We start from the raw sequence: 72089 nt of genomic DNA on the forward strand, positions 1-72089 counted from the left end.
ATCCAGTGATGTTCTGATGGTACCACTTAATGTTTTATGGTTTTATCTGTTCTATGGCAAGTTTTGAATCCATAGTCACAGCAGATCTCTTTGTACTGTTAACTGGAAGTGTCTATCATCGCAGGCTTACCGGAGCTCAGGATTAGTGAGGATTGTTGCGACAATGCGTGAACCGTGAAGTGGGGGATTGGAGTACAAGGGTCTGATGAGAATCTTAACCTGAGACATGACACGTGCAGCCTCATCCTTGTCCTGGCATATGATTGAGAATGCCCCAGCTCTCTCACCTGTATTAAAAGTTAATTAAATAGTGCATAACCCTAATTATTCTTGCTTTGTAATTAAATTCTGTATGTTTCTTGCATTTATTTATTTTTTAAATGTCAAAAGGATTTACAGTTATTGTAAATGAACATTCTAAATAATGAACAGTACTTTATCTACTTACAATTCCAAAGTAAAGATAGCTTCTGAATATTACTGAGAGAATAACAAAGTGACATATTCAACCTCTGTTGATCCCTTCTGGTAATCACAACTCAAGTTAGTGTAGGAAGAGACCTAAATCAATTCAGACGTTAGAACTTATGAAGCAATAAGTCTTGGTCTTTTCTCTACATACACAATACAATGAATCTTAGTACATACTAAGTTTGCAGTTATTGGAGGTAACAGCAAAAGGAACCTATTATCAGTATTTCATCAAATTACTTACCATATAATCCCATGTTTTTGGAGAAAGACTGTGACAAGCAGATTCTGTGGCCATCTTCCAAGAACTTCCTAACAGCATAGGCATCTTTAGCAATATCTCCAGATGCAAAGCCCTGAAAATTAGTTTATTATATATATATATATATATATATATATATATATATATATATATATATATATATATATATATATATATATATATATATATATATATATATATATATATATATATATATATATATATATATATATATATATATAATACTGATAACCTCAACACAGTTGAACTGCATTGATTATATGATACTAACAAGACTGATAACCTCAACACAGTTGAACTGCATTGATTATATGATACTAACAAGACAAAGCCAAAGCCCAATTTTGGAGGATACTGTATGTGGATTTTATCACTTCACTGAATAATACATAACATGTCCTCTGTGATAAATTATTACAAATGAATGTAAACAGTTCAATCATCTCTTGGTTGTTAACTTACTAATTAAGTAATCAACAATATCAAATCTAATGTGTTATATACTAAAAAAGGTGTATCTAGGGGATATATATTGGCACCTGTTTTAATTTACTCATGGGCAGATGATGATGTGTTATATACTAATAATAATGTGTTATATACTAACAAAGATGTATCTAAGGGATACATACTGGCACCTGTTTTAATTTACTCTATACTAATATGTGCAGAGGCATATAGTATGATGTTTAAGCTTGAAATATGGGGATGACATGTAATGCAAAAAAAAATTGTTGTAGTAGAGATTGCTCTAGGCTCTTGTAATGTAGTAGACAAGTAATATTGATCATAAGGATACATATCTCTGTAAAGAACACAAAAGTAAAAGAAAGACTGATAGACTAATTGAAGGATGAAGGAGGACTGGGGTATACTAGTACATGAGGGCTGCAATCATGGGAAGAAATTACATAAATAGAAATTGAGAAACGAGTCTCACCTGATAAGCCATATCAAAGAAGGGTAGGAGTTTCTTATCTTTAATGACCTTGCTCATTTCATCCCACTGTTCAGGCTTGGGGTCCACACCAGTTGGGTTGTGGGCACAGGCATGAAGCATGATCAAGCTTCCCTCTGGTATTTTCTGTGGAAGTTATATCAATGTAACATAATATAATTACAAGATTTTACAATTGTGAGATTAATCGAGTACTTACCAGTGTTACGGCCCATCCGTAACATATTCCATTACCATCACCTCCTCCGCTCGCTACCTCATTCGCCACCTCTCCACCTCCCCTTCCACGTCACCGTCTCATGAAGCCCCGCTACTGTCCCGAAGTTGGATTCACGCGGCCCCATTCGACTCAAGCGAAGTGTTAAGCAAGCTCTGGCTTTCTGGAAGTCAGTCGAGGTCCAGGCCTCAACCAGTGAACACAACGCCTCTTGGGTCTACCGTGGGATCAACCATCACCCAGCACTTCACCACTGCGACACCGCATAAGTATCACTTCCCTCGTCCGTTTTTTCCACATTGCCTCCATATAGGATTAGGATTATTGTTAGGTATTAAGTTGGGTTCTTTATATTTATTTATGTGTTATATGTATATGTGTATGTCATTTTCCTGTGTTTCATGTTATATATCTGTGTTTCATGTCATGTTTCATGTGTTATTATGGGTTATTAAAATAGCTTTTAAAGTGCCCCTTTGCATTTCCTCACCAGTTGAACCTGCAGTGTTTTTTTTTTTTTGTTATTGTTCACCGGCTCCCCGATGCCAATCTTACCAGTTTAACCGGTGAACGTAACAATTGGCGACCGTGACAGGACCATTATAACCCATGTTCAGTGTTCCATTTTTCCAGTGACTTTTTTTTTACATTATTGTGTTTCTGTGGTGTTGTGACTTTGATGTGTTTTTTTTCTGTGACTTACTCTGCGTGTGGTTTAAATTTACCTTTGTGCGATCAAGTGGCTCCTTTTGGGTTAAACGTGCTTCGTGACTTTCATTGGTATCGCATAGCAGTGGTAGAGCAGGAAACCAGGTAGAAAGGCGTGTTCACCGATAGCACTTATCTCTATTTTTGCACATAGGCAGGTGTGTAATAAGTGTTATCCAAGTGTTGGGATCATCATATGTTCATGCGAACCCTCAATCCCTCACTTCGCGGATCATTTTTCTCGCTAGTTAGAATCGGCCATTTTAACTAGTCTCTCAGACTAATCCGCCTCCTTATCAATAACAAGTCTCAGTACAATTCGCTCCTCACTCTCAAGTCTCGTAACTAGAGTAATCCGGATCCTCTTAATGCCGTAATTCTCTAGTTTACCCCTCATTAGTGATTGTACTCATAAGTGTTTACTTAAGTATAATCTAGGTAATTTCCAAGGTTGCCTTTATTATCACTCTGCCAAGTTCCTCACTTAAGTAATTCGCTTATCATTTTTTTTGTTGTGGTTTAACATCTATTTAATATGGCTTCCGCTCAGTTTAACGTTGAAGATTTTTGTGCTGACCCTTCTCTGGAACAACTTAAAGATGCTAATATAAAGAAGGACCAATGGAAAGCCATCGCTAAACATTTTGATGTTCCCATCACGTCTCAGATGACTAAAGAGGTCATTAAGAATGTAGTTGTTGAACATCTAGTGCAAGAAGGTCAGTTGCTAGGAAATGCCATAGAAGAGTTAACTCCCATGTCAGCCTCTACGAGGACTATAATACACAGTCCCCAGGAAGAACAGGATAAGAGTAGGATAAGTCAGTGGGAAATTGAGAAGCTTAAACTAGAATACCGGATGCATGAAAACAAATGCAACTACAGGCAGAAAAGAAGCAAAGAAATGCAACTACAGGCAGAAAAAGAAGCAGAATGCAACTACAGGCAGAAAAAAAGAACTACAGGCAAAAAGAAGAGAGAGAATTTCAGTTACAACTTAAAAGGCAGGAGAAAGAGTTAGAAATTCAGGAGTTAGCCCTACGAAATGACGCTAAGTTTAGAGGGAAGAAATAGATATAAAGAAAAAGTTAGCAAGCTTTAATCCTGCTACAGCTGCTCCGCTAGTTCCCCCTTTTGATGAATCTGATGTTGACGGGTCATTTCGCGCTTTTGAGAGCATTGCTAATAGGAATAAATGGCCCAAGGATCAGTGGGTGTCTCTCCTTGTCCCTAAGCTAGTAGGAAAAGCTTATAGGGTATACAACGGCCTTAGTGATGAGGTAGAATATGAAGAGATCAAAGGTAACATTCTAGACGCCTACTCTATCACTTCTGATGGATACAGACAACAGTTCCGAAAGTATGTGAAACCAGACTCTCACACCTATGTTGAATTTGCTAGTGAGAAACTAAGACAATTTAAGAAATGGTTAGCCGCCCTTAACATTACCACCTTTTCGGAGTTGCTCAATCTAATGGTCCTGGAAGAATGGAAGAACAAGTTACCCTTTAATATTCTGAGGCATGTGGAAGAACGGGGAGAGTGATCTTATGTCTGCCGCTAAAGTGGCTGATGCCTTTGCTTTGTTGATGGGATCCCTAGGTAGTAGAGGTCGTGGTTCACCATCTAATGTTAGGTCCTCCTTTGGGGAACGTTTTGAGGGCGCGGGTGGTAAGCCGACCGGATTCTCGCCAAATGCATATAATTCCCCCTGGTGTACATAATGTAAGAAACCAGGTCACACGATCCAGAAATGTAGACACCTAAATTGCAAGGCCTCTCAACGTCAACCTTCTTTTGTGGCCCCTAAACCTAACACATTTGAGAACAAGAAACCAGTGGCCCTAGCTAACCGTGTCGACTCTCCTCTGGAACTTTATGACTCGTGCACGTATCAAGGTAAAGTGTCCCTGACTGATGGTAAAGACAAGGCAATAAATGTCAAGGTTCTGTGTGATACAGGTACTGCCCAATCCATCTTAACCTCTTCGCATCGGATGTTAAAAAAGCCCACCTGTATGATATATACTCGCCAAGCTGGAAACTCGTGCAAGCTTGTCATACTTGTCGTCTTTGTGTATTATTGCTAGGTATTAAGTTGGGTTCTTTATATTTATTTATGTGTTATATGTATATGTGTATGTCATTTTCTTGTGTTTCATGTTATATCTCTATGTGTATGTCAGTTTCATTGTTATTGGGTTATTAAATAGCTTCTTTTCTGCCCCCCTTTGCATTTCCTCACCAGTTGAACCTGCAGTGTTTTTTTTTTTTATTGTTATTGTTCACCGGCTCCCCGATGCCAATCTTACCCATTTAACCGGTGAACGTAACACCAGTACGAAGGTTGATTGTAATTTCATGAATGTTTAAATGTGTCACTGAGGTAGGAAATGAGATGCCTGCAGCTCACGGCTCATGTTGGTCCTTAAGAGAGGTTTGAGGGAGCAGATATCTACTGTATAGAAAACTATAGAACATAAAGGTCACTTGAAAAGAGAACAAGCAAAGGGTAGGGAAGGAAGGGTATTTACTACCTCAGTGACGGTTAAATGTTTGTGAAATTACGATCAACCTCGGTACTAGTAAGTATTCGATTGATCTTACAATTTCACTTCACGATAGTTTAACTGCATCCGAGGCAGCCAATGAAAACTTTAGAGTGATTCCTCAAACCTAACAAGTTCCTCCATAGGTCTGCAATAGTAGTGTGGCACGAAAATTCCAATTTCACAAATAACAAGAATGATTTATTTTTACATAAATGAAAAAGTCATGTAAAGTCAAAACAGTAACCATAATAATCCCATTGAACATCACTAAACCCAGAGGCCATGATCGTGATAACAGGAACAGCCAGGGAAGCCTTGCTGGATGATGCAGATTTGGTAGAAAGAGGTGAAAATTTTGAGAGCATCTCTCATAATATCCCTAGTCTAGCAATGCAATGTACCACATTAACTTAACAGGAATTTCAGTTGTTACAAAGAACCTGGTCGATGAAACCATATTATCTAGAATCCTGTCCAATTAACTGCATATTGTAGTACATGCACATAAAAACCTGTCTGTCAGTAACTTAAGGGCTTGTGGAAACCATGCCTGGGTTGGCCAGAGTGGGAGGATTGCCATAAGTGTTGCCCATCTGCTTTTTTTTTTAACACTGCCAATGACACAGAGTCAGGCATATATGTAAGTCACTGAGGGTTGGTTTCCAAGATGTGTAGGTAGCTACCTGATCATTAATGTGTGAGGCAAAGTGATCCACATCTAGTATATAAAAATTATGGCATAATACCAGGAAAACAAGAGGGGTAAGCACCAGAAATGGGCATGATTATAATTACTAATAAAAATTCATAATCTACAGCTGTGATTACAATCATAATGAAATCATAATCAAAATTTGTGTAATATTAAAAATTTACTTTGGTTATAATCATAATCAAATCATGATAAAATTTTACTTGATAATAATCATTGATTAAAATGTGATTATTGAGAGTTTCTAAAGCACCTTAAAGAAGTCTGTAATATCTTCTACTGTGTCCTCCTGATGGAAAGGAGGTGTAGTGCTATATGTTCCAAAAACATTCAAGGTGTCGGGCATACCAACAACTTCTCTTCTTCCTACGAAAAGGAAAGGTCCAGGGACAGCATTAAAACCGGAGAAGTTCCTCTGAGGGGTACTAGCCACAACAGTACTGTCCACCTTTTAATAATACCACTAAACAGGACAATGAAGTGGCTCAGCTGACCATTTGGTGTAGGAACAGCCGAGGTAATGTTTGCGTCAGTGCAGTACTGAAGACTCAGTCCAGCTAAAGGAATAGGTGACAAAACGTGTTGATTACTACCACTGTCCTTGTTACCCTTCCTTTTCTTGGACTCATCACTGTCATGCCTGGGTCTTTTCCTATCCAAAAATGAGGAAAAAAGTCAGTGTGGCAGATCAGCGGACTTGCAAGAATCAGCCATGGCCAAAACTGTGTAATCGTCATCAGGTCGTTCACATATATTTGACAAAACAAACTGAAAACTTATCAAGGCACTCCTTAGAGTAACTGTTAAACAAACTCAAATCTAATAATAACATGTACCAAGCTACTCCTTGGAGAAGCAATTAATTCAGAAAAGATAAACATGTACTGCTTGGAGGAAGTAAACTTAGTAGGCAACATGTATCGAGCTACTCATTGGAGAAGTAATTTATTCATAGTTGGTACCAGGAATCAAGCTACTCCTTGACAACAGGTACTGAACTACTTGTTGGAGATGCTATAGTTGATAACAGGTACTGTGTTATACTCTTTGGAGAAGTTACTGAAAGTTGATAACAGGTACCAAGCAAGCCCTTGGAGAAGCTATTTATACTTGATAACAGGTACCAAGCGACTCCTTGAGAGAAGCTATTTATAATTGATGAAAGGTACTATGCTACTCCTTGAAAAAGCTATTCATAGTTGATACCAGGTACCAAGCAACTCCTTGGAGAAGCCAGGAAGAAGACACCAGTCAATAAACAGCACCAGAGGACTCTGTGGAGAAGCCTGTGACCACTCAATGTCGACCGAGGTGAAATGGACTAGGTGACTGCTAACAGTGACAATCCGAAACAAACAGGCTACAGTCCTTGGACCATACTGTAATAAGCAGCAAACAACCATTACAGGCTTTGGCCATCAGTGTAAAAAATTAGACCAACAGCAGAAATTGTCCTTGGACCGAAGTTACAACTTATAAAGTCAAAGGTAATAAAAAGAGAACAACAGTGCTCATGAGGCAACAAGTAGTAAACAAAAGTTCTTCAGTCTGTTGAGAGCAAATTATAAAAAAACATACTGGAAAAAAAAAAAAAAAAAAAAAGGCCATCCCAGCAACAACATAAACACTCACAACATTGACAAGGAAAAAAAGGGAAAGAAAATTTTACTATGGCAGTAAACGGGATGGGAGTTGTGGACTGAGCGAGAAATGGCTGTAAACTGACGTGAGCCATGAGCTGCAGGTACCCCATTGGCTACCTCAAATGCATTAAAACTATCGTGAAGTGAAATTATCATTAACAAAGATCTAATCCAAAGGAGATGGTAATTATGGAAACCATAAAGGTACGGACTATAAGAAAAACGGCTATGAAAGCATATCATAACTATAGAGGCAACCCCCACTTTACGTTGCTAAAAAAACACTTCGTTAAGCGAACCAATTATAACAAGTTTAACCCCTGACTTGAACTTCCATTGAGAGTAAACAAAGCGAGAGTGTATCATAGTACAGTGAAAGGTTTAATGAAAGTAATAATTATGAAGTTAAACATTTAGGCAGTTTAATTTAAGTCATTATAATGTACATGTAATGTATGTATGTACGTAACTTTATAATGTTGATTATCTTAAATTTATGAAGGGAGGGAGAGTGAAAGAGGAAAGACACTAACCAGCAACCTGTGGAATGTAAACAAAGGGCGCATCATGGTACCACATACATAACTTATGTACCATATTTCCACAAGGCTTTTCATTTTATCCATTGTAGAGTCACGAGTTCAGGTGGTTCTTTTATCTTGCAAGGAAGATATAATCTCACCAGCCTTCTTAACATAGTTTGCTAACTTGAAAATAGTAGACAGTAAATGGAGTCAAGATGGTGGCGAGCAATGCTATAGTTTTCTCACCTCTCTCGTGTCTGTGAATAATATCCAGCTTCACTTCGAGAGTAAGAGACTTCCTGGTCTTCTTAGGAACGCTAGGCCACATTGCAGGGCGTTTTGGTGGTAAGTTGAGCGAGGGAAGATGACGCTGTTATGTTTTGAAAAGGGGAGCGAGTGGTGCGTGTGTTGTCCACAAGAGGCTTGATCTTGATCTTGATCTTGATTCTACAGGTGTCCCAGGATTTCTCCTGAGGCAGGCCTTATTAGTATCAGCAGCTCCTGGTGTATTCAAAAGCCTGTCAGCTTGCGTGTTACGGCGGGGCTTTCAAACTTGGAAAAAATTACCTGGATAAAACTCCATTAAAGCGAGTTTGGGATTCGTTAAATGAGCAGATGGTAGTAAAATGAAACCTTCGTTGTAGCGAAATTTCGTTGAGTGAACCTTCGTTAAACGGGGGTTGCCTGTACTTGCAAAAAGCTGATATCTAATGACTGTTTAAACTACAAAACATAACAAACCTTAACATTCACATATATAATGTGGAAACCTTGTTGAGGTTGTAAGAAGATAGTTTTGAAACACACCAAAGATCTATATCTAATATCTTCCCTACTATAACTCCAATGAACTCGTAGCAAAGCTACAACTCCAGTAACAGTGTCGGTACGAGTACAATAAGTCCTCATTATATGGTACATATGCTTTCTTGAAAACCTTACTGCAAATTGAAATTACCATATACTGAACCCATTATAACATGTAATAATAGGGGATGTGTTCCAGCACGTTGAAAGTCATCCACCCCTACAGACATGAAAATACATGAAAATAGTCATATGAAAAATGTAAAGTACTGCGCAAAAACAATAAATAAAATGTTTTTATTTACCTTCCACTTGCCATGTATTCTATTAGATGATGTCCCTCCTGAGGCTAAGGGACAGTAGGAATTTCAGCCCTTACTCATCTTTCGCTGAGTAGGCAGACAAGGATGAGGGTGAGGCGGGAGGCTCAAAACCCTCAAACATGTCGTCGTCTGCACTGTTGGCACGTTTAACTGGTTTGAAGAAAGAGGATATGGAGGAAGGGCCAGCTGTAGAACCATCGGTAACAGATGTGGAAGGGCCAGCTGTAGCAGGGTTGGCAGGTGTGACAGGGACAGCATGTCTCACTGGCTTTAAGAACGAGTAGATGGAGGACTGTTTGGCGTTTATTTTTTTTCGTCATAGATTTCTTGATAAATCTTTATACTTTTCTCTGTCATGAGCCACTTTGCTACTCCTGGCATGATTTGGGTCACGTTCCTTCAGGGTTTCCAGGGCTTTTTCGATACCCCCGAGACATTCTGTAAGTTTTGATGTCCAGGCCACGCAAAGGTTCTTCTTCCTCGTCTCCCTCTTTTTCTGCCTCCTGTAATGCCTTGTCTAGCTCTACAAGTTCATCGTTTGAGAGAGGTTCAGCATTGCTTTCCAAAAGATCTTGAACATTATTCATCGAAGCCAGCCCTATGGCACAGATTTACCATGTCATGAAGTCCTGTTTCATCATAATTTATAACTTGCTTCTTGCTGTACCCTTTCTCTTCAATGCACTTTTCTAATTCTGGCTTGAATTTGTCTGCAGCCTCTTTGTCAGAACTAGTATTATGGAGAGTTGAACGTCGCCTGAATTTATCAAACCACCCTCTGCTTGCTTTAAATTCAAAGTCTTCCACTCCCATTTCTACCTTCAGTCCTTCAATAATGGACAACACTTTCTGACAGGTTAAATTCAAAGACAGACCCATATTTTGACGATTCTGGTCATCAATCCAAATTTTGAGCAACCTTTCCATCTTATCCATTATTGGCTCACAGTGTTTTGTTAGCAATTTGCTCTGCAGATCCGTTGCATTCTCCCCAGCTTTTTTTATAGCCTCACGATTCTTTAACATGTCCAGACTGTCGACTAGGCTAGGCCCAAGTTTCAACTTATGGCAGACGTATCTTCTCCCTGCTCTTTCCTCTTCAAAATATATAACTTTACCTCCAATGTCAGACTACTCTTTTGCTTTGCCTTTTCAACTCCAGCAGTGTCTGCAGAATGTTTTGTGGCCATTATGGGTGTGTCACTGTGCGTCATGATAATAATATCCACAAAAAACACGTCATAAGGATTTCACGTGTGTTCAGTAGGAAACGTGGGAAGAAACTGATTGTTGTGGTGGCCATGCAGCGTGGTGGCACTACAGTATGGTATAAACAAAACAGGAGCGGATACCGTATCTGTGAATTTTTCTTACCGTAAATAGAATTGAGGGTAGTAATTAAGAAACACCGTAACTGTGAATTACCAGGTAACAAAGTATCGTATAAGGAGGACTTACTGTATATTGTCTTTGATAATCCTGCAATAGCTAATCCATTTCTTCCATCTTTAAAATTAAGAAACTTGACAGGTGACCAGTCTATGGAAGGGTTTTTCTTGCAGCAGAATTCCAGTCCATCAGACTAAAAAGGTAAATTCAATGCTCTAGATGGTGGGATGATGCCCTGGTAGGGCACCTGCATACTCTCTCTCTCTCTCTCTCTCTCTCTCTCTAAGTATCACATATTTGACATTTTCACATCTAGGATAAACTTCACATGTCATAACTGTCACTGTAAGGACTATTAAAAATAAAGATTTCAGTCATTGCTATCTACTTGATGGTCTAATTTTAAAGAGGTTCACAGACTTCAGTAGTTATTTAGGGAGATAACTTCATCTATAACTAGTTCTAATATTACCAACATAACCAGCAGTTCCTGTGGTGAAATGGTTAGTTATGTGTGCTATCTTAATACTTAAAATATCTTACAAAGTGTCACTAACCGATATATCTTCCAGTGCTCCTGCAAAATCAAAACCGTAGGTCTTGGGATCATAATATCTGTAATGCTGAACGTCCATGTTAACGTGCTTGAAGATGGGTACGTGGTTGCCCCATGTTGGGCTTGGTAACCACACATTCTGAAAGATATAGTAACTTTATAATTTAAACGTACAGAATCTTGTTAATTAACTTTCATAGGTTTTCCTTTACATCTTTTATTTGATGTATATTATATTAACTACAAATACCATATTTATGATGCAAGACACTGCATCTTGGAAGATGCACCCTAATATTTGAAAGAAATTTCTAAGAAAAAAAAAGTCATTCTCATACAAGAACACATTCACCATATACCCGACCACTGAACACAAAAACATAAGAAGCAAGGAGCCTGCAAGACACATTGTTTCACCACTCATTACAAATTTGCTGAAGCACTCATCAAAAATTTATAACAATGTAAATAAAAACACCATAGGTAAATACATATACACAGTGAAACAGTCCATCTCTTCTTGTTTTAGTGGCGGGCGACAGCACGTTTTGGATGTATTGTTTACATTACATAATCACTTGTCCTCTATTTTGGAGGTTTGTCATTTGGAAATTCCAGTTTCGGAAATTTGGGAGGTTGAATAACTTTGGCAAGGTTATCAAAATAGCTGAATCTGCCAATCACCGAAATTGAACGCATCAGTGCTTCAGTTCGTATTTATTTTATTTTGCAATTGTGCTTCACAGGCTTTATCAATGTGAATATAATTCACAAGTAAAGTTTTGATTCTTGCTTGAATGAGTAAGCCATTTGGATGTTCTATCAATAAAGGTATAAAGGCACCTGGCATATGTGTGAGTTGGTGTGTATGTATGTTTATGTTGCTATGAGATGAGGGAGCAGCCCGTTTTCTCCACATGCCGAGTAGGCTCCAAGAAAGATTACGGTATTGGAAATACTTGTAACAGCTAAGTACTGAGTTTACATCATATAAAAGGCTGAATTAAATAGTACTTAAGCCAACATCATAATGTAATGACTCAACATACAAATCCAGGTCGTTATCAATCAAGTGTCCAAGCTCACTTGAGGCTGGGTGTTGCCTTACAATACAACATTTGTCTTGGAAGACACACTAGTATTTTTCAGGGTACTTTTTAGGGAAAAAAAGTGCGTCTTGTAAGCCATAAAATACGGTACATTATAAAAATATTTTTTAGTAATTTGGAGAAGAAACACTGGTGATGAAAAGCAATGAAACTCTTGTTTGCATGTGTGCCTTGGCCAACCTCCTTCCCAGTAAATATGATATATGTATAAAAATCAAATATTAAAGAAATTTCAAGACTAGAAAGCTGAGGAAATTAGGGTGATGATTTTGTTTTAATGGTATCTTGGAAAAAGCAAAGTATTTATGAAATTAAGAGCAGGCTTTCAAATTCAGGATATGATACTCGTAATCAGTATTGACAACTCACTTATGTAATGAATTGATATTTGACATAGATCACGCATGGCCAATAATTTCTTATTTAAACTATTCATATTAATGAATGACATTCATATAAAAAGGAAACTCTTCAATGAATGACAGATTCATATAAAAAAGAAACTTCTATCTCCTACATATAACATCTACATTTACCTTTGGACCTGGGAAGAACTTTGACAGAAAGGCAGACCCAATCCTGAGGGCACCAGTTCCAGAAATTCCCTGAACTGTCACATTCTGAAAAGTAATCATATTAATGTATTATATATACAGTATATATAATTACATCTCATTGTAGGTCAGACACCTAGTATATGATACAGCACTGGAAATCTCTATTAGAAATATACAAGATTCCTTGTAATATGGTGAACAATTAACAGCTACTCAGACAGAGCAGTATGATGTGTATATGATTCACAAGTAGGGTGAGTTGGGGACGGATCGTACAATTTTTTTTTAAATAATCATAAAAAAAAAAAATACTTCAGTGAATTACGTAAGGTTGAAGTTATTAATATAAAATATAGTCATTTGGCTATGTTGTGTGTATGGCACAGTTTTGGCATCACAACATTAATGGGTGAAAATAAAGCAAGAAAAAAAAAAAAAAAAAAAAAAAAAAAAGTGTACAGATCGTCCACACCTGTACAGGCATGTAGGTCCCTCAGAATTTTTTTTTATATATATAAACAATTAAATATATTACCAGTTTGCCCTCCCATTCCCATGCATGGGCTCTAATGATGATTTCAAAGTGATTGGCAACATCGATATGTACCTACAAAACACTGCATGTTGAAACACAAAGTGAAAGGTTATTCATCAAACTATATTGTACAAAAAAAGTACAAAAATATCCAGTATCAAATTGTTTGAATCACATCACACTGCTTAAACATAATAAAAGAAATCATTCTAATCCTTATAGGATGACAAAGTAATAAATGTTGATATTCAGTAAATTGAAGATTTTTTTCAATCACTGAGGATCATCAAAATAAAATTAAACAATCTTTCATTCCACTGACATGTTTTTCTGCAGTACAAAAGTACCATATAGGGCTGGTCTACCCTACAAAGCCATGAAGGCAGGCCTCCTTAACATTGTAGGATGCCAGAGTGCTGGAATCTGATGAATCGCTTCAATCTAGGGGTAGGTGCTGGCAATGGAGCAAACAAAATCCCCTTCACCTGTTTAAGCTCAATATCTCCTTCATCTTCAATGTTAGGGAAGATGAAAGAGTCACTCAGTTTACGTGAGGATGTTCCGTACATTTAAAATCCAAGCTGTACGATAAGTCCACAACATGCCATTAAAATGTAAATGAACACCACGCTATTCCTTACGGGAGCACTTCCATTTAATCTTTGTCATATCATCACATACAGGCATATCTTGGTATCGAATACCTTACCATCTCACTCCTGGGATATTCATGAGCACTATAAGCCATAAATTAGTGGCAAAATATTACATCAGACATGCACAAAACAAGAAAACGACCTGGTCATGACAGCGCGCGGCGTGGAGCATCAATGGCGGGTGTCAGCTGTGTGCCTCCGTTTTCTTTCTCGGCTGATTAGTCACTAACTTCGCTATTTTCATAAGTAAGCTCACGGGAGCGTTTTTACATTACGTCCTCATGTATGATCTCTCCCTAACTCACCCTACACCACAAGACAACATTTACAAAATAATACTGCTATGTGATCCTGATAGTTATGAGAAATCCTGCATATATAAAATCAGCCAGCCTTCACTCAGAATGAACAAGATACACACAGCAACTCTCAGATTATAATTGGGGGGAAGGAAATAGAGGAAAAGACTAACATGGTTTAAGAGAAATATATCTCAACTGAAACCAACATCCTACAATGTGACTAATTAATAATTAACTTCAAATAAAAGTATGCAAAACAATTATACATACCAGTCCATCAGCAAGTACTGGATTGTTGTCACCAAGTGCCAACTTGATTGCTTCGTTGCAAAATTCAGCATTGCCTGATATGGGCAAGTATTCTTTGTCCAACTTTTGACTCACAATAAGTTCTTCAGCCTGAAATATATAAGAAAAATTCATTAATAGCTAAATTTTTCGAGTATAAGAAAGCTATACTACACAAAGCACTACACTCCTTTACAAATCAAATGTGTGGAAGTGGGAAAACAATGAATTATTATCCATTAAGCTTGGAACAATACTTGCTCCATCTCCATGACAATGCATGTCATTCCTCTCAAGAGTTTTGGAAGACTTCACCTGAACACTTTCATTTGTCAGAATTATTATATTCAAGTTAGGGTGTCTTTAAAGAATGCTTTATCTTGCTTAATTACAACTGACTGTTGGGTAAAAACATCACCTTCACAACTAATGATCTCATGAAAGTCTGACTGTCTTATTACAACAAAAAGAATGGAATAAGGTTGCAATCTTTTCTAATCGGAAAACAATTCTATATGCATTAGAAATTCTTCTGTTGTACTACTATATTAACTACCTCATGGACTTGTCAGATTTCCAAGAATTCTTAAATAAAAAATCAATAAAATTCAGCAGACCTATGTTAGTTACATAAACCAGCATCAATGACTGAAATCTCTTACATAAATAAACTGACCTTCCTGACCGAAGGCAAAACAAATGGCTTGCCATTATCATCTCGATAGGCACCCACTCCAAGATTTATCTTTTTTGGGTTAGTGTCCCGCTTGAAGGCCTCAGTCACACCCAGGATGGCGTCCGGGGGCCCCATCTCCACCCCAGACCACCATGAGCTGCATGCAATTACCATTATTAATGTCATGTAATAACCATAAAGAGATCTTGCAAGTAGAGTTAATCCTCCTGAAGTCATTGTTACAGTACTTTCAAGTAAGAGGTTGAATCCTAAAGTCATTGCAACAACACTGATACTGAAGCTTGTAACCTAAATCAAGATCTGCAATTACATACATAAATCATAGATCTTGATTATATTCATATAAAAAACAATAATAATAAAAATAATAATAACAACAATAATAATAATTAAATAGGTTTTGAAGGAATTTAAACCTATGTGTTACCATGATAATTTCTTTTATGAAATAAAGGCTGGTGGCAGCACCACCACATAAATGCACAAGGACAATGTACTGATTTTTTTTTTTTTTTTTTTTTTAAAGCTTCTGGAGGATTATCTTACAATTCTGTGGATTAGTATTTTAACAGTGGCAATGTCACAGTCAAAACACACCAATCCATATGCATTTTGAAAGCTTATCTATTAGTTCTTAAACAAATTAATCTTTAGTAATCTTATCTTACCAAAGCCAGTTTATACCTCATTAGCTTCTCAATTGTGTCTGTCCATGCATAAGTGTAACCCCATGAAATTATTATATATATATATATATATATATATATATATATATATATATATATATATATATATATATATATAGTATATATAATTTTTTTCTTTTTATACACACATACACACTATTAAAACCTTCATTTAAGCCTAGCCAACTACACCAGCCAATAGCTATTTATAATGAGAGATTAGTATAAACGAACCAGTCAAGTCCAGTCTGACAGTACGGGACAATTCACCCACTTGCAACCTTAATAATACAACTTTGAAATTAAAGACCAATAACATTTATTATTGTATACCTTCAATGTACATATTTTCATGAGTTCTTTATTCATTTTTCTATTTATTTTCTTGACCAAAGTTAAAAGGGATATAACTAAAATAGTGAATGTAAGTATAAATAGGCCCAGTGAGTGCAAATGGGAGATCTTAATGAATTGAGGACAATGTATGTATGAGGAATGGGAGAAGAATAAACTGAGGATTAGAGCATATAAGGTAAAGGTCATGATCATTCTTTGAGAGTGAGTTCATATCAATAAGCATCAGATTAATAGACACATTAGTAATAATATGTATAAACAATATAGTATTTACATACAATATGGAAGACAGGTGGCACATACTGGAATCAGCTATTGACAAAATGAACTCAAAGTTTCACTTCACAGTCTCCTGCATTACAATCCTTCTTTTCTAATAAAATATGACATGAGAGATTTGGAAGTTTCTCCACAAGAGGTAGAATACGATGAGGCTCAAGTATGAAATATACATGGGTTGCTATGGTCCATGCATTCCTGACTTGAACTTGAAGCCTAAGCCACTTTGTAACCTCATCACTAATTGGACAGTGATTCAATGACAAGATTGGTTGCAAGACCCACTCTTCAATAGTGACCAGGTTACAAAAGTGGCTCAGGCTCCAGTTGTATGCAACGAATGAATGGGCTGTATTTATGCATACAAATGGTATTCATGTCTCCAGGTAATTCATGAGAGAGGAGCAGGTCTCAGCTTTATCAATGTCCTCATAGCTATTCTTCCTTCATCCTCAGATCCACTTCACTCCGTTACAACATGGGTACATGGGTAATAAACATGAGGCACTTAATCTGAGTCGAGTTAAGAATGGCACGCTACATCTGGGGAATACATGATGTTTATCAATAAACAAAAAATATTAGAACTTGATCCTCATTGTTTTACTCCCTCTTCTCAGAAATTATACCAACTAATCTTTAAAATTAGTGAAATAAACAAAAAAATGCAAGGGACTGTGCATAGCACAAAATATTAGTCTTTGAAATTTAGAAAATTCTAAGAATCCTCTCCATTATTCTTATCAATTTACTCATTTTCAAACTACTCCCCTTCCTTAGGTAATGCAAGGTTAGCACAGAACTCATATTTCTAGGTGCATTTCATAGACATACAAAACATTTTGTCAATATTGTCTATTCTTTCAATATTCTACATGAATAAAAATGGTGTAGCTTTTTCATCTACTGTTGAGGTACATTTTTCCTTTAGCCAGCTGGTGCCAAGATGAAGCACAGCACATCAGAATGCATAACATACAGATATGAACTGCTAACTCTGATAAGTACACCTAACCCTCCGTTATCGCGTTTAGGTGTTATCGCACACTTATGAAAATCTGCAAAATTCAGTTTTAGCACGTCTGGAAAGTCGTTATCGCGCACCCGTAATAGTAGTAGTAGTAGTAGTAGTAAAAGTAGAAGTAGAAGCAGAAGTAGAAGTAGAAGTAGAAGTAGTAGTAGTACTACCCACATCCCAACCACACACCGACGAATGTTACGATGGGGGAGGAGGCTTCAAAGGGATGGTTTGAGCGTTTTACCTAAGGACATAAGATGAAAAGTCAATTGATTTCTGGTGAAGCAGCTAGTGGTGATTATAAAATGGCTCATAAATATCCAGTAAAATTTAAAAAATGATCCATGAGGGGAATTACACACCTGATCAGATCTTTAACATAGACGAAACAAATTTTTTCTGGAAGACAATGCCCCGACGTTCACTCATAACAACTAAGTCAGCAAAGTTGCGAGGCAGGAAGGCAATCAAGGAATGTTTCACACTTCTCTTAGCCACTAATGCATCTGGTTCCTGTTGAATGAAGCCAACCATTGTTCATCGTGCCAAGCGGCCACGAACATACAGTACCCTCCCGAGTTTACCGCTATCCGAGTCTCGCGATCCTCGAGTTTGGCGCTTAGTCCTAAATTCTTACCATCCCGAGTTTGGCACTGTATCGCCCCGAGTTTCGCGCTGCTTTGACAAGTATCGGTCGCGTTTATTTCCGGGCGGCATCACGTATGCTGCCCCAAGACTCCTGCAGTTGGCTGACTGAGCTGACCACGTGTGCACGCGTCCTTAGCCCCCTCTTCCACCAGCATCTTGATAGTTCTTATATGCAAGCTAATTAATTGTGATGTCAGGAAATAAAGGAGGCACTGCAGCATGTGGCTCGAAGAAACCTACTTCAGCAAAAGGAAGCAGGCCAGAGAGGCAGGGTAAGAAGAAAAGACTGTTAAACATGAAGGAAAAAGACGAAGTGTTGGATAAGCTTGATGCTGGAATGGGACCTGTTGCCGTTGGAAACTTGTTCAACATTAGTGAGTCTACTGTTAGAGGAATAAGAGCGAAACGTGAGGAAATAAAACGTTTCCTGAAAGACGCCGAGGGAGCTCTGTGATTCAAGTTGCTCACATCACGCATCCTACAAGCAAGTTGATGGTAACAACAGAACACTATTTGAAGAAATATATTGTTGACAAAAATGACCGAAATGTGTGCATATCTTCTGGTAAGGTAAGACAGAAGGCAAGAGAAATATATGCTGCAGTGGCACGTAAGTTAAACATTGACAATCCTCCACCTTTCTCTGCTAGTAATGGCTGGTTCTCAAGGTTAAAAAAAAGACACTCGTTCAAGAGGGCACGATGTCTGGGTGAAGCAGCAGACGCATCTACAGAAGAGGTGGAAAGTTTCATTGGTGTCTTGAAACAGATGACTGAGGACGGCGGTTACGATCTCCGTCAAATATTCAACGCCGATGAAACAAATTTGAAGGCTTTGCGCTAGCGGACCATGCCCCAGAGTGAGATTATGTGCTGTTAGAGTTCTTATTATTTCTTTTCTCTTTTTGTTCTTTTCAATAAAGTGTGTATCCCGGTTTTTTTCGTCTTAACAAAAGCATTCTTCACTGAAACTGAATACACCCACCAATTTATCGGTATTTTGAAATAAGGGAGTAAAGTGGGGAGGAAAAAAAATCAGCTTCGTCCCGGGCCAGAATGAATAAGCGTTTTTACATTGTTTTCAATACCCCGAGTTTAGCGATCCTCGAGTTTGGCGCTATATCTTAAGAAGAAAGCAAGCGCTAAACTCGGGAGGGTACTGTACAAGGATAAAGACATGAGAAATTTAAATGTACACTGGCTTAGCTCCAAAAAAGGGTATGTTTCAGCCCAACTTTCCCTGGACTGGCTCAAAGAATGTTTCATTCCTGAGGTCAAGAAATTCTATGAAAGGAATAATATCAGGTTTAATATTCTCTTAATATTAGACAATGCACCAGGCCATTCTCCAGTAATGAGTGACCTTGATCCTAATGTAAGGGTAGAATTCTTGCCGCCTAACACCACGTCCCTCATTCAACCTCTAGATCAGGAAATAATTCCTGTTGTGAAGGCTGCTTACTCAAGATGTCAATTTCGGCTCATGTGTCAGGCAAAACATGACGCTCACCTAATAGACTGCATTATCAACGATGAGGAAGAGGATGAGGGGGAGGAGATCGTTGGTGATAATGAAGCAGAGACAAAAGTTTTACACTATTGGAAGTCCTACAATATCAAACAAGCTGTGGACCTGGCACTGGAATGCTGGAATGATGTCACCCCAGCTACCATCCACCATACAGGGTCTACCAGACTGTAGGCAGGTACAAGTGCCAGGTGTTCCCCAGATGGTAGAGGCAGAGCTGGAGGGAGCTGTGGACAAGGCTCGTCACATCCCCGAGGTTGGTTTCGCTGATATTACTAGTGGTGATATTCAAGAAATGCTGCACCCACCAGAAATAACTGCCCAGGAAATATTAAAAGAGGACATTATGAATGATGGTGAAATTGACGAGAACCAGCAGGAAACGACACCAGAAGAGGTAGGGCTGAGCATGGGTGACACAAAGAAATTAATACAGACAGGGATACTTCTTCGTCACCTACTCGAGCAGGACTCATCAGTAAATAATTATGTGCATTGTATTAACATCAGTCAAGCAATTGCCAGCTATGAGGAAAAGTACCGGATCTATATGAACAACAAACGCCAATGCAAAATTACAAATTTCCTCACCAGTCACCCATAGCCTGCCACACAGCCCGCCTCGCAGATAAACCTACAGCCTGGTCTATCGGTGATTAAAATACTAACCCTTGTCCTTGTGATGATGATAATGATGACGATGATGATCTGGAATTCAAGGAGTTCTTGTCTGACATCATTGATCGTCATGGCTGTCCACAAGCCTCGAAACTCTGCCCTCCCCCCCCATCGACCTGTGCACCTTACTCATCAATATAAAGGTAAATTAAAATCTATATTACCATATATTATTAACCATGCCATTAATTTCAGATTGTCAAATGTTAATAGGCTACACCAGAATTAATCATAGTAAATTTTGGGTAACAAGAAAATTCTTTAGGAAAATTTCTGGGTTGAGGCACCAATTTATTTATTTCCTATTTATTCTTCACTTCCGTTATCGCGTTTTCGCCATCGCGCTGATTTTTCACTTCCGTTATCGCGTTTTCGCCATCGCGCTGATTTTTAGGCACCAATTTCATGCGATAACGGAAGGTTAGGTGTATTGCAAATTATCATTAAGGACTGAATAAGATGTTTTACAGCAGTCAACCCTATATCAATGTCTATAGGCACAAATCAACGCATGGATGAAATGTTTTTAAACTTCAGGAATATGTTAAGATTGAAACTGTATTTCATTAGTCATCATGTGAAAAACATACCAGGCCTAATATCCTGACTTGATCAGAACTTAATTTCTGGTATTCTAAGCTGAACATATTACAGATGCATTGTGCAACACTATATTCTGCCTTCATATGCACCATCTGTGCTCTATTAACTGCCTGAAAGCTATGTATGTGAAACAACTCAGTACTAGTGGAGCAATTAAGGATTGGAAGCACTGCTGTCAGCACAAGTCATTAAGGTACAGAATACCAATTTAGTTTTGTCAGATTTCACAGGAGTGTTTCCTTCCATGGCACCAGTAGATGGAATTAAAAATTAAAGAAAAGTATATTTAAAAAAAAAAAATAATAAAAAATAAATAAAATAAATAAGGCTAACATGCACTAGCTGCAGTGCTGTTGGTCTATCAATATCTGATTCTACAGAAATTCTACAAAACCACATGTTTATTTAGGAAACTTTTGTTTTTCAGAAAAAGTAGGTTTCTGTTAGAACACTTGATTCAGTACAATGCTGACACAAGGGGAGCTTCCTTGTTATGACCTTTAGATTTGTTGTTCCAATACAGTCTTTGAGGCATTATGATTAAGAACTTGTGTATACATCCTCTACATGCCATAAAAGGCACCTAAAAGGAGATAAAGAAAAAAATAGTATTAAATAGTAAATAAATAAAAATGAAGAGTTGGGAACAGGGCCCTAAAATATTTTCTATCAAGTAAATGATTTTTTTTTTTTTTTTTTTTTTTACGTAGGGAAGAGGGCCAGCCAAGGGCAAAAAAAAAGAAAGTTGGAAAAAAGCCCACTTGAGCGCTGGCTCTCCAAAGAGTACAAAAAGTGCCAAAACCGTCAGCCAGAATTAGGGGAGCAAATGCCTCGATACCTCCCTCTTAAAAGAAGACAAGTTGTAGGAATTTGGAAATACAGATGCAAGGAGGGAGTTCCAGAGTTTACCAGTGAAAGGGATGAATGATTGAGCGTACTGGTTAACTCTTGCATTACAGAGTTGGACAGAATAGGGATGAGAGGAAGAAGAAAGCCTTGTGCAGCGTGGCCGCAGGAGGAGGAGAGGCATGCAGTTAGCAAGATCAGTAGAACAGTTACCATGAAAATAGCGATAAAATATAGAAAGGGATGCAACATTTCGGCGGTGAGAAAGAGACTGAAGACAGTTAGTCAGAGGAGGGGAGTTGATGAGACGAAGAGCTTTCGATTCCACCCTATCAAGCAAAGCTGTGTGACTGGAACCCCCAAACATGCGAAGAGTACTCCATACAGGGACGGATAAGGCCCTTATACAGAGTAAGCAGTTGGAGGGGCGAGAAAAACTGTTGGAGACGCCTCAGAACACCTAATTTCATAGAAGCTGTTTTAGCAAGAGATGAGATGTGAAGTTTCCAGTTAAGATTATGAGCAAAGGACAGACCGAGGATATTCATTGTGGAAGAGGAGACAGTTGAGTGTCATTGAAGAAGAGGGGATAGTTGTCTGGAAGGTTGTGTCGAGTTGATAGATGGAGGAATTGAGTTTTTGAGGCATTGAAAACTACTAGATTTTCTCTGCCCCAATCGGAAATCTTAGAAAGATCGGAAGTCAGGCGTTCCGTGGCGTCCCGCGTGATCTGTTAATTTCCTGAAGGGTTGGACGTCTCTGAAAGAACGTGGAAAGATGTAGGGTGGTATCATCAGCGTAGGAGTGGATAGGGCAAGAAGTTTGGTTAAGAAGGTCATTAATGAATAATAGAAAGAGAGTGGGTGACAGGACAGAACCCTGAGGAACACCACTATTAATAGGTTTAGGAGAAGAACAGTAGCCGTCTACCACAGCAGCAATAGAGCGGTCGGAAAGGAAACATGAGATAAAGTTGCAGAGAGAAGGATAGAAGCCGTAAGAGGGCAGTTTTGAAATCAAAGCTTTATGCCAGACTCTATCAAAAGCTTTTGATATGTCTAACACAACAGCAAAAGTTTCACCGAAATCTCTAAAAGAGGATGACCAAGACTCAGTAAGGAAAGCCAGATCACCAGTAGAGCGACCTTGACGGAAGCCATACTGGCGATCAGACAGAAGATTGTGAAGTGACAGATGTTTGAGAATCTTCCTATTCAGGATAGATTCAAAAACTTTAGACAAGCAAGAGATTAAAGCTATAGGACGGTAGTTTGAGGGGTTAGAACGGTCACCCTTTTTAGGAACAGGCTGAATGTAGAAGTCGATAGACAAAGTTGGAAGAGTTTGGCCAGGCAAGGTGCAAGCACAGAAGCACAGTTTTTGAGAACAATAGGAGGGATCCCATCAGGTCCATAAGCCTTCCGAGGGTTTAGGCCAACAATGGCATGGAAAACATCATTACGAAGAATTTTGATTGTAGACATGAAATAGTCAAAGGGAGGAGGAGAGGGAGGGACAAGCCCAGAATCGTCCAAGGTGGAGTTGTGAGCAAAGGTTTGAGAAAAGAGTTCAGCTTTAGAGACAGAAGAGATGGCAGTGGTGCCATCAGGATGAAATAAAGGAGGGAAAGATGAAGAAGGAAGTTATTTGAGATGTTTTTGGCTAGATGCCAGAAGTCACGAGGAGAGTTTGAGTTTGAAAGATTTTGACATTTCCTATTTATGAAAGAGTGTTTGGCAAGTTGAAGAACAGACTTGGCATGATTCCGGCAGAGATATAAAGTGCATGAGATTCAGGAGATGGAAGGCTCAAGTACCTTTTGTGGGCAACCTCTCTATCATGTATAGCACGAGAACAGGCTGAGTTAAACCAAGGTTTAGAAGGTTTAGGTTGAGAAAAGAATGAGGAATGTACGCCTCCATGCCAGATACTAACACCTCTGTTATGCGTTCAGCACAAAGAGATGGGTCTCTGACATGGAAGCAATAATCATTCCAGGAAAATCAGCATAATACCTCCTCAGGTCCCCCAACTGGCAGAGGCAAAACGCCAGAGGCACCTTCGCCTTGAGGGATCCTGCGGAGGGATTGGAAAAATAGGACAAGATACAGAAATAAGATTGTAATCAGAGGACCCCAACGGAGATGAAAGGGTGACAGCATAAGAAGAAGGGTTAGAGGTGAGGAAGAGATCAAGAATGTTGGGCGTGTCTCCAAGACGGTCAGGAATACGAGTAGGGTGTTGCACCAGTTGCTATAGGTCATGGAGGATAGCAAAGTTGAAGGTTAGTTCACCAGGGTGGTCAGTGAAGGGAGAGGAAAGCCAAAGCTGGTGGTGAACATTGAAATCTCCAAGAATGGAAATCTCAGCGAAAGGGTAGAGGGACAGAATGTTTTGTTATGCTTTATTCCTTACATGGCACCTCATGAACATAAAGGTTGCCATTTTTTTTTTTTTGAGCAAATAGCTATAGTGGCATGGTTATTCAAAGAATATACTATAATACAAGTATAGCACCTAGTATTTTTTCTCCATTATGATTTTTTGATGCACTACTAAAGCCTATCCTGTCACCAAGGCTGTAATAATTTATTAGACATTGTCATGTGGCAGGAGTATAAATAATATGAAAAATATTACTGGCTGACCAGTCTGGCAGACTCATTTTTGATTACTACTTTGATAAAAAGTCTTTATTGAATGATGAGACTATGGGATGAGTATAAACTGAAGATGTAGTGAACAGGATACATATTTACTTAAATTACAAAATTGCAAATCTACTTCCTTTACAATGAAGTGCAATGTGATGCGATGTAATTCAGCCTAATCAAAAAAGGACTACAAGAACTTGTGTATGTTGAAGGAGGATTCCCAGTAAGTACAGTGCAGTTTACACAATCATAATATAAATTAAGTAATCAATGAGTAATCATTAAGTTCATGTAAGCAAATTCTTATTTGCAACCACCTGCCCTTCCTGTGTAACTGTGGACACAAAATCAATGCATTTACCTTTCATTTTTCAGTTTTACACTGTGGTCACGGGATTTTTTTTTGCTAGCTTGATGAACAACCATCCACTGCATATGAGAGCTCCTGAACATCAATTAAAGGATGCTTTAATAGAATTGAGACTGTATATTAATCTTTTTATTTGTCTCTAATCTGAATATCAAATTACATACCTCTGCAGAACATAGTAAGAAGTCTTATCTTCACAAGACATTTAATTATAAAGTGAATACCTTACTGGAAAATAGGAAGTCATACCTGACTGTATGTGTGTGTGTGTGTGTGTGTGTGTGTGTGTGTGTGTAATTCACCACGGTGGCCTGTTGGTCACCCAGCCAGTCTTCCCCATTACGGAGCGAGCTCAGAGCTCATAGACCGATCTTCGGTTAGGACTGAGACCACAACACACTCCACGCACCGGGAAAGCGAGGCCACAACCCCTCGAGTTACATCCCGTACATATTTACTGCTAGGTGAACAGGGGCTACACATTAAGAGGCTTGCCCATTTGCCTCGCCGCCTCCGGGATTTGAACCCGGACCCTCTTGAGTGTGAATCGAGCGTGCTAATCACTACACTACGCAGGGTGTGTGTGTGTGTGTGTGTGTGTTAAGTTACAATAAACCCAGCCTGAGCTAAACATATCTGAGCTCTCATATGTTTATTCATCTAGTTCTTGCTTCAGCAGACTTACTGCTCTAATTTCTCCCAATCCATTCTATGTAATAAATATCCTTTCATGAGGAAAGTTGCACTTCTTTATGATACTCTATTATCTTACCACTCTTTTCTAAGATGTCTGGATTTATTTTGTCCTTACGCTACCAGATACATCAAACTCTTTTCATTTGTTTTCTGACTTTATAATATTCTATTGAAGTAGTCTTACTCTTAAGTGAAATTTTTTTTTTCAGTCATCAAGGAGTGATATTAGGAGTCCAAATAACATATTTGGAAGATTTTCTTTTCTTTTATGGCACAGGCAATTAAGATAATCATAGAGTAGTGAGGAAAATAGGAAAAACAAATACAAAACAGGATACATTCATAATGACTTGAAGAAATAGTCCTAAACAATCATAAGTCAGCAATCTTATAACATCAAAATGTCCTTCTGTGAGGTTGTCAGTCAACTGAAACCTTATCAACCCAATCTTTCATGGGAAACAGGTGTCAGATAAAGATACAATGGATATATCAAGCAAGGTAGTGCACTTTGGGGCAATAGTTGAGTAACACTGCATAATCACCTTTTGCCTAACATAACTCAGTGAAAACCTAGATTATCATGTCTTGCAAGGGCACTGTAAGTACATCTGGGTATTTAAGATTGGAGGACAAAAACACAGTCTCAGTGCATGTGTGTAGTTAAATGATTACAAATCTTGACTGCACCAAAGATAGTGTATCAGTAAGATTGCACCATGCCTCAGTATGTGTACATGGGAAATGGTGATCCAAGAACAACTGACACTTGTGTACTACCAAATACTGCAAAACTTAAGTAATTTCACTACCATAAAATGACAGAATGCAGTAGCAGACAGAAAGTCTCTCTGAAGGTCAGTTAAAAGTTTAACATTTAAATGGTCCCTATTTTTTGTAAGTTGTTATATCTTTGTTCATGTGTACCAGTTGTTATATATATCTTTGCTTACTGGAGGGAAAAATAAATAAAATAAATAAATCTGAAGAGTGGTATGGGATGCTGATAGCCAGATCATTGTCATCCAGCATCTCTAATGAAAGAGATTTAGAAAAATACATCCTGCTAATACATGTAAACAGCATCTTATCTTGTGCCACGCCACATTACAAGTGCTACTTTTTTTTTTTATGATATATTTGTATGTACATACTTCCTAACAAAAAACTAATTTAGTAATAAGGACCTTACCAAAGATAACCATATTGACTCAAGGACAAAAAAGTTTCACGCAAGTAATTTAAGTTGAAGGACCTTGAACAATTTTTATTGTTTTGAGCTAAGCTTATTCTGGTCTGGTCAAGCAGACTATTGGGTGTTCTGATTCTGTTTCCTGCTACATACGTTTGTGTCAAAGTTTTCACCTCCTGTTTCTGCCAAATTGGACAGTTGAAATAGTTAGATTGAATGTCAAGGATGACATGTGTGTTGCCTTGTCAGAAACCATTCTAGTTTCATCTTATGGAAGCCAGAAAAGCAACAATCTTCTCATTGAAATTAATTTTTGAGCAGAATTAAAGTTTTTCTTATATTTACATGAGATGACTTATCATTTCAAGTGAACATAAGCTTTTGCATAAAAAGTATGAAGAAAATTTTTGTTAAGACTATCTATGGCTTTTATCATACTTGTAAATTTTTTACACTGTGAAAGACAATATCCAACAAAATAAAATAAAGAATGTTCATTATGTTTTCTAGAGAGGAAGTCCATCACTTACACAAGATTCTTAAAGGAAATTCTGGTTCAAAAAAGGTTAAGAATCTGATTAAAAGTTTCCCTTTGTGCTAATCCCACAACACACACAATGAATTGTGTGCAATAAATTGTTTTCTATATTATTGTTTCCTTAAAAATATCAAGTCTCATACGCACGCACCAAACGTAAGCACAATTTATTATATAGGATAAATTGTTATTAGGTTCAGAAAACTTCAGAACTAAAACGTTATTACTTAATACAATAAACAAACAAATATGCCTCATCTGAATCAGAGATGACAAAAGCTAAACTTTACCACTACAGTCTACTGGCAAGGCAAAACGCAGTCGCCGGCCGCCATCACTCCCCCACCACTCCCGTGCAAGCAATGAGCAGAGGAAAAATAACTTTGTTCTACCTAATCGGCCAACTTAACTGAATGCGTCATTTTATGCCATGCACTCATCCTCCAAGAATTACTACATCGAATCTATTAATTTGACCTTGACTGCCCTTGAACATCAGTGTTGACATGTCACTGCTATATGCATGGAACATTCTTACTTCAACATCACCAACAGAAACACATCCGCTGCCCCGACACTTCTCACCTTGCCCTGGAGTACACTTGTGGAGTCCATAGCCTATTACTTTTGCCAAGGGCCAGCCGACAGGGGTTGGAGAGTGCCATGATGCCTGGAACGTGAACAGCTGACGACTAGAAGGCCGGCCAGGGAGGTGCGCTATAAAGGTTCGGCTGAGGCGCCCACCCACACATTCACTGCTCACACGGCCTTTAATCTATCCTCACTGTTTAGGCTATTTCATGTACTAAATAAACTGTGCTAGTCTGAATTTCCAGCGATTGATCATGGATTTGTTACCTTTTTTTTTTTTTTCGGGCGGCGAAGATCTTATATTATGATCTTTATCTTTTGTTTGTTTTTTTCTTATTTTCCCTACAGGCGCTGCCGATACGCAGAAGACATTCTACGTCACCTGTAGCATCAAGATCAAGATAATGAACCCTGCATGCAGACATAGAAGCAAATTAGGCGGGAGACTCAAACAAGAATATGAACAATGTTTTTTTTTTTTTTTTTTTTACTCTTGGAAATTATTTTCGTCTGCTACCCCTCAGTGTAGCAGGACACATCTGTGAACATTGTACTTTTGAACTTCTCTAAACTTTGGTAATAAAGTGTGCTGAAAAGAGAAGACGTTTAAGTTTTACAATTTTCTACCACACCAGTGCTCTGCGCAAAGCTTCAGACCAGTGAGATCCATCAATTATCAACTTTGAAATTAAATGAAAGGAACACTACAGTCTGCCAGTTATTAAAAATAATCAGATGCAATAATGGGACAGTCTTGGTCTTGTAGTGCTTGCACGGTACCATATTAGTTTGCTGGAAGACACTACTGACTTCACCTCACTACAATGCCTCTCCACTAAACCTAAAAGTGCCCCCTCTGCTTAGTAAATGTGCATCACCACATATTTAACTATGAATTCAGAGCTATTGTAATTTCTATTTATCCTCTCTCATCTTTTGCCTTCTTTGGAAGAATGGACACACCAGCTGTTGCTCACCAGTCCTCATTGCTTGACAGACTCACGAGTCGTGATCCCCTATTACCCTCCAGAAGAGGACTTTTTATAGACACTGTCATGAGTATCCATCTTTCCTTATAGAATCTAAGAACAGGTGCGGTCTTATTTATAATGAATAGGTTTTGAAAACTAAAGAGAGATTTCAATATATAAAATATATTTAGAATTTTGTACATTAACATGAAATAAAATCAGGCCTAAGATATATATATATATATATATATATATATATATATATATATATATATATATATATATATATATATATATATATATATATATAAGTAAATCCTATACTTCTGTGATTTATTTGTCATCCAACTCTACTTGAAAACTTGTGTGTTTGAAAAGACAAAATTACAGAATGCTGTTTTGATGTCTTGAATAATCGAATAATCTTTGGTCACTCAGTGAATAATTAATATACCTTAAGACATAGAAAAGGCACTAATTCAAGACTCAAACCTATTCATACGTATCACATGGAATGACCTGAGTTGTTCATTCTTCATTTTTTCTTGATATCCCAAAAATTCATTTGAATATTAAATGGCAAAGAATTATATGACTGCACATAGCAAGAAACAGTGACATAACAAAATACTGAGCCGCAACATTTAGAAGGAAATGCACTACAGACATACATATGTATGTATGTCTTCTCTGGTGACCCTAATACAAAAACCCTGATTTACTGCTGGAACTTTATATAGTGAGCCAAGAAAATATGATGGTAGGTGAAGAGGTTGGGTAAAGATGGTGAAGAATTATTTCCATGAGAAGTTACAAGAGAGAAGGAAAAGAATATATACTACAGCACAAAAGACCAGAATATGAAGAAAGCAATACTGTTGACCCTCACTAACTTGAACTAATAGGGGGAAAGGTTGGTCCGACAAACGTGAATGTCTGATTTATACGACCCCCCCCCACCCCATGTTAGAGAGAGAGAGAGAGAGAGAACAGGTGAGCAGTTCAACTTGGACTTTGGGTGCTTTATTTATTCAATTTTGGGGGATTAAAAATTTTAGGAGTATTGTCTCTCCGTAACCTTCAGACCCTAAATTACCAAATGGTGTAGTTTATTTTCTGATTATTAAATACCCTTCCCACCAGGAAGTCAATTCTGAATGTCTTGTGTGGTTGTGTCAATAGCATGACTCATGTCCTAAAAAATTATGTATCACTCAATGCTTTTGTCTGCGCAAAAAAATTAGTACGAATATTTTTCTCTTGATAAATTTCAACCTTCTGCATCTTTACCAGAGTGGGGAGGTGGTGGTGAGTCAATGTGCTTCACTCAGTACATGGCCAGATGTCAAGAGGGGAGCTCTCTACTTTTTTTAGAAGTAACCTCCTTACAGGCTTAAATTGACGAGAACTAGAATCAAAAACTTAAAAAAAAAAATAGAAGACAACAAGAAACAAATACACAAATGTATCATCGCGAGACAGCTGTGACTGATAGCTGGACCTTGAGGTCCCCCATCCCTGCATCATGGCTGTTATCTCCCCTACACCATCCCCTTGCCTCACCACCACGACTCACTGCCACACTTCTTCACCCTCTCTCTATATCATAAGACTGCTATGATCTTTTCAAACACTGTTTTTTCTCACTACCTTAATCATGAAAACTACACATCTCATAACTCTCACAATAACACTATTACAAAAGATTATTTTGAGACAGAGGTATAAAGCTGGACCAAACGAGTAATAATTACTTCACAGTATCATTATCGCACTTCAACACACTAATAATGACTCAAAGAGTATCCAGTTCAGTTGTAAAACAGCAGATTGACATGACACTGCTGATGGCTCCCTCCAAACCCTCATGTACAGAAGTAGGGATCTGATACATTATCATCCTATCATGGTTCAGGAAGTCACCATGTCATGCCATGTGTGAAAATTTCATGTCAATCAGATGAATACAAATAGCAAAATAGGACGAAATTATGAAGAATTTTTAAGAGTGAATATCTAGAAAAGTGGTTCTTTACACTTAAAACATTTTCACAAAATCGGTCTAAACTCTGATCAACTTTTGTTTGGTATCATTTTAAATTATGACTAAGATGCAATTTTTGTTGGAATTAGATTTTTATAATGTCAATAGAGAGAGAGAGAGAGAGAGAGAGAGAGAGAGAGAGAGAGAGAGAGAGAGAGAGAGAGAGAGAGAGAGAGAGAGAGAGAGAGAGAGAGAGAGAGAGAGAGAGAGAGAGAGAGAGAGAGAGAGGCAATTAAACTTGGACTTTGGTCCCTGGGTCAGTCTGAGTCTGACATTGCAAAATCTGAGTTATCGGGGTCCGAGTTATTGAAGTTCAACAGTAATTATGGAAAGATGCTTGAAACTAGAAAATACAAAGTGATAAATAAAAGTAATAACAGTATGAGATCATGAGACCAATAAAACAGGAATGATATTTAAGGTAACTGGGGAAAAAATATCCAGAGTAGTCATCCCTTGTTAACCATGATTTCAGTTGTCATGATTTAATTTTTAAATGGATTGCTGCCATCCAGTCATCCACAAATTCAAACAACAAAGGGGATGATGAGAGGAGACCTACCAGTGTCCAGTTTTTTCTTTAATTTTCAGTTAATAGATCAATAAAATTTATTCTAATTATGTATTGTACTACATGCATTTTTCTTTATTTAACCCTTTCAGTGCTCCGGACCATGATCGTGGCTTTGAGGGAAATGCCTCCTGTCCATGATCGTGGTCCCATATTTGACGAATCACAGAATTAAACCGTGCGCCTCCTGGCTGCTGCTAGTTGCCAGATGGCATCCACACAGTAGAGTATCAGATGCCCTTTTTTTCACAATTATTATTATTTTACGACATCGCTAGTGGCTATTTATTCATTTATTTACAGAAATAACAAGAGTAATGATCAAATCTTGTTGTCAGAGAACAGATATGCCAGATATTATTCGTTTATTGGTAGTATATTGCGTATTTCGTATATTACAATATATGGGCATGCGTATCCTCGCTCATGATAGTATGTACATCAAGAAAACACTCTGAAAATGTATTTTATATTATTTATGTGGGCATAATGTATGCACAGGTGTGAAAAATAATTACCCTAGCACATTCTGGAGCAGTACTGAGCAACTGCAGTTCAAATCAGGCAGAAAATTCTGTGTAATTTAGTGAGGACACCTGCACAAGTTGCGGCAGAAAATAACCACCCGCTACGATGGCAATACTCAACAGCGCACAATGTACCACCAGAAAGCCAACTTCCCATCATTATTGCACCACTTTCCAGGATGAGTAGAGACCTAAATTTTTTACAGTAGATGCGTAACACTCTATTATACATGAAAATATTAATTTTTTCCATTTATGCAAACCTTGATTTTTCAGCCGAATTTGTGTCTCAGACATGACCCAAAAACCTATTTGCGCCCTGAAAAGGTTAAACAAGGTTTTGGCTAATAGGAATTTCTTAAGTTGGTACTAATTTTGTATAAATTCATCTTATCCTCAGGTATATCAGTTACCTAATCCTTATGGATAACTAGGAATGACTGTAAAGTGAAAGCAGAATAGCAGGAGGAGAGACAAGGAGAAATACATAGATGGAGTGAGATCATGAGGGAAGGACTTTATGACATTTAAGATCAAGAGGAAGGTAAGTAAGTGAACTGGTGACCTGCTACAGCTTCCATTAGGACCTGATTCTCAGCCAGCATAATGACCCCTTGATCTCCAACTCCAGGCTGTACTACAACCATGTGCTGTCCTTCCTCCTCTCCCTCCTCTCTGCCCTCACCCCCTTCCTCTAGACCTGCCATACCCCCAGCCACCACCACCACATGTCCTTCTCCATCTCCCATCTCGTAGACTGACCCGCCACCTTCATCCAGCACCTGTTAAAGAAACATTCATCAGCAATGTGTATTGGGAATTTATGTGTGTGTGTATGTGTGTATGTGTGTGTGTGTGTGTGTGTGTGTGTGTGTGTGTGTGTGTGTGTGTGTGTGTGTGTGTGTGTGTGTGTGTGTGTATTTACCTAGTTGTAGTTTTACAGGACCTTTATGCTTGTGTGGCCCTGTCTCCATATCTACACTAATCCAATCTTACTTTAAAAGTATGCACACTCGTTGCAGACACTACGTCTTCATTTAAACTGTTCCACGTCTCAATACATCTCTGCGGGAAACTATATTTTTCAATATCTCTCAGGCATCTTCCTTTTCTCAGCTTTTTACTATGCGATCTTGTGCTTCGGATGTCATATTCTTCTCTCAGGATCAGTTTCTCATTTTCCACTTGGTCCATTCCGTTGATCAATTTATAAACTTATATCAGGTCTCCTCTCTCCCTTCTTTGTTCCAGGGTTGGTAGATCCATAGCCTTTAGTCTCTCCTCATATGTCATCCCTTCAAATTCTGGAACCATTCTTGTAGCTATTTTTTGTAGCCTCTCCAATTTCCTTATGCGTTTCTTTTTATAAGGGGTCCACACTACTCCCGCATATTCCAATCTGGGTCTTATTAAAGTACTTATCAATTTCTTCATCATTTCTTTGTCCATGTGGTGAAATGCTACTCCAATATTCCTTAGCAAATTATATGTTTCTCTAAAAATTCTATCAATATGGCTTACTGGTTGATTGTTTTCTTCCATCGTCACTCCTAAGTCCTTTTCCTTTTTTACTTTCTCCAGTTCTACTCCATCTCCCATCTTATAGATTCCCACAGGTCGTCTTTCACTCTTTCCCATTTCCATGACATGGCTTTTGTTCACATTGAATTCCATTTCCCACTTTTGCTCCATTCCCAGATCTTATTTAGGTCTTCTTGCAGTATTTCACAATCCTCTTTTGCTTTATAACTCTGCACAGTTTCGTATCATCTGCAAACAGATTTATGTAGCTGTTCACTCCTTCTGGCATGTCGTTAATATAAATGAGGAAAAGTATTGGTGCCAATACTGACCCTGTGGCACTCCGCTTTCTACTGCTCTCCACTTGGACTTCATATCTTTAACTACCGTCCTTATTTCTCTCCCCTCAAATAATTTTCTATCCATCTCAATGTGCTTCCTTTTAAGCCACCCTTCTCCTCTAACTTCCATAGTAATCTTGCATGTGGCACTTTGTCAAACGCCTTTTTAAATCCAAATAAATACAGTCAACCCATCCTCTCTCTCTTGTACTCTATCAACTATTCTAGAATAGAAACTCAATAAATTAGTTACACAAGACCGTCTTTTCTAAAACCAAATTGGCTATTTGATATTAATTTGTTGTCTTCAAGGAACTTGATCCATTGTTTCTTTATTATTCTTTCACACATCTTGCATATTACACTAGTTAGTGATACCGGTCTGTAATTTAAAGGTTCTTCCTTCCTTCCACTCTTATATATGGGAACCACCTCAGCTCTTTTCCATTCTACTGGTACTGTTCCATTTTCTATTGAGCATTTTATGATGTTGTATATAGGACTTGCTAGTTCTTCCCTACATTCTTTCAGTATTCTGCCTGAGACTTCATCTGGTCCCATTGCCTTGTCTTCATCCAGTTCCTTCATTAATTCTTTTATTTCAAGCTTGGTTACTTTAATCTCTTTCATATAGACTGTCTCTCTATTACCCTGTGGCCTTTCAAATTTGGATTCCTTAGTAAAGACCTCCTGGAATTTATTATTTAATAGTTCTGCCATACTTTTTGGGTCTTCCACCATCCTGTTCTCTCCTTTTAACCTTTCTATTGTTTCTCTTTGTCTAATTTTTCCATTTATGAATCTATAGAACAATTTTGGTTGCTCCTTACATTTTTCGACAATGTCCTTTTCAAAGTTCTTTTCCTCTTCCTTCCTCACCTTAACATATTCATCTCGCTGCCTTGAAGTTTTCCTTATTGTTGGATTTCTATTTCTCCTCCACCTTTTCCATGCTCCATCTCTTTTCTCCTTTGCCCTAGCACACCTTGCATTAAACCAATCTTTCTTTCCTTCTTCTTTAGGTCTATATTTTGGGACATATTCCCTGACTCCTGTTTTATATATTTCCAAAAATAAGTTATACTTCTCTTGCATCGTCTCTGAGTTTTCCATCTCCTCCCAGTTTACATTTTTAAAATAGTTCCTGAGATTCTCAATATCAGCCTTTCTGTAGTTTAATCGGTCTCCTTTGTATGAATCTTCCTTTCCCTCTTCTATATCTATTTATAATATTACATGGTCACTCTTTCCCAATGGGCACTTATATCTTATATCATCATTCATTTGTATAGCCCTTGTAAAAATTAAGTCCAATCTCGCCAGCTCGTCATTTCCTCTGAATCTTGTGCATTCCTTTACTCTCTGGTCCATCATATTGTCTATCATTAGGTTTAGGAATCTTTCTCCCCAGGCTTCTTCCCCCATACCACTTTCATAATTTTCCCAGTCCACTTCTTTACAGTTGAAATCTCCTACTAATATAACTTTTTTCCTATCTTTAACGATTCTCATTAGACTCCTTATTGTGTCGTCTATCATGTCTTTATATTCTTGATTGGTCCATGAATTTGTTTTTGGTGGCACATGTGTGTGTGTGTGTGTGTGTGTGTGTGTGTGTGTGTGTGTGTGTGTGTGTGTGTGTGTGTGTGTGTGTGTGTGTGTGTGTGTGTGTGTGTGTAATTCACCTCAGTTGCCTTCACCTAGCCAGTCTTCCCCATTACGGAGCGAGCTCAGAGCTCATAGACCGATCTTCGGGTAGGACTGAGACCACAACACACTCCACACACCGGGAAAGTGAGGCCACAACCCCTCGAGTTACATCCCGTACCTATTTTACTGCTAGGTGAACAGGGGCCACACATTAAGGGGCTTGCCCATTTGCCTCGCCGCTGACTGGGACTCGAACCCAGACCCTCTCGATTGTGAGTCGAGCGTGCTAACTACTACACTACGCGGTGTGTGTGTGTGTGTGTGTGTGCTAAACTGAAGTGATGCAAGGGTAATACAAGAAGCTGAGGTTAAAATTATATGGACACATTACCAGGAGGGATGAGAAGTGTGTGTGTGATAAATGAAGGGACAGAGAAGGGATGAAAGAAGATAAGGGTGAACTGATATGGATATATCTTAAAATAAGGGATGAAGAGTGTGTGATAAATGAAGAGATACAAGAAAGATAAAAGGAAAAAGAGGATAAAATAATGAAGACATAATAAAAGAAAGGAAGAGCAGTGTTTGGGCAGAAAAATGATGAATCTCAACATGAATGTAAAAAGACAAAGCAGGCCAAAGGCAATGTAGGAGTACATTTGAAACGATTAGTGATAAAGAAGTCTGAGTGAAGAGAATGACAGATCCTTATGAAGTAGAACAAAGATGATCAACAACAATATATATTTTTTTCAAGGGAAAAAAAAAAAAAAAAAAAAGGCACACTGGATTGCCAGCTCCCTTAAAGATAATAAGAGTACATGTATTTGAATGGCAAAACACGCATAAACAGAGAAAGACAAAGAGGGAAAAAATTAAATGCAAGCAATCTCAATAATAAAAGAAAAAAATGTTACCATATAAATCATCAGTTACCAATGAAATATTTTCCATATAACTTTTCCTAATAAACTCATTCAATTCACATAATCTTTTCCTTCTAACTTTACCTCACTGTCTCATAGCATTCCTGACATTCTTTTCTTTCTCTGCTTCCTTAGTAAATGTCCCCCCTCACTTCTTTTTCTATATTTATGTATGATGGACTACAAAGAGTAAAACAACAAGAAAAAATGTCCACTGAAAGTACCAGTCATCTGGTTCCTTATACAACTCATCAGAATCAGAAACTGGACTCACCTGACCTTCTGGCAGCTGTGTTACATGAGTATAATGGCTGTGGTCTTGGTCTGGCCCGGCAACTACCTGTATATGGCTGCTGGTGCTGTGGTGGGTCTCAGAATGGTAGTCCTCTCCTACTCCTAACCCTTGTATTGGATCCCTAGTCTCTCCTGTACCTGTCCTAACTTCTTCCAGGTAAATCTTGGTTCTCTCTGGTGGCGGTTGTCCTGTCAACACCTGTATGAGAAGGAAATATTATGTACATGCAAGTAAGACTACTACTACTACTACTACCCTTACCATTACTACTACTTCTCCTACTACTACTACTACTACTACTACTACTACTACTACTACTACTACTACTATTCACAAAAATATTAATAATGTAGTGATTGGGAGAACAAAGACTCCAAATTCATCCAAAGACCTAACAATCATTTAAATTCTGACATCTAAGGCATTGCTCTCCTTGAGAGAGAGAGAGAGAGAGAGAGAGAGAGAGAGAGAGAGAGAGAGAGAGAGAGAGAGAGAGAGAGAGAGAGAGAGAGAGAGAGAGAGAGAGAGAGAGAGAGAGAGAGAGAGAGAGAGAGAGAGAGAGAGAGAGAGAGAGAGAAACAAACAGTAGTACCTGATTGAGTATGTCTGAAGTGTGTTGGGCCCTCTCCTCAATGAACGGCTCAATGTCCCGCACCACAAACGTTGCCTTGCTGCTGGTGCTGCTCACCTGGAATGTCACACAAAGCAAACACTCACTCACAATCTCCTCACACATCCAACACACCCTCTCCTGTACTTACTATCATATACTTTACTCAGTACCAATCTCCCCACACACACTTCCCTATATTTCAAAGGATCAATATGGCTAATTGGATTATTAAAGCCAATATGAGGTTATGTAGTATTACTTTTGTTTAAGCAGATTCATGGAAAGCTAAGTACCAGCTAGTGCACAGGCCTGAGGCTTGACAAAGTATTTAGCTTGCTGTGTGTCTGCCTAGATAAAAGTAATATTGTACTTTACAACCTGGCATTACCTTTTTAAGTCAATCAGTCACAACATGTTGATGACAGAGCACTTTGCGAGGGTAAAAGAAATGTATTTCTTAAAAATAAGCATATCACTTTACTGCACCAAACATTCATATCCTCCCTATAAACAATAGTAGCTGTAGATTACATCTTGTTCTTTTCCCATACCAGATAATAAATTTTTCCTAATGCTGTAGTTAATTCTAAGTGATGTTAAGAAATCAAGTACTCTAGTCATTACTTAACTATATGTTGCTCTTTAAAATTTCCCTTAACTACTTCTAAAAAATGCTCACCCTTGGGCTGACACTTCCATCGATGGGCCGTGGCTCCCTGTGGAACATGAGATAGAAGGGAGTGTAACCGCTCGCTGTAGCATACTCTGTGTTGATCTCGTACACCTGCAGACAGAATGCACCTCAGACTCTGAAAACACCTGCCCATATTGTCAAAGAAGTTATTGTAAAATCAAAGCACTGTTCTTTCATGCAACTGTCATTATTACAGATAGGAAAGTTTCACAGATTGAGGAAAAGAATGAATTTCTAGAAGGAGTTTATGTGAGTGATACTGAAGAGCAAAATGCGAGGGAGGTCACCTGAAAAACTAAGAAACTGTGTTGAGGAAAACACAAAAGAATAAATTGACATACATGCACTAAAAGACGTGACAGGCAATATGACAGGAAAAATAAGGGATCTTTATATGAGTGAATAATATGAAGGCTAAGAGAGAGAGAGAGAGAGAGAGAGAGAGAGAGAGAGAGAGAGAGAGAGAGAGAGAGAGAGAGAGAGAGAGAGAGAGAGAGAGAGAGAGAGAGAGAGAGAGAGAGAGAGAGAGAGAGAGATTGCATAATAATAATAAATAAATCAGGAGGAAAATATTATAATAATAATAATAATAATAATAATAATAATAATAATAATAATGATAATAATAACAACAATAATAATAACAATAATAATAATAACAATAATAACAAAAAAATAATGTCTCTAACAATAATACAGTGAATGAAATACTTATTTATACAAGGTAAAAAGCATAACACCACACCTTCCGCTGCAGCATTTCATCCCAGTCTGTGTCAGCCTCAAGGCAGTGGTGGAGGATGGTGCTCTTGATGATGGCCTCGTCTGGCCGATTTAACTGTCTTTTGTTGACAGCCACCACATTCACTCCCAGGCGCATGTCCAGTTCCAAGTTCAGCTGTGGGGGGCATGACACTAAAGCGGGGCTTCTCAACCTAGGGTTTGCAAATTCCCAGTGGTTCAAAAAAAGATTTCAAGGGGTACTTAGATGGCCGATCTAATAATATCCTTTGCAGTACCATTGCATATTGAGTTAGTGTCAGTCACTAAATCAACATTCTGTTCAATGTAACATTACTACGAGTTTGGGTAAATGGTCTAATAACTCAGGGAGTTCTTAACGAGAAAAATGTTGAGAATAGATATAGTTTCATGTATAAAACAGTGTTTGAGTGTGTGGTTGTTCTTGTATCATACAGATCAGATTATTTTTTTGTAAAACTATCCCATTAGTAAGATTATGAATTTGTTTAAGTGTAAGTGTGTGTATGCTTCTTAAGTTATACCACTTATAGCCTGAGCTCCATTAATATGTTTGAAGTAGAATGGAATTGATGTTAGTCTCCTCCTCTTTTTCCTTCTTCTCACTGTTACCTCATGCACAAACTCTTCACTCTGGTCTGAAATAAATTTCCGGGGTGGACCCTGCAGGAACACAGCTGTCTGTAGGGCGGAGGTCAAATCAGCTATGGTGGTGTCCCGCAGAGGCACTGCTACTGTGTACTTTGTGAACATGTCAATGATCACAGCTAAGAAGGCATTGCCACGACCTGATGCCACAAACTGACCTAAGATATCAACACTGACCACCTGCAAAAAGATAACAGGTCAGGAGTGAGAGACTGATCTCTTGTGAGTTCTGCTTCATATGTTCTATCATCACAATAATGTAAGTTTTCTAATATCAATAATAGGAATCTTTTATCACATGAAGTTCAGCAACCTATGCTACTTTGAACTGGGTTTCGTTTGGTTAAATTGATTTTGGTACACCAAACCTCACATCGCCTAAAGCATCTCAAATATATCACTAATACATGATCTTTATTTGATCACTTGTGTAAGTGTATAAGACTAGCCAGAAATGTTATGACACTTCAAAAGATAACACAGTACATGAATTCACTTAGCTGTGAAAAAAAAAAATTCATTGCATACTTCTGAGAAATTCAACAAATGGCATAGAATCTAATGTAAATCCTTAAGCCTATTCCTTGATGAAAATACATATGTATAAAGAAAAAGGGAGGGAAATAACATAATAATATGAGGAAAAATAAAAAGGGGTATTTTCTCTATACTGATGTTAGGCAGCATTCAAATAACAGAGTATTGTCTCATCACTCAGTGCTCACCTCCCATGGCTCAGTCACCCGCACATATCTCTGGTTGGGTCGGTTGAGCTTGTTGAACTCACATGCTTTGCATCTTACAATCTGAAAGAAAAAAATATTGAGTGAATTACATATTTGGGCAGAGGAAAAAAAAAAAAAAAAAAAAAAAAAAAAATGCAAATATGTGTGTATTTACCTAGTTGTAGTTTTACAGGGCCTGGGCTTTATGCTCGTGTGGCCCCGTCTCCATATCTACACTTATCCAATTTTTCTTTAAAACTATGCACACTTCTTGCTGACACCACTTCTTCACTCAAACTGTTCCAAGTCTCACCACATCTTTGCGGGAAACTATATTTTCTTACAACTCTCAAACATCTTCCCTTCCTCAGTTTTTTACTATGCAATCTTGTGCTTCGAATGTCATATTCTTCTCTCAGGATCATTATCCACTTTATCCATTCTGTTGATCAATTTATAAACAAACTTGTATCAGATCCCCTCTCTCCCTTCTCTGTTCCAGGGTTGGTAGATCCATAGCCTTTAGTCTCTCCTCATGTCATCCTTCCAAATTCTGGAACAATTCTTGTAGCCATTTTTTGTAGTCTCTCCAACTTCCTTATGTGTTTCTTTTTATAGGGGTCCACACAACTCCTGAATATTCCAATCTGGGTCTTATCATAGTACTTATCAATTTCTTCATCATTTCTTTGTCCATATAGTGAAATGCTAATCCAATATTCCTTAGCAAATTATATATCTCTCTGAAAATTCTATCTATATGGCTTACCAGTTGATTGTTTTCTTCCATCGTCACTCCCAAGTCCTTTTCTTTTTTTACTTTCTCCAGTTCTACTCCATCTCCCATCTTATAGATTCCCACTGGTCGTCTTTCACTCTTTCCCATTTCTATGACATGGATTTTGTCCACATTGAATTCCATTTCCCACTTTTTACTCCATTCCCAGATCTTATTTAGGTCTTTCACAATCCTCTTTTTGCTTTATAACTCTGCACAGTTTCGCATCGTCCACAAACAGATTTATGTAGCTGTTCACTCCCTCTGGCATGTCATTTATATATATATGAGAAAAGAATTGGCGGCAATACTGATCCCTGTGGCACTCCGCTTTCTACTGCTCTCCACTTGGACTTTATATCTTTAACTACCGTTCTTATTTCTCTCCCCCTCAAATAATTTTCCATCCATCTCAATGTGCTTCCTTTTAACCCACCCTTCTCATCTAACTACCACAGTAATCTTGCATGTGACACTTTATCAAATGCCTTTTTTAAATCCAAATAAATACAGTCAACCCATCCCTCTCTCTCTTGTACTCTTTTAACTATTCTAGAGTAGAAACTCAGTAAATTTGTTACACACGGCCGACCTTTTCTAAAACCAAATTGGCTATTTGATAATAATTTGTTGTCTTCAAGGAACTCGATCCATTGTTTCTTTATTACTCTTTCACACATCTTGCATATTACATATTGTGTGTGTGTATTTACCTAGTTGTAGTTTTACAGGGCCTGGGCTTTATGCTCGTGTGACCCCGTCTCCATATCTACACTTATCCAATCTTACTTTAAAAGTATGCACACTCGTTGCACTACTTCTTCATTCAAACTGTTCCACGTCTCAATATATCTTTGCGGGAAACTATACTTTTTAATATCTCTTACACATCTTCCCTTCCTCAGCTTCTTACTATGCGATCTTGTGCTTCGACTGGCATATTCTTCTCTCAGAATCAGATACTCATTGTCCACTTGGTCCATTCCATTTATCAATTTATAAACTTGTATGAGATCCCCTCTCTCCCTTTTCTGCTCCAATGTCGGAAGATCCATAGCCTTTAGAACTCTCTTCATATGTCATCCCTTCAAGTTCTGGGACCATTCTTGTAGCCATTTTTTGTACTCTCTCCAGCTTCCTTATGTATTTCTTTTTGTGAGGGATCCACACTACTCCTGCATATTCCAATCTGGGTCTTATTATAGTACTTATCAATTTCTTCATCATTTCTTTGTCCATGTAGTGAAATGCTATTCCAATACAGTAAGGTCCTGAGTTACGTCAGACTTACGTCCTGAAACATGACGTAAGTCGATTTTGTACGTAACTTGAGTTTTTGTACTTTCAAAGCATATTATCGAGTTTTCAACCAATCATTTTTTATGGTTATTCAGGTAAGTAAAAGGTTATATTGTTATATTGGTATATTATTTACAACTATGTAGGAATATATTGATTAGGGCCGAGAACGCGAAGGACTGCAGGTTGCTGAGAGGGGCGGCCTGAGACCGCCAGGATCAGGTTGAATGTTGTGACGCCAAGGCGGACAGCTGGGAGCTTTGTGGAGTCTAGGAGTAGAAGCGTTATATAAGTAAAGGTTATATTGTTATATTATTTACAAGTATGTAGGAATATGAAACACAAGCTTGTTTTTGTTGTTGATTAGGGCATGAACGAAGGACTACAAATTGCCAGAGGGTGGACGCCTGAGGCCGCCAGGATCAGGTCAATGCTGTCGCCCAGGGCGGACAGCTCTAGCAGTGCTGCGGTAGGAGTAGCTCAGCGGGCAGGAAATACAATAGGAAAGGGCAATAGGGATCAGCAGACAAGCGCAGACTGCAAGTGAGCTGCAGTGTCGTGTGGCCCAGGCGAAGGCTCTTTGTTATTGTTGCGATAGGTGCGTGAGCCCTCAAGGTCGCCAACCTCCCGTTGTCATGGTAACGGGCTTCCCATTTTCTTCTTCACTCCCTTACACACAGCTGCTGCCTCCCTTCTCATATCTTTTAATTATGTCCAATTTTTCTTGTAGCGTAATGGTTTTCCTTTTCTTAGCATCACTGCTATCACTCCGGAGTTTTCTTTTTGGTGCCATTGAGCAAGATACTAAGATAGTCAGCAAACGCAGATGTAGGAACACTCTTGCCAGGGGCAATGGTGTGGTGGAACTGAGGTACGTCAGTGTTATTGTATTCAGGCATGAGGTCTGTGGTGGATAACCACTAGTGACGCCTGGTCCAACAATAACAATAAACCCAGCTTTTACGATTTATAAATTTTCAATTTTTTAAATCTTAAATTGCCTTATAGTGGACTGACGTAAGTGCGAGTTTGACGTAACTCGAGACCGACGTAACCCGGGACCTTGCTGTATTCCTTAGCAAATTGTATGTCTGAAAATTCTATCAACATGGCTTGCCGTGTGTGTGTGTGTGTGTGTGTGTGTGTGTGTGTGTGTGTGTATTTACCTAATTGTAACATACGGGAAAAGAGCTATGCTCGTGTTGTCCCGTCTCCATATCTATTAATGTCCAGCTTTTTCTTAAAATCATGAATATTCCTTGCGTTGACCACTTCCACGTCTAAACTATTCCATGCTTCCACCCTTCTATGAGGGAAGCTATATTTTTCACATCTCTCCTATAAGTGGCCATTTTAGTTTTTTCCCATGCCCTCTCGACATTCTTCCATTCCACATACACAGATCTTCCCTATCCATTTTTCCATGCCAATCATCACTCTGTATATTGCTATCAGGTCTCCCCTTTCTCTTCTGTTTTCCAGGGTTGGAAGTTGCATTCTTTTCAGTCTGTCTTCATAAGTCAAATCTCTTAAGTCAGGCACCATTTTCGTTGCAGCCCTCTGTACTTTCTCTAGTTTCCTTATGTGTTTCTTTAAGTTCGAGCCCACTGTATTGTTGCATATTCAAGCCTCGGTCTTATCATTGCAGTAATTATTTTCTTCATCATTTCTTCATCTAAATATACGAACGCCACTCTTATGTTCCTCAATAAGTTCAATACTTCTCCAATTATTTTGTTTATATGTCTCTCTGGCGATAGGTCATTGGTAATTGTCACCCCAAGGTCTTTTTCTTCATGACTGGTTTTATGTCTTCATTTCCTATCTTGTACATACTCCTGATTCTTCTTTCACTCTTGCCAAACTCTATTTTCTTGCATTTTGTCGTGTTGAACTCCATTTGCCATGTACAGCTCCATTTCCATATTCTGTCCAAGTCTTCCTGGAGTAGTTCGCAATCTTTGTCACATCTCACTTTTCTTAACAATTTTGCATCGTCTGCAAATAGGCTCACATAACTGGACACCCCATCCACCATGTCATTTATGTAGACTGCGAACATTACTGGTGCCAACACTGATCCCTGTGGAACTCCACTCTCCACCAAGCCCCATTCTGATGGTCTGTCCTTAATTATTGTTCTCATTTCTCTTCCTACCAAAAGTCTTCCATCCATTTTAGTAAACTGCCATGCACTCCTCCTACCATTTCAAGTTTCCAGATCAGTCTCCGGTGTGGTACCTTATCAAAGGCCTTTTTTAAATCCAGATATATTCCATCAGCCCAACCATCTCTTTCCTGTATTACATCTATCACCCTCGAATAGTAACATATCAGGTTTGTCGTGCATGAACGCCCTTTTCTAAAACCAAATTGACACTCACAAAGTATGTCATTTTTCTCCAAGAAGTCTGTCCATCTATTCTTCACCACCCTCTCACACATCTTAGCTACCACACTTGTAAGTGACACTGGTCTATAGTTCAATGGGTCTCTCTTGTTACCTGATTTATAGATTGGGACAATGTTAGCTCTTTTCCAGTCTTGGGGCACTACACCTTCCCTTAATGAGGCATCAATTACTTCACAAACTTTTTCTGCCAGTTGCTCCTGCATTCTCTTAAAATCCATCCTGATACCCCATCAGGTCCCACAGCTTTTCTCACTTCTAAACTCCCCATCATATTCTTGATCTCCTCCACAGTTACTTGAAACTCCTTCATAATCCCTTTCTGTTCCATTACCAGTGGTTTGTCAAAAGCAGTCTCCTTTGTGAATACCTTCCGAAAGCATCCATTCATAGCCTCTGCCATTTCCTGGGATCTTCACTGCATACTCCATTTACTTCTAAACTTTCAATACTTTCTCTATTTTTGATGTTGTTGTTCACATGTCTGTAAAAAGCCTTGGTTGGTCTTTACATTTATCAATTATATCCTTTTCTTGTTTCTTTCTTTCTTCTCTTCTAATCAACACATATTCATTTCTTGCTCTTTTGTAACTTTCCCACTGCTTAATCCGTCTTTTCCTTCTCCACCTCTTCCATGCATCCTCTTTTCTTGTTCTAGCCTTTTCACATCTATCGTTAAACCAGTCCTGCTTTCCAACTTCTCTATGTTGTCTTATTGGTACAAATTTTTCTCACCTTCTTTGTATATTTTTATAAATTCCTTCCACTTTTCATTTGCTCCTTAGCACTCTTGAATTTCATCCAATTTGTCTCTTGAAAGAATTTCTTTAGGTTTCCAAAATCTGTCTTGGCATAATTCCATCTTCCCACTTTATATTCTTCATTTCTTCTAGATTTCTCTTCATCTATCACCTTGAACTCCAAAACTGCATGATCACTCTTTGCTAAAGGGCACTCCACCCTCATCTCCTCAATGACCATTGGCTCTGTACTAAAGACCAAGTCCAGTCTTGACGATGCTCCCTCTCCTCCAAACCTAGTATCTTCTTTGACCCACTGAGTTAACACATTTTCCATTGCCAGTGTCAATAGTGTATTTCCCCATGTTGTCTCTGATCCTTCCATTGACCAGTCCTCCCAACACACCTCTTTACAATTAAAATCTCCCATCATTATAGTTCGTTCACAGCCACCCAACATTTCTTCCAGACATGTTCCTGTATCACTTATCATTTCTTCATATTCCTGTACTGACCATGCATTTGTCTTAGGTGGTACGTACACCACTATGTAGTGCCTCTTTTTCCTTCATTAGTTTCTGCTCTGATCTTTAGCACTTCTGCCTTTCCCATACCTTCTTTCACTTGATCCACCTTTATATCTTTTTAACCAGCAACATCACTCCTCCTCCCATCTTACCTACTCTATTTCTTTTCCAAACATTATATTTCCTTCTCCAACCATCATCAGGTCTTCTCCTCTCTCAGTTTTGTTTCAGTAAGACCCACAATATCTGGGTTCTTGTCCCTCAAGTAATCGTTGAGTTCTAAAATCCCGATATCACTCCATTTATGTTGGAATACATTACATTTCGCTCATATGTAAGTTTCTTTAGTCCTTTCTTGCTGTACTTTTCTGGGTTATGAACCACTTCCTCAGTCTCATATCCAAGATTCTCCAGAAAAACTCTTTCTTCTCCTCTTCTGTCCTCTCTTCATTTTTTTCAAAGCCTCCTTTCTCAACTCATTTAACATTTCTCTTTCCTTTTCACCGAGATCTCTTCTCAACCAAATCTTCCTTGTTGTTTCCTGCTGGGCTAGCCTCCATGACTTCTCCACCAATTCATCTACATCCTTTTGTGACTTAAGTTTGATTCTTATTGGCCTCATACCTTCTCTTGTGAACTTTCCAATTCTATGGAAGTCCTCTATTTCTTGTACTAGGTCTTTTCCTCCTCCTGCACCACATTAATGATATTATTTATCACCTTTTTATGTTTTTCTCTCTCCATTTTACTCGGTGTCTTATCCTCCTCCACACCAAATATCACCACACATCTCTTTTTGTCTACAGTTTCCCTCACCAATGTCTCATTTGACTTAATAACCTTCACCACTTTCTCAGCTATCTTCTCTTCTATGATCTGTTGATCTATAATTTCAGCAAGGCCCAAAGTTTTCTCCCCAGACTCTTTGATTTCCTTTTCCAGACTTGCAACTTTGTAATTTACCTCCTTTCTTTCCACTTCCTGACTTTTTTTCCATTCAGCCTGCTTCTCCATCACTTTTCCTAGAGATTCTCCACATTTTTCGCAATTCACTTTAATTAGCTTAACTTCCTCTTTCAGTGCTTCATTTTCCTTCTTCATATCGGCACAGTCTTTCTTTACATTGTCATAACTCGTTTCCAGGCCCCATACTTTTCAAACAGTTTTTCAATTTTACCTTCTAACTCCAGAATTTTCTTCACATAAGCGCTCTTCTCCATTATTCCTTGAAACCCTGTGAAGTCTGATTCATCTTTCGAGTTCACGGCCGCCATGTTGCGCAGATGTAAACAAACCAGCTGATGGCTCAAACGCAGGCTACAGTTTATATTTACCTTCACTGGACATTATTTTGCTAATCAACAGTTAACATGACTATATGGAGACGGGACAAACATTACCAGCTCCTTTCCCACCTTGGTTACTCTTAGGCAATGGTAACTGTAGAATTAGAGATGATTGCTCTGGAGCTCAGCGACCACCTCCGCCATCGACGATGTCCCGTGTGTGTGTGTGTGTGTATTTACCTAGTTGTAGTTTTACAGGGCCTGGGGTTTATGCTCGTGTGGCCCCGTCTCCATATCTACACTTATCCAATCTTACTTTAAAAGTGTGCACACTTGTTGCATACACTACTTCTTCATTTAAACTGTTCCACGTCTCAATACATTTTTGCGGGAAACTATATTTTTTAACATCTCTCAGACATCTTCCCTTTCTCAGCTTTTTACTATGCGATCTTGTGCTTCGAATGTCATATTCTTCTCTCAGGATCAGTTTCTCATTATCCACTTGGTCCATTCTGTTGATCAATTTGTAAACTTGTATCAGATCCCCTCTCTCCCTTCTCTGTTCCAGGGTTGGTAGATCCAAAGCCTTTAGTCTCTCCTCATATGTCATCCCTTCAAATTCTGGAACCATTCTTGTAGCCATTTTTTGTAGTCCCTCCAACTTCCTTATGTGTTTCTTTTTATGTGGGGTCCACACTACTCCTGCATATTCCAATCTTGGTCTTATTATAGTACTTATCAATTTCTTCATCATTTCTTTGTCCATGTAGTGAAATGCTACTCCGATATTCCTTAGCAAATTATGTGTGTGTGTGTGTGTGTGTGTGTGTGTGTGTGTGTGTGTGTGTGTGTGTGTGTGTGTGTGTGTGTGTGTGTGTGTGTGTGTGTGTGTATTTACCTATTTGTGTCTTACAGGGCCCGAGCTAAGCTCTCTGTGTCCTGCCTCCTTGTCCACAATTGTCATATCTCTCTTTCATTTGGTTGATACACGCCACATCTACATCACTATTCAGTTTGTTCCACTTGTCAATACTACGGTAGGGGAAACTGTATTTCTTCACATCGTTTAAACAAATACCTTTTGTTTGTTTTTTTGCATGTCCTCTCAAGTGACTACTTGGGGCCATTTTATCAAATCCCTGTCCAGTATGTCAATTTTGTTCATTATTTTGTACATTGTTATCATGTCACCCCTTATTTTTCTCACTTCCAATGTGGTCATCTCCAACCTCTCCAATCTCTCCTCGTAAGTTATCTCCTTGAACCCTTGTATCGTCCTTGTTGCCAGCCGCTGCACCCTTTCCATCTTCTTCACATGTTTCTTCATTAAAGGTAACCAGATGACTACTGCATACTCTAACTGAGATCTTATTATGGTGCATAGTATTTTCCTCATCATTGCTTCATCCAGATAGTGAAATGCAAATCCTATATTCTGAAGCATACATATTATATGTTTTTCCAAATATCTTGTTGATATTTTAGTTAAAGGAACTCCACTAGTCACCTTTCTCCACTCTGACTTCTTTCCCTACACTACCGTTCACATCTCTCTCCCTATCAAGTAATTCTCCATCCATTCTGCTAATTTGCCACTCACTCCTCCAGTCATCCTTAATTTCCACATCAATCTATTAAGTGGCACTTCATCAAAGGCCTTCTGAAAGTCCAGATAAATAGAATCCACCTAACCCTCTCTATCTTGCAATATGTCAGTCACTCAAGTAAAAACACAATAAGCTGGACACGCATGATTTTCCTTTCCTAAAACCAAACTGCCTTTCACTCAGGATGTTTTCACATTCCAAATACTCACTCCATTTATCCTTAATCACTTCCTCACACACCTTGCACGACATACTAGTCAAAGACACTGGTCTGTAGTTTAATGGTTCTGTTCTACATCCATTTTTATATATGGGCACAATGTCTGCTCTTTTCCACTCCATAGGCACCCTTCCTGTTCTTATGGAGGTTTCCACAATGTCAAAATTCCAACAATTGATCTTTACACTCTTTCAGCATTCTCCCAGATATACCATCAGGCCCCATTGATTTATTAACATCTATGTTATTTATAATTTTCTCTATATCGCCTTTACTGACAATGATGATGTACATTTCTTTTACTTGGGCCAACCTTTCTCCAATGAATGGTTCTTCATTCATAAACACCTTACAAAAGTTGTTGTTCAATATTTCAACTCTATCACTAACATCCTCATATATTTCCTCCCCAACTTTGATTTTTCTATTGCCTCCTTTTTATTTAATTTTCCATTTATGAACTTGCAGATCATATTGGGATCACTTTCACATCTCTCCACCACCCTCTGTTCGTATTTCCTTTGTGCTGTTCTCCTTACTTCAACATAACTATTTCTTGCAGTTTCTTATGTTTCCCTTGATAATACTTCATTATTCTTCTTAAATTTCTACCATGCCTTTTCCTTGTTTTTCTTTGCCTCTTCACAATTTCTATCACCCATGCCTTTTCCTTGTTCTTCTTTACCACCTCACAATTTCTATCAAACCAATGTTTTTTTTCTTAAAGTCTTCATTTGATAATATGGCACAAACCTCTCTACAGCAGTGTTGTATGCATCCATAAATTTATCATATTTTGATTGGATATCTGCCTCCTGATACACCACAGACCAGTCCATTTCACTAAAAATTCCCTTAGATGATTGTAGTTTGCCTTGGCATAGTTTAATCTTTCCTTCTTGCACATGTCACCCTTCACCATGTCCATTCCCATGCTCAACTTGAATCCAAGGGTATTATGATCACTTTTCCCCAGGGGGCACTCATGTTCAACTTCATCCCTTAGACAGGTGCCTTCAGTGAACACCAAATCTAACCTTGGTAGGGCATCCTACCCCCTGCACCTTGTTGGTTCTCTCACCCATTGTGTCATTAAGTTATCTATTATTATGTTCAACAACTCCTCTCCCCACTCACCACCATTCACCACTTCAAAATCTTCCCACACTACTTCCTTACAATTAAAGTCCCGAACTAACACCACTTTATCCTTTTTGACAATTTCATTTTTCAATCTATTTAGGGCACTTCTCATCACATTTTGGTGCTGTTCATTATCCTAAGCACTTGTTTTGGGTGGCATGTATACTGTTATGATGTTAATTTCTTGCTTTCCATCTGTTATAACCATACTAATCACTTCCTCACTCTCCCTGCTAAAGTTCACCTCCTTCACTATCAGATCTTTTTTAGTTAATGCCATTACACCACCACCTCCCTTTACCACTCTATCGCTTCTCCATAGATTATGCTGTCCTTCCTCAAACCAATCCAATTTTACTTCCGGTTTCAACTTTGTTTCAGCTACATACATGATATTTGGTTCTTTACTTCTTAAATAGTCCATGCACTCCAACCTCTTTGACAAACAGCCGTCTATATTTGTGTATGACACTCAAATTCTGTTTTTATTCCTTTAACTCTCCGCCTCTGTCTGTGTACTATTTACTTTGTCTAATCTATCCACCACTTCCTCAACCTCTCATTTCTGACCCTGCAAAAAAACTTTTCTTGTCTTTCTCAGATCTTGCCTCATTTTTTTTCCCTTGCTTTCATTACTAGTTCTCTCACTTTCACTTTTTTCTCTTTTGTTATCCTCCTATTTTATGTAAATCATTTTTGTTTCATTGTAATTTTTCAATTTCCAAGCTCTCCACAGTATGGCCTCCGCTACCACCTGGGATTTCAACTTCAACTTTACTGGTCCGCTTTTACCTTCTTCGTATGTCCATAGTTTCACACTCTCTTCCACTTCAACAAACAAACCCTCTGCTTCTGAGATCTCACTCAATAAATTCTTAATCTTGTCACTTTCCTTCTCCCTCCTTTCCTGATAACACATTTTTTCTTTTCAGCAATATCTCTTACCACATTTTCATTGTTTCAGCACCTTAACAACCTCATTCAGTGCAATCACTTTTCTTTCCTCATCTTGCTTTTTCATTATCTCCCTAAAGGTCATTTACACTTCCTCATTTTTCTTTTTCACTTCCTTTATTCTGGTATCAATTAAATTTAAACACCCCTTCTTACCTCCTACATCACCTTTGTTCATTTTTTTTTTTTTTTCCAATTCCATCATTTTCACTTTCAGCTCATCACATTGTTTCTTTAGATGTTGATTCTCCTTTTCCATTTCAACTTTCTCTTTCAACAGGTCGTGGTTTTCCTTTTTTCAAAAGATAGATTTCCTTTCTAAATGTATCATTCTCTTGTAAAACTCTATTAAGCTTCTCTATAGATATGATTTTTCCCCACTTATCCTCCAGAGCTTGTACTCTCGTATCCATATCCATGTCTTCTAACTTGGTGTGTGTGTGTGTATTTACCTAGTTGTAGTTTTACAGGGCCTGGGCTTTATGCTCGTGTGGTCCCGTCTCCATATCTACACTTATCCAATTTTTCTTTAAAACTATGTACACTCTTTGCTGATACCACTTCCTCACTCAAACTGTTCCAAGTCTCAACACATCTTTGTGGGAAACTAAATTTTTTAACATCTCTCAGACATCGTCCCTTCCTTAGTTTCTTACTATGCGATCTTGTGCTTCTAAAGTCATATTCTTCTCTCAGGATCAGTTTCTCATTATCCACTTCATCCATTCCGTTAATCAATTTATAAACTTGTATCAGATCCCCTCTCTCTCTTCTCTGCTCCAAGGTTGGTAGATCCAATGCCTTTAGTCTCTCCTCATATGCCATCCCTTTAAATTCTGGAACCATTCTTGTAGCCATTTTTGTAGTCTCTCTAATTTTCTTATGTGTTTCTTTTTATGAGTCCACACAACTCCTGCATATTCCAATCTAGGTCTTATTTTAGTACTTATCAATTTCTTCATCATTTCCTTGTCCATATAGTGAAATGCTACTCCAATATTCCTTAGCAAATTATACGTCTCTCTGAAAATTCTATCAATATGGCTAACCTTGATTATTTTCTTCCATTGTCACTCCCAAGTCCTTTTCCTTTTTACTTTTTCTAGTTCTACTCCATCTCCCATCTTATAGATTCCCACTGGTCGTCTTTCACTTTTTCCCATTTCCATGACATGGCTTTTGTCCACATTGAATTCCATTTCCCATTTTTTGCTCCATTTCCAGATCTTGTTTAAGTTTTCCTGTAGTATTTCACAATCCTCTTTTTGTTTAATGACTCTGCACAGTTTCGCATCATCTGCAAACAGATTTATGTAGCTGTTCACTCCCTCTGGCATGTCATTTATATATACAAGAAAAAGTATTGGTGCCAATACTGACCCCTGTGGCACTCCGCTGTCTAGTGTTCTCCACTTGACTTCATATCTTTAACTATCGTCCTTATTTCTCTCCCCTTAAGTAATTCTTCATCCATCTCAATGTGCTTCCTTTTAAGCCACCCTTCTCCTCTAACTTCCATAGTAATCTTTCATGTGGCACTTTATCAAAAGCCTTTTTTAGATCTAAATAAATACAGTCAACCCATCCTCTCTTTTGTACTTTATCAACTATTCTAGAGTAGAAACTCAATAAATTTGTCACACATGACCGACCTTTTCTAAAACCAAATTGGCTATTTGATAATATTTTGTTGTCTTCAAGAAACTCGATCCATTGCTTCTTTATTACTTTTTCACACATCTTGCATATTACACTAGTTAGTGATACCGCCTGTAATTTAAAGGTTCTTCCTTCCTTCCGCTCTTATATATGGGAACCACCTCAGCTCTTTTCCACTCCACTGGCACTGTTCCATTTTCTATTGAGCATTTTATGATGTTGTATATTGACTTGCTAGTTCTTCCCTACATTCTTTCAGTATTCTGCCTGAGACTTCATCCGTCCCATTGCCTTTTCCTCATCCAATTCCGTCATCAACTTTTTTTATTTCAAGCTTGGTTACTTTAATCTCTTTCATATAAACAGTCTTTCTATTACCCTGTGGTCTTTCAAATTTGGATTCCTTAGTAAAGACCTCATGAAATTTACTATTTAACAGTTCTGCCATACTTTTTGGGTCTTCCACCATTCCGTTTTCTCCTTTTAACCTTTCTATTGTTTCTTTTTGTCTTATTTTTCCATTTATGAATCTGTAGAACAATTTTGGTTGTTCCTTACATTTTTCGACAATGTCCTTTTCATAGTTCTTTTCTTCTTCCTTTCTCACCTTAGCATATTCATTTGCTGTTTTTTTTTTTTTTTTTTTTTTTTTTTTTGTGTGTGTGTGTGTGTGTGTGTGTGTGTGTGTGTGTGTGTGTGTATTTACCTAGTTGTATTGTATTTTACACCTCTTTATCTCCTTCTTTTTTGTGTGTGTGTGTGTGTGTGATTCACTGTTTGATCTGCTGCAGTCTCTGCACAGCCAGACGTTCCCTATGGAACGCTCAGAGCTCATTATTTCCGATCTTCATAGGCCTGATACCAGGCACACACCACACACCACAACAAGGTCAAAACTTCTCGATTTACATCCTACCTACTCACTGCTAGGTGAACACTCTGAAGACACACCCAAATATCTCCACCGGCCAATCTCCTCTCTTGTAATGAACCATAACCACTGAGCTACTGTGTGTGTGTGTGTGTGTGTGTGTGTGTGTGTGTGTGTGTGTGTGTGTGTGTGTGTGTGTATTTACCTAATTGTATTTACCTAATTGTAACATACGGAAAAGAGCTATGCTCGTGTTGTCCCGTCTCCATATCTATTAATGTCCAGCTTTTCTTAAAATCATGAATATTCCTTGCGTTGACCACTTCCACGTCTAAACTATTCCATGCTTCCACCCTTCTATGAGGGAAGCTATATTTTTCACATCTCTCCTATAAGTGGCCATTTTAGTTTTTCCCATGCCCTCTCGACATTCTTTCATTCCACATACACAGATCTTCCCTATCCATTTTTCCATGCCAATCATCACTCTGTATATTGCTATCAGGTCTCCCTTTCTCTCTGTTTTCCAGGGTCGGAAGTTGCATTCTTTTCAGTCTGTCTTCATAAGTCAAATCTCTTAAGTCAGGCACCATTTTGTTGCAGCCCTCTGTACTTTCTCTAGTTTCCTTATGTGTTTCTTTAAGTTCGAGCCCACTGTATTGTTGCATATTCAAGCCTCGGTCTTATCATTGCAGTAATTATTTTCTTCATCATTTCTTCATCTAAATATACGAACGCCACTCTTATGTTCCTCAATAAGTTCAATACTTCTCCAATTATTTTGTTTATATGTCTCTCTGGCGATAGGTCATTGGTAATTGTCACCCCAAGGTCTTTTTCTTCATGACTGGTTTTATGTCTTCATTTCCTATCTTGTACATACTCCTGATTCTTCTTTCACTCTTGCCAAACTCTATTTTCTTGCATTTTGTCGTGTTGAACTCCATTTGCCATGTACAGCTCCATTTCCATATTCTGTCCAAGTCTTCCTGGAGTAGTTCGCAATCTTTGTCACATCTCACTTTTCTTAACAATTTTGCATCGTCTGCAAATAGGCTCACATAACTGGACACCCCATCCACCATGTCATTTATGTAGACTGCAAACATTACTGGTGCCAACACTGATCCCTGTGGAACTCCACTCTCCACCAAGCCCCATTCTGATGGTCTGTCCTTAATTATTGTTCTCATTTCTCTTCCTACCAAAAGTCTTCCATCCATTTTAGTAAACTGCCATGCACTCCTCCTACCATTTCAAGTTTCCAGATCAGTCTCCGTGTGGTACCTTATCAAAGGCCTTTTTAAATCCAGATATATTCCATCAGCCCAACCATCTCTTTCCTGTATTACATCTATCACCCTCGAATAGTAACATATCAGGTTTGTCGTGCATGAACGCCCTTTTCTAAAACCAAATTGACACTCACAAAGTATGTCATTTTTCTCCAAGAAGTCTGTCCATCTATTCTTCACCACCCTCTCACACATCTTAGCTACCACACTTGTAAGTGACACTGGTCTATAGTTCAATGGGTCTCTCTTGTTACCTGATTTATAGATTGGGACAATGTTAGCTCTTTTCCAGTCTTGGGGCACTACACCTTCCCTTAATGAGGCATCAATTACTTCACAAACTTTTTCTGCCAGTTGCTCCTGCATTCTCTTAAAATCCATCCTGATACCCCATCAGGTCCCACAGCTTTTCTCACTTCTAAACTCCCCATCATATTCTTGATCTCCTCCACAGTTACTTGAAACTCCTTCATAATCCCTTTCTGTTCCATTACCAGTGGTTTGTCAAAAGCAGTCTCCTTTGTGAATACCTTCCGAAAGCATCCATTCATAGCCTCTGCCATTTCCTGGGATCCTCACTGCATACTCCATTTACTTCTAAACTTTCAATACTTTCTCTATTTTTGATGTTGTTGTTCACATGTCTGTAAAAAGCCTTGGTTGGTCTTTACATTTATCAATTATATCCTTTTCTTGTTTCTTTCTTTCTTCTCTTCTAATCAACACATATTCATTTCTTGCTCTTTTGTAACTTTCCCACTGCTTAATCCGTCTTTTCCTTCTCCACCTCTTCCATGCATCCTCTTTTCTTGTTCTAGCCTTTTCACATCTATCGTTAAACCAGTCCTGCTTTCCAACTTCTCTATGTTGTCTTATTGGTACAAATTTTTCTCACCTTCTTTGTATATTTTTATAAATTCCTTCCACTTTTCATTTGCTCCTTAGCACTCTTGAATTTCATCCAATTTGTCTCTTGAAAGAATTTCTTTAGGTTTCCAAAATCTGTCTTGGCATAATTCCATCTTCCCACTTTATATTCTTCATTTCTTCTAGATTTCTCTTCATCTATCACCTTGAACTCCAAAACTGCATGATCACTCTTTGCTAAAGGGCACTCCACCCTCATCTCCTCAATGACCATTGGCTCTGTACTAAAGACCAAGTCCAGTCTTGACGATGCTCCTCTCCTCCAAACCTAGTATCTTCTTTGACCCACTGAGTTAACACATTTTCCATTGCCAGTGTCAATAGTGTATTTCCCCATGTTGTCTCTGATCCCTCCATTGACCAGTCCTCCCAACACACCTCTTTACAATTAAAATCTCCCATCATTATAGTTCGTTCACAGCCACCCAACATTTCTTCCAGACATGTTCCTGTATCTCTTATCATTTCTTCATATTCCTGTACTGACCATGCATTTGTCTTAGGTGGTACGTACACCACTATGTAGTGCCTCTTTTTTCCTTCATTAGTTTCTGCTCTGATCTTTAGCACTTCCCATACCTTCTTTCACTTGATCCACCTTTATATCTTTTTTAACCAGCAACATCACTCCTCCTCCCATCTTACCTACTCTATTTCTTTTCCAAACATTATATTTCCCTTCTCCAACCATCATCAGGTCTTCTCCCTCTCTCAGTTTTGTTTCAGTAAGACCCACAATATCTGGGTTCTTATCCCTCAAGTAATCGTTGAATTCTAAAATTCCCGATATCACTCCATTTATGTTGGAATACATTACATTCCGCTCATACGTAAGTGTGTGTGTGTGTGTGTGTGTGTGTGAGAGAGAGAGAGAGAGAGAGAGAGAGAGAGAGAGAGAGAGAGAGAGAGAGAGAGAGAGAGAGAGAGAGAGAGAGAGAGAGAGAGAGAGAGAGAGAGAGAGAGAGAGAGAGAGAGAGAGAGAGAGAGAGAGAGAGAATCTTTAAGGGGAAGAGGTAGAAGACAAAGCTTTGTAAAGAAAACCACTGAAGATCGGTAACTCCAAGTGAAAATAAAAGAATAAATAGATAAATAATAATAGTAGTAATAATAATAATAATAATAATAATAATAATAATAATAATAATAATAATAACAATAAATAAATAAATTAAACTAAAAAAAATAAAGAATAAAAAAAACTAATGCATATGAAGAAAAATGAAAAAGAAAATTACAGAGAAGAAAAAGGAAAGAAGTGATATGAGGAAGTAAAGCGAACACAACTCACCATGGCCACTACATCCTCCACCATGCTGGTCCAGTAATACTTTTCTGAGAGTCTCTTTAATGTTTTGGTGCGGCCTGTGCAGGAAGGGAGTTGATTTGTCATTACTGTGAGCCTTAATAGTTGTCTATCTCCATATAAAACTGATATATACATATTACAAACACTTAAAAATAATGAGAAAAGACCTTTAGTTAATAACAGGACTGAAAAAATAGAAACAAGAGAACTATTGCCATGGTTTGAAAAAACACAAAAAATGGGGAGGGTATGTGTAAGTGATGGGAGAAAAAAAATTTTCAAAAATTAAAAAAATTAATAAAATCTAACAATTATAGATGTCTGGAAGAGTAAAAGAATTAACTTACACACACACACATGCACACACAAGATCGCATAGTAAAAAGCTGAGAAAAGGAAGATGTCTGAGAGATGTTAAAAAATATAGTTTCCCGCAAAGATGTATTGAGACGTGGAACAGTTTAAATGAAGAAGTAGTGTCTGCAACGAGTGTGCATACTTTTAAAGTAAGATTAGATAAGTGTAGATATGAAGATGGGGCCACACGAGCATAAAGCCCAGGCCCTGTAAAACTACAACTAGGTAAATACACGAGATGCGGTCGAGGAAGGACGCACTGGCGTCGCTCAGACAATCAGCTGATCTTCACTACCTATTGCAAAGTATTTACAGTGGCCTGGGCAAGTAGTGTGGACTAATTTTTCATGCAATCAACTGTTAAAAAGAATCATGAGTATAGAAGAGATTCCATCAAAATGCAGGTATGAGACTAGGGAAAGAATGAAAGATGATGATGACTATGTTGATGAGGGAGAGAGCGCATTCGAAGGTTTCGATACAGCGAATACTTCACTACTTAAGAGAGTGTTGACTATTGAACTTAAACTAGATAAACTGATAAAGGAGAGTATGGGAACGAAAGAGAATGAAGAACAGGAAAAAGAGTTTATAAAACTGAGAGAAAGGATAAAAAAAAAAGTGGAAGAAAACGAAGCTAGGCTAAGAGCGGAAAACGAAGAACTGAAAAAGGAAGTAGCTAACTACAAGAAGCAGATGGAAGAAGGACTCGGTAAAGCCGAAAAAGAAAAAGAGAAGTTGAAAGATCTAGTAAACAAAGAAGAGGAAAGAGTACAGAACGTGATTCAAAAAGTACAAGCATGGAGAGTCCAAGATAAGAAAGATGAGGCTGATTTTCAGGAGGTGATTCAAGAACAACTACAAGAAAAACAAAAAAGAAAATATGACAAACAAAATGATAGGAGTCCTCAAGACAAAAGAAAATCTAGTTAGAGAAATTGCAGAAAAAAAGAAGAGTGTAGTCGTATTTGGAATAAAAGAAAAAAATATAAATATAGACCAAGAAGAGAAAAAGAAGAAATGAAATCAGTCAAAGACCTACTAAAAAATCTAAACAACGAAGATAGACAGAACTTAGAAGAGGAAGTAGAAGAAATAAACAGAATGGAACCATATCACGAAGGAAAAACGAAACCAATTAAAATACAGGCAACCCCCGTTTAACGAAGGTTCACACAACGAAATTTCACTACAACGAAGGTTTCATTTTACTACCATCTGCTCATTTAACGAACACCAAACTCGCTTTAACGAAGTTTTATCCAGGTAATTTTTTTCCAAATTTGAAAGCCCCACCATATCACGCAAGCTAACAGGCTTTTGAATACACCAGGAGCTGCTGGTACCAAGGCCTGCCTCAGGAAAAATCCTGGGACCCATATAGAATAAAGATCAAGACCAAGCCGCTCGTGGACAACACGCACAACATTCACTCCCCAGTAAAAACATAACAGCGTCAGCAGCAGCTTGTCTTCCCTAGCTCAACTTACCACCAAAATGCCCTGCAATCGGCCTAGTGTTCGTAAGACCAGGAAGTCTCTTACTCTCCAAGTGAAGCTAGATATTATTCACAGACACGAGAGAGGCCAGAAAACTATAGCAGTGCTGGCCACTATCTTGACTCCATATTATACTGTCTCTATTTTCAAGTCAGCAGACTCTATTAAGAAGGCTGGTGAGACCGTATCTTCCTTGCAAGCTAAAAGAACCACCTGAACTCGTGACTCTACAATGGATAAAATGGAAAGCCTTGTGGAAATGTGGTACATTAATTTTGTATGCGGTACAATGATGCGCACTTTGTTTATATTCCACAGGTTGCCGGTTAGTGTCTTTCCCGTTTCACTCTTCCTCCCTTCATAAAGTTAAGATCATCAACATTATAAAGTTACATACATACATACATTAGTGTACATTATAATGACTTAAATTAAACTACCTAAATGTTTAACTTCATAATTCTTACTTTCATTAAACCTTTTACTGTACTATGATGCACTCTCGCTTTGCTTACTTTCAATGGAAGTTCAAATCAGGGATTAAACTTGTTATAATCAATTCGCTTAACGAAGTTTCGCTTAACGAAGTGTTTTTTATGAGCGAATAAAGCAATAGTTCCCCCTAGCGCAACTTTTATTCCCGAAAATGTTTTATTTCTATTTTCTCTTCATTTCTGAAGAGATTATAGTGTGAGATGTATCTGTATAGAAGATTGTGATATTGTATTTTAAAATTTATTTTCTATGATTTTACAAAGTAGAATAAGGAGGGAAGGAAGGATTTGGCGGGAGACTCTGGGCTAAAGTAAACAAAGGCTGTGATTGGCCGAGGTGGGGGCGCGGCTATGAGTCACGAGAATACTCGCCGCTGATTGGGGAGCGCACGGCGAGGCTCAGCCGCACCTTTTAATACGACTTTTACACCTTTCGACAACATGATCCCGCCTTTAACTCCCTGCTGTTGGTACCTTCTGGCTCGCAGATCGGAGAAGTTTTTCGCGCGTTTTTTTACGCATTATCACTCCACTTTGAGGCTTCGTATAGGTACCCATATGGTCGTATTTCACTTGGCCGACAATTTTATACGACTTTTACACCCTTCGACAACATGATCCCGCCTTTAACTCAATTTTCGTATTTTTGAGGGTTGGTTCCCTCTGGCTCGGGGCGCCTCATATATATAAATGACATGTTTGCAGACGATGCGAAACTGTGCAGAGTTATAAAGTAAAAAGAGAATTGTGAAATACTGCAGGAAGACCTAAATAAGATCTGGAAATGGAGTAAAAAGTGGGAGATGGAATTCAATGTGGATAAAAGCCATGTCATGGAAATGGGAAAGAGTGAAAGACGACCAGTGGGAATCTATAAGATGGGAGATGGAGCAGAACTGGAGAAAGTAAAAAAGGAAAAGGACTTGGGAGTGACGATGGAAGAAAACAATCAACCGGTAAGCCATATTGATAGAATTTTCAGAGAGACATATAATTTGCTAAGGAATATTGAATTAGTATTTCACTACATGGACAAAAAAATAATGAAGAAATTGATATGTACTATAATAAGACCCAGATTAGAATATGCAGAAAGTTGGAGAGACTACAAAAAATAGCTACAGGAATGGTTCCAGAATTTGAAGGGATGACATATGAGGAGAGACTAAAGGCTATGGATCTACCAACCCTGGAATAGAGAAGGAAGAGAGGGGATCTGATACAAGTTTATAAATTGATCAACGGAATGGACCAAGTGGATAATGAGAAACTGATCCTGAGAGAAGAATATGACATTCGAAGCAGAAGATCGCATAGTAAAAAACTGAGGAAGGGAAGATGTCTAAGAGATGTTAAAAAATATAGTTTCCCGCAGAGATGTGTTGAGACTTGGAACAGTTTGAGTGAGGAAGTGGTGTCAGCAACGAGTGTGCATAGTTTTAAAGAAAAATTGGATAAGTGTAGATATGGAGACGGGGCCACACGAGCATAAAGCCCATGCCCTGTAAAACTACAACTAGGTAAATACACACACATAAGCAAGATATTTGGATTATCATATAAAATGTTGACTAATATAAGATTGGCATTTCAATTCATGGACAAAGATATAATGAAAAAAATCATCACAAGCATGATATATCCAAAGCTGGAATATGCATGTGTGGTGTGGTCTCCAAGCTCTAAAAAGGTATAAGAAGATTAGAAAAGATACAGAAGATTGTTATAAAGATGGTGCCGGCACTAAATGACCTAACATATGAAGAATGGCTGAAGGAAATGGGACTACCAACCTTATAAGATAGAAGGGAATGAGGAGACCTAATAACAATGTACAAGATAGTCAATGGCATTGAAAAGATGGAAAAGGAAGACCTGGTGTTGGTGATAGAAGATAGAAGGACAAGAGGTCATGTAAAGAAGATCAGAATGAGGCAATGTGTGAAGGATATTGGAGAATACAGTTTTTCACACAGAATGGTGGAGAAGTGGAATGCATTGAATAATGAAGTTGTTACAGCACATAATGTGCATAACTTTAAGGAAAAATTGGATAACTGGAGACATGAAGACAGGACACTATGAGCCCTGCTTGAATCCTGTGCAATACATACACACACACCGGCAACACAGTACAAAATGGATGAATAAACAACAGCTCCGATATACTGCTGACTACGAAGGCCAGCAGAACTGGTGATGTATTGCAGGGAAAGAGAGGGCTAGATAAATTATCCTGTCTCCTAAGTTATTTTGAATTTGCTCGCATTGAGGCTGAAGAAAGTATGAAAAGGGAAGAGAATATAGATGACACTGCCGCCAATGTAAACAGAGGAGCCAGGCCAAGGGAGACGAAGATGATAGAAACACTTTTGGGACTATGACAGCTGGAAGGTTGTAGTAGTGAAAGGGAATTTTCTGGCTTCAAGGAGGAAAAAAAAAAAAAAATGTGAAGGATAATCACTGTGGAGAAAGAAATTAGGTGTCTGAGGAAGATGATCGCTATGGTATTTGAGAAGCAGCATCAGCTTATTGTGGAAAACAAAAAAAACTGTAGAAGTGTGACAAGCTAGAAAAAAGTCAAAATAAACAATGACATGCAGAAAACTCTGGATGAAATATAAAGGGAAAACAGGGCAAATGTGAGAACTATGAACTGGCATTACAGGGACTAGAGGAAAAGCTAGACACTAATTTGGGGACAGGAAAGGGGATAAGTGAAACAAAACTGGAAGAATGGATGGTTTTAAAAAAAGAACAAGAGGAAGAAAAATATTTTTTGGACTGATAGATGACTATTACAAGATGTTAGTTTAGTAGTTACAAGTGAATCGAAGCATAAATAACTGCATGAAAAATAAAAAAAATTCTATTAAAAAAAAAAAAAAAATCCCATAAACTTTGTCACCAGAGGGCAGATTTCAACTCTGCCGGTACATATATGAAGTATGTGGTGTAACAAAACTTTCCATTTCATAGAATTTTGAATTTTTTATTTTGATGGCCATTATGACTTTATATATATATATATATATATATATATATATATATATATATATATATATATATATATATATATATATATATATAAAATTACATCGCGGCACAGAAAATAATTTTTTTCCCAATTCTATGAGATGGAAATGTAGTAGCTTCACTGAGCTTCAAAATGATACCTCAAAATTGAAAATCTGTTGAGAAATGTGGGAGAAGATACAATTTGAATGATAAAAAAGTGGAAACTGTGAAAAAGGCACAAAATCCCAGAGATGTCATTTTGGTCCTCTATGACCCTGTACATTTATTTGTGTTGGATATTTCATGCTCATACACCACCATGTGCATCATATATGCTTTTTAGGCATGTTTGGAATATTCTGTAAGACTCATATGGCACCTGGCCGCCCCTACAATGACTGTAAGTATTAGTCACTCGAAGGCGAGGGTGTCTCCCATCCATGCATGGTCGGTACAACTTGTAATTTTCCCTTGCACCGTTTGTTTAGACATTGTAAGGCAAAAAAGGCAGGTAAAATAGGTTGGATTGTGGCTTGCAAGGTGTGAAACAATGGGTGAGATACTCAATACATCCTCCTCCCATCGCAGTCACATGGACACTGAAATGGAAGGGGAGAGGGTGTGTTCCTGTGTACGCCATAGTACTGAGTTGCCAGTGCCCACCTTTCCTTACCAAAGAAACCACTTTTCATGGCTTTTTCCGTGCTTATTATCATCATTTATGGTACAGAGTGGGAGGGGGGGAAGACCCCAGGCTGCGGTGGGCATGGCAAGGGCCCTTTAAAGTTTAAATACCCCACGTATTTTAGCGTTTTTCCCCAAAATACTCCATCACTATATTGCCATATGTTTGGGGATGCTCTGGTAGTGTTTTGGGGATTTTCGATATTTTTCAGATTTTTCGGTACCATGGCCACCGGACGGTCCCCTTAAGTAACAAATAAGAGAGGAAATGAAGGACACAGTCATACAAGTGATCAAAGAGAAGGATGAGTTAGTGAGAGATAAGGTGAACAAAATGAAGTGTATGGTTATATATGGACTACAAGAGAAAAAGAACCCAGTGAAATTTGTGAGGGAGTAGAAGGAGAAAGACATGGTTAAGCAAATTATCTCAGCAGCCCAAGATGAAGAACAGTCTTGAAAGAGAAGTAGAAGAAATATACAGACTTGGTAAATATAGTGAGGTGACTAAAAGACCACTAAAAGTTAAAATGAGATCACAAATAGGGGTAAAGAAATATTAGTAAGGACTGGAAAGCTGACTGGTAAGACAGAATACAACAATATTTGGATAAGGAGAGATATGAATCAGGAAGAAAAGAAAAAAAGAACAGAGAGAATTGAGAAGTGAAGCAAAGGAAAAAAGGAAGGACAGACAACAAGAAGAAATTTTGCTAGAGAGTGCTAGACATGAGGCTTTTTTTTTTTTTACGTAGGGAAGAGAGGCAAGGGCAAAAAAAAAAGAGATTAAAAAAAAAAAAAAAAGGCCCACTTGAGTGTTGGCTCTCTAAAAAGTGTAAAAGCGTCAGCCAAAGTTAGGGGAGCAAATGCCTCGATACCTCCCTCTTAAAAGACAAGTCGTAGGAATTCGGAAATACAGATGCAGGGAGGGAGTTCCAGAGTTTACCTGTGAAAGGGATGAATGATTGAGCGTACTGGTTAACTCTTGCATTACAGAGTTGGACAGAATAGGGATGAGAGGAAGAAGAAAGCCTTGTGCAGCGTGGCTGCAGGAGGAGGAGAGGCATGCAGTTAGCAAGATCAGTAGAACAGTTACCATGAAAATAGTGATAAAAGATAGAAAGGGATGCAACATTTCGGCGGTGAGAAAGATGCTGAAGACAGTTAGTCAGAGGAAGGGAGTTGATGAGACGAAGAGCTTTTGATTCCACCCTATCTAGTAAAACTGTGTGACTGGAACCCCCCCAAACATGCGAAAAGTACTCCATACAGGGGTGGATAAGGCCCTTATACAGAGTAAGCAGTTGGAGGGGTGAGAAAAACTGGCGAAGATGCCTCAGAACACCTAACTTCATAGAAGCTATTTTAGCAAGAGATGAGATGTGAAGTTTCCAGTTAAGATTATGAGCAAAGGACAGACCGAGGATATTCATTGTGGAAGAGGGAGATAGCTGAGTGTCATTGAAGAAGAGGGGATAGTTGTCTGGAAGGTTGTGTCGAGTTGATAGATGGAGGAATTGAGTTTTGAGGCACTGAAAACTACTAGATTTTCTCTGCCCCAATCGGAAATCTTAGAAAGATCAGAAGTCAGGCGTTCTGTGGTGTCCCTGAGTGATCTGTTGACTTCCTGAAGGGTTGGTTGTCTCTGAAAGGACGTGAAAAGATGTAGGGTGGTATCATCAGTGTAGGAGTGGATAGGGCAAGAAGTTTGGTAAAGAAGGTCAGTAATGAATAATAGAAAGAGAGTGGGTGACAGGACAGAACCATGAGGAACACCACTATTAATAGATTTAGGAAAAGAACAGTGGCCGTCTACCACAGCAGCAATAGAGCGGTCAGAAAGGAAACATGAGATAAAGTTGCAGAGAGAAGGATAGAAGCCATAGGAGGGCAGTTTTGAAATCAAAGCTTTGTGCTAGACTCTATCAAAAGCTTTTGATAGAGCTGAGGAAATGGTATATTCGGGAAGGGGAAGGAAAACATTAAGAGTCACATATACAAACATATATCAGGAAGCTTGAAAGTGAGAGATTATATATTGGAAAAAGGACTGGACGTGGTATGTACAACAGAAACAATGTTAGGTGAAGACATCCAAGTAAATTTCAAAGAACAGGGATATAATGTTTGGAGGAGAGATAGAATAGGAAAAGTAGAAGGAGGAGTATTGATATTGACTCGAGAGGATATATATGTGGAGGAGGTAAAGTACAGAGATGCACTGGCAGAGGTTTTTAGCTTGTGGTGGGAAAGGAGTATCATAGTAACATATGTGCTACAGAAGACTAATACATAGAGGCTTGATGTACACAAAGAAATGCAAAATGAAGTGCTAAATTGCCTGGACAATATTTTAAGGAAGGACAGAAGAGTGCTACTTGTGGGATATCTAAACTGCAAACATGTAAATTGGGAAGAAATGGATGTAAACTGTCACGCTACACATTGCAGAAAAGAAGTTTTATAACAGACAATGGTAAACACAATGGACCAATGGGTGAAGGACTATACAATGTATAGAAGGGAAAAAGAACCATCTGTGCTGGATTTTATATACACAAAAAAAAAACAGCCTTGCCCAAACATCAAATATCATAGCCCAATGGGAAAAAGTGATCACATGGTTCTAGAAATTGAATTAGAGGATCAGAAAATTCTGAAATGTAATGAAAAACACAAACAAAAAAAGACTGAATCATGCCAAGACAAATTTTGAAGGATTAAGAAATTACTTTGGTAATATTAATTGGAAGGAAACCATGCAAGGCAAGACAGTCCAAGAGAAATATGAAATATTCCTAAACAATTATAATAAGGGGACAAAGAGACATGTTCCCCATTACAGAGTAAAAGATAGCAAACACACGTGGTATAAGGCTGTATGTGTAAAAGCTAAAAAGTGTAAGGTTGCAATTTGGAAAAATTGAGGAAGCAATGAAATTACATAAATAGGAAGTAGTATAAAGAGGCACAAAACAAATATATTAGAATAAGAAGCAAGGAGGAGAGAAATTTTGAAAAGGATGTAGTGAAGAGATGTGAAGAGGAACCCAAGTTTTTTATAAGTATATAAATGAAAAAATGACAAACATAACTAAGTTAATTAAGGGAAATAGGATATATGAAACAACGGAAGAAATGAGTGAACTTATGAACAACAGCTTTAAATCAGTATTTAATGAAGAAGGAGATTTCATAAAAACAAACAACCAAGTGATACAGGATTGATTAAGTATTGTGGTGCATAAACAGAAAATTAGCAAATTACTATTAAAGGCGGATGTAAGAAAGGACCAAATGGAGTGTCAGGATGAACACTGAGAGAATGTAGAGAACAACTGCCAGAACCAATCTGGGATGTAATCAACAGCTCTCTAATGGAGGGGAAGGTACCAAGGGAGTGGAAAAGAGTAAATATAGTCCTGATATACAAAGGAGGAAAAAAGACAGTCCCTAAATTACAGAGCAGTGTCACTGACTAGTGTGTGGGAAAGATCTATGAAATTGTAATCAAAGAAAAATAGTTAGAATATCTGGGGGAAAAATTAAATAATAAATAATCCAATATGGTTTTACAAAAAGAAACATCATGCATAACAAATTTACTAAGCTTTTGTACAAGAGTAATAGATGAACTACAAGTGAGAGATGGATGGACTGACATGGTGTATTTTGATATTAAAATGGCTCCCACATAGAAGACTCCTATGGGAAATAGAACATAATGGAGAAATACAGGGAAATATCTTAAATTGGATGATGGACTTCTTAACAGATAGAGAAATGAGGACAATGATAAAAGACACCTCATCAAGTTGGAACACAGTTACTAATGGCATACCACAGGGTTCAGTGCTGGCACCAATTACGTTCCAAGAATATATTAACAATATACACGAAGGTTTGAGTAACTACATACACTTGTTTGCGGACTATGTGAAACTTTTGAGAGTAATAAGGTACAACAAAGACTGTATTGAATTGCAGAAAGATATTGCCAAGATCTGGGAATGGAGCCAAAAGTGGAAACTAGAATTTAATACCAGAAAGTGCCATGTAATAAAAGTGGGTAAAAGTAATACAAGTCCTATATAGGAATATTAAATGGGAGAAGAGATTATAATGAAAAGGAGTGAAGAGAAAGACCTAGGAATGATTATACAAGACACTCTGACTCCAGAAAGAAACATAAATGTGTTATTTGCTTCAGCATACAAGACACTAATAAATATCAGAATGGCATTCAATTAGATGGATAAGAGTATAATGAAAAAGATCATAACCACTATGATAAGACCTTGACTAAAATATGCAGCATTGGTGCCATCACCATAAAGGCAGGACATTAGGAAACTAGAAAGAATCCAAAGGACCGCTACCATGATGGTGCTAGAAATAAAGGATCTTCCCTATGAAGAAAGACTGAAGGAGATGGAATTACCATCTTTGAAGGATAGACAGAAAAGAGGAGATCTAATAAAGATACATAAGTTAGTAAACTGTAAGGAAAAGATAGATAGACAAGACCTGGTATCACTGACAGAGGATGGAGATAGACAAACAAGAGGACACTCCAAGATCATGAAAAGTCAGTGTTTGAGGGACATTAAAAAGTTTAGTTTTCCACATAGGATGGAATGGATTGAGTGACGAGATTGTAGCAGCAGAAAGTGTGCACAAATTTGAGGAAAAGTTGGATAAAAGTAGATATAGAGACAGGTTACTAAGAGCCCTGCTTGAACCCTGTAATACACAACTAGGTAAATACAACAAAGTAAATATACACACCACAATGTTCTCCAGTCTTGGGAATTATGTGACACTCCTCAAATGCCTTGTTCTTTTCCTCGTTGGTGTACAGCACAATTCTCATCTCCTTCTGGTCCTTGCCAACGTAATACAGGGTGTTATCTGCCGGTCAAGAAGTCATAAGACTCATACATGCTTAATATTTTGCTATTATTAGTGAAAGATATAAACATAATCTTTAGAGTTAGACATCAGGATGACATGGGAGATAATGGGTTCAAATATTCCATAAGTAAAAATATTCATCAGTTACTAATGTGTAAATCAGAAATGAGAGAGAGAGAGAGAGAGAGAGAGAGAGAGAGAGAGAGAGAGAGAGAGAGAGAGAGAGAGAGAGAGAGAGAGAGAGAATAATATGCAATGGTATTTATGATGTTTTGCATTGGCTAAATATATCAGGTAAGGCTAAGTTATCATTCTATCCTTGTTTCCTGCATTAGTCTTAGTTTTCCAATGTATGCTATGGCATTTATGATGTTTGTGTTGGTTTAGTCAAACTAGATTAGGCGTTGTTAAGTCATTTTCCTTCATTGATTTACAGATTCCCATTACCAACTTACTTTCAAACACAAATTTTTTGGCTGACTTCCTGATGCCATTCCTTTCTGTGATGTGTACTGATGACAGATAAGAGCCAGTCTCCATGAAGTGCCGAATCTGCTGCAGGTGAAGAGTGCCATCCTTGCCTTTCCGCACCATCTTGCCAGATTACTAGGAACAAGAAAATTACAACTTAAACTCTTAATTCAGTTCATAGTGTTATTGCAGAATCAATATTTCTCTCTCTCTCTCTCTCTCTCTCTGCATTCATTACAATGAATATTTACTGCAGATGGTATATTGATTATTTTAATTTTCCTGGTGTTAGATTTAATGATAAAGCAGCTCAAGTGCATAGCAGATACAAGGTTTGTATTGTAGTATGTTCGACCAGCCTTGGAAAATGTGGTCAAAAGTACACACTTAACTTATATATTAATAGTGGTCAAATAGAAATGATTACAAATGCCACATTCTACTCACCACGTCCCATCTTGGCTACATAATGATGGAGTCTTCAAAATTAGGTCTAGCCAAACATTATAACACTCCAGACTTTGTTCCTAGCCAGATCCTTAGGTACTCTTAGCAGAGTGGCAGGGCAGGGCAGGGGCAATACTAGTATTCCTAATGGCTTTCATACTCACAGAAGACTTATGAAAGAAGCCAACTAAGCCTATGACTCCACTTCTGGATCACTAAAACTAAGTATGTTCTATGGTCAAATGGTCTTTACAGTCTTAGCTGTTCACTACTCTATTGCAAATGTGTATTTCCTGATGTCTAATCTTGGCCTTTATACCATATCTTCTTGTCATATCCTCATGTCACTGTTCCAATTTCATCCGCAAATAGTCATTCACATTCAATGCCATCATACACACCATTTATCATCTTGCAGATCTCCACCATGTCCCCCCTTGGTCTTTGGTACATTATGTTGGTAAATAGGACTTCCTCAGTCTTTCCTCTAAGGTTGGCAGGTTTGTAGCTCTCCTCTGCACAGCTTCAATTTCCTTTTCATCATTTTTCTTATAGGACATCAGACTCAATACCATTACCATATTGAAGGTGTGGTCACATCAATACCACCAACTAAGCTCTAAAACACTGTCTCACCCAGAGCTGTGAAGCTTCTGCCTATGAAACCAGCCACCTATTGGACTTATTAATTTTCTCGGCTAAATGAGTGGTGAGTTTCAGTTCATTATCAATTATGACTCCCAAGAATTTTACTTTCTTGATTCGCTTAGGGTCTTCATCCGAATCATATACAAAGTTCTCTATTTCTTATGTCCTAATTCTCATTGTAGCATTTACTTTTTTGGGATAGAACTGCACCATCCACTTGTGTGACAAACTTTTCATTCTTTCAAAATTTCTCAGTCTTCCTTATCCTTGATTTTCTAAAAGAAAAAAAAAAAAAAAATCATCTGCATTGTTAGATCCAGTTCTTTTGTTAAGTTTATGTTGGGATTGATTTACAGGAAAAATTGGTTTTCAGCAATAATTCAAGTTTCTTTTTCTTTAGAAAATGGCAATGAGAAAATAAAACAGTAATGGTCCAGTATAACTTGTGGCACTACCATAGTATTGACATCCTGTTGCCTACCTCTCAGCTGCAAAGGTTGGGGGTTGCCAGCGGTCACCAGATCTCAGTCAGATGTACACTATTACCAATATAGTGAAAGAACTCACTCTGTCACACTATTACAACATGTGTACATATGATAGAATTCTCTCTCTCTCTCTCTAAATATTTTCATATTTTCTTTACAATTCAAATAATGTTAATGAAACAATCTCTCTCTCTCTCTCTGTGTGTGTGTGTGTGTGTGTGTGTGTGTGTGTGTGTGTGTGTGTGTGTGTGTGTGTGTGTGTGTGTGTGTGTGTACGTGAGTGTATGTGTAACTATTTGTGATTTACTGGGCCTGAGCTTGGCTCTTTTTTTTTGTCCTGTCTCTTTGTCCACATTTATCAAGTTTGTCCTTCATCTAACTGACACTCGCCATGTGTGTGTGTGTGTGTGTGTGTGTGTTAATCCTTTATTGTTCTCTGCTGTAACCCCGCCCCCCATCTCTCTCTCTCAAAGGGGAAGGATGGGGTGAGAGTTCTTTCGCTAGTAACAATGTACATCTGGCAACTGCTGGCAACCCCCAACCATGCCAACTGGGAGGTAGGTGACAGGATGTTTATACTATAGTAGTGCCTAGCTTGGTGCCTATTTCCAACTATTTTCCTCCAAACCTTCATAAAACCCACTGTATACATAGAATACAATAATATAAAGTGATGGCAGAATGCCACCAACTGTTTACCGCCAACAAGCTTGGGAACCTGTGAGAATGCATTGTTTTTAGGTGGGGCAAGATTAAAACAAGTATTTTCTACTGAATAAATTATCAGGACCACCCAAAACACAGATGATTATGTGAAGCATGGTAATAAAGCTTAGGTTAGAATATGTATAGCATGGTATTGATTTTTTTTTTTTTTCCAAACGGTAGTAATACATTTACCAACATGGCATGAAATCTTTCGTTTTTTTGTATTTGGGTGGGAGAAGAGTTAAACTATGGTAAAATGTCATCTTTTACTTTGAAAAATTTGTGAGTTATTGCTGGTGCTATTATTATGGGTGCTATCGGTAATGTTGCAGCGTTACTCCATAATGAACATGGCTTTTCTTACTTCTCATTTCACAGAACTTTACATTCTGAGTATTTTGAGCCCATACATACCCTTCGCAAATTCTTCATAACATTAACAACACATTTTTAAAGAGAGGCGGATTACAGTTCACTGTTGTAATGGATAGATGCCTGTCGCAGCAGCAGGCGACCCTACAACTAGATACAGGCTGTGTAGTTAGGCTCGGTGTGCGTGGAAGCGGAGGCACTTACTGCAACATAAATTGTTCTGTTGTTTCCTGTGAGTTCCTGCACCAGGGACACTGGAGGTTTAGGGTTGGTCGTAGATGATGCCAGAGACAAGAGACTGTATACTGTCACATTCTTGCACGATGCATGGTGAATTGTTGTTGTTGAGGGCTGCCAGGTTCCCCTGGAGGGGCCCTATGACCCCTGGCGATGTCCTGTGAGACGCTCACAGGCGTGACAGTTGTCCCGTCTTCTTCAGGAAGACAGAGGTGAGGCGTAGAACGGCGTGTTGTTTTGTGGGGTGGACACCCGCCGCAGCCTGCAGAGTGGGCAGGTCAAGAGTGGAAACTCCGAAAGCGAGAAGTTGTGCTCGTAGCAGAACGCGTTGGGAATGGAAGCGGGGACACTGTAGTAAGAAATGTTCTATGGTCTCCGGGACGGACCTGCACCAGGGGCAGTGGGGATCTGGCGCCAGGCGGAGGCGGTGCAGGTCACACAGGTGTGCGTTGAGTGTGGTGTGGCCCA

At 38.3% G+C, this 72089-nt stretch overlaps 1 protein-coding gene and 1 long non-coding RNA gene across 4 annotated transcripts; one reads left to right on the forward strand and one right to left on the reverse strand.

Moving 5' to 3' along the window:
• Positions 1-108: 108 nt before the first annotated feature.
• LOC123514841 (aspartate aminotransferase, mitochondrial-like) lies at positions 109-28105 on the reverse strand. 3 transcript variants are annotated; one of them, XM_045273077.1, is made up of 8 exons: positions 24946-25052; positions 15268-15424; positions 14574-14702; positions 12790-12873; positions 11146-11283; positions 1695-1838; positions 716-827; positions 109-287 (listed from the first exon to the last, which is right to left on the reverse strand). In XM_045273077.1, exons 1-8 carry the CDS (start codon positions 25035-25037, stop codon positions 127-129), a joined length of 1017 nt encoding a protein of 338 aa, XP_045129012.1. In that variant the 5' UTR covers positions 25038-25052; the 3' UTR covers positions 109-126. The 3 variants fall into 3 exon arrangements, with proteins under 3 accessions (XP_045129012.1, XP_045129013.1, XP_045129014.1); XM_045273078.1 differs by lacking the exon at positions 24946-25052 and adding an exon at positions 27966-28105 and having other exon boundaries at positions 110-287; XM_045273079.1 differs by lacking the exons at positions 109-287; positions 716-827; positions 1695-1838 and adding exons at positions 6132-6268; positions 10658-10781.
• Positions 25536-28566, forward strand: LOC123514842. The gene is made up of 3 exons (XR_006677710.1): positions 25536-26507; positions 27936-28105; positions 28320-28566. It is a non-coding gene; the product is annotated as an uncharacterized LOC123514842 (long non-coding RNA).
• Positions 28567-72089: the final 43523 nt, after the last annotated feature.

The sequence above is a fragment of the Portunus trituberculatus genome, chromosome 38, assembly GCF_017591435.1.
Source record: "Portunus trituberculatus isolate SZX2019 chromosome 38, ASM1759143v1, whole genome shotgun sequence".
NCBI lineage: Eukaryota > Metazoa > Arthropoda > Malacostraca > Decapoda > Portunidae > Portunus > Portunus trituberculatus.

What these genes read in the sequence shown, in the direction of transcription:
- LOC123514841 (XM_045273077.1), bottom strand. Translation starts at nt 25,037, where the DNA reads ATGTTCAGGAGCTCTCATATGCAGTGGATGGTTGTTCATCAAGCTAGC. An exon ending in CAGTACTTGCTGATGGACTG is followed by an intron (nt 12,874 to 14,573) that starts GTATGTATAATT and finishes ATTACTTTTCAG; the next exon opens with AATGTGACAGTTCAGGGAAT. An exon ending in CAAAAACATGGGATTATATG is followed by an intron (nt 288 to 715) that starts GTAAGTAATTTG and finishes CTTTTAATACAG; the next exon opens with GTGAGAGAGCTGGGGCATTC.